Below are 71,644 nucleotides of genomic sequence, written 5' to 3'. Positions count from 1 at the left end.
TTACTGGTATAGATGTACCACAGTTTTAACTGCTCATCTGTTGAAGAACGTTTGGGTTATTTCCAGTTATTGGCTGTCATAAATGAAGCTCCTATGTACATTGTGTGCGGGTTTCTATTAAGTTTTAATGTCTCTGGGGTATATCCAACAAATTTTGATATACTGCATTTTCATTTTTATTCAGTTCAAAATATGTCCTACTTTTTCTTTTATGACATGACTTATTTAGAAGTACATTACTTCATTTCCAAATATCTGGAGATTTTTCCAGAGATATTTCTGTTATTGATTTCTTATTTAATTACATTGTTGTTAGAGAACATACAACACATCAGTTGAATCCTTTTGAATTTATTGAGCCTTGTTCTATGGCCTAGAAGATTGTCTGTTTGGAAAATGTTCCCTCTACTGTCATTCAGTGGATTTTTTCCTAAAATGTCAGTTAGATCAAATTTGTTGGTAATGTTGTACAAGTTTTCACATACTTTCTGATTTTTTTTTTTTTTTTAGATTTTATTTATTTATTCGACAGAGATAGAGACAGCCAGCGAGAGAGGGAACACAAGCAGGGGGAGTGGGAGAGGAAGAAGCAGGCTCACAGCGGAGGAGCCTGACGTGGGGCTCGATCCCATAACGCCGGGATCACGCCCTGAGCCGAAGGCAGACGCTTAACCGCTGTGCCACCCAGGCGCCCCTGATTTTGTTTTCTTGTTCTAACTTTCTTTTAATTAATGTTCACAAGGTATATCTTTTTTCCATCATTTGAATTTTAATCTATTTGTGTCTTTATATTTAAATTGCATTTTAGTAGACAGCATATAGTTGAGCCATTAAAAGAAATCCTATTAGACACTGAGATTTTTAATTAGGGTGTTGCAACTGTTTATATTCAATGTAATTGTGGATATGTTCATTTTGCTGTATGTTTTGTATTTGTCCCCATCTATTCTTTGTTTCCTTTTCCCACTTTATGTTCTTTTGGATTACTTGAGTATTTTTTATGATTTACTTTTATTTCCTTTGATCATTTGTAGCTACAACTTGTTATTTTGTTAGTTTTGTTTGCTTGAGGAATTAAGTAAGCATCTTTAACATATTGCAGACTACCTGCAAGTGATACTGTACCATTTCATGTATAAGAGCCTAACATGGTATCTTTTTATCTCTATTCTTCTAGCTCATTTTGATTATCTATACATTCTAAATCCACAATACATTATCATAACTTTTATTTAAGCAATTACCTTTAAAGATATTTAAGTAATAGAATAAACTCTTACATATTTATATATACAATTACCATTTCTTATGCTCTTTATTCCTCTGTGAGATACACATTTTATGTAGTTACACTTTGTTCTGTGTGAACTTTTTTTTTTTAACATTTTTTTGTGGTATGAGTCTTCTAATGAATTATTTCAATTTTACGATGTCTGAAAACATCTTTAGCTCACTTTTGCTTTTGAAAGAAATTTTTGCTGGGTATAGAATTCTAACTGGACAATATTTTTTCCTTCAGTTCTTTTTGTTTTAATAAAGAATTTCCTTTCCCTTCCTTCCTTCCTTCCTTCCTTCCTTCCTTCCTTCCTTCCTTCCTTCCTTTCTTTCTTTCTTTCTCTTTTTCTTTTTTAATCATGATAAGTATACTCTTTAATCCCCATCCCCAATTTCCCCCATGCCCTCACCCACCTCCTCTCTGGTAACCATCAGTTTGTTCTCTATACTTAAGAGTCTGTTTCTTGGTTTGTTTTCTCTCTTTCTTTTTTTTTGCTTGTTTGTTTTGTTTTTTAAATTCCACATATGAGTGAGATCATATGGTATTTGTCTTTCTTTGACTGACTTACTTGGCTTAGCATTATACATTCTATCCACATTGAGATACACACACACACATCACATCTTCTTTATCCATTCATCTAACAATGGACACTTGGGCTTCTTCCATAATTTGGCTATTTTAGATAATGGTGCAATAAACATAGGCATGCATGTATGCCTTTGAACTAGTGTTTTTTATTTTTTTTAATAGTGCAATTACTGGGTCATAGGGTAGTTCTATTTTTAACTTTTTGGGGAACCTCTACTGTTTTCCAGAGTTGCTGCAACAGTTAGCATTCCCACCAACGGTGCAAGAGGGTTCTTTTTCTCCACATCCTGCCAGCACTTGTTGTTCTTGTGTTTTTGATTTTAGTCATTCTGGCAGGTGTGAGGTGATATCTCATTATAGTTTGATTTGCATTTCCCTGATGGCAAATGATGATGACCATCTTTTCATGTGTATGTTGGCCATCTGCATATCTTCTTTGGAGACATGTCTGTTCATGTCTTCTGTGCATTTTAAATTGGATTATTTGGTTTTTGGGTGTTGAGTTTTATAAGTTCTTTATATATTTTAGATACTAACTCTTTCTTGGATATGTCATTTGCAAATATCTTCTCCCATTCCGTAGGTTGCCTTTTAGTTTTGTTGATAGTTTCCTTCATTGTGCAGAAGCTGTTTATTTTGCTGTAGTCCCAGTAGTTTATTTTTGCTTTTATTTCCCCTGCCTCATAAGAAATATCTAGAAAACTGTTGCTATGGTCAATGTCAGAGAAGTTACTGCCTGAGCTCTCTTCAAGGATTTTTATGGTTTCAGGTCTCTAATCCATTTTGAATTTATTTTTGTGTATGGTATAAGAAAGTGGTTCAGTTTCATTCTTCTGCATATGGATGTCCAGTTTTCCCAACACCATTTGTTGAAGGCACTGTCATTTCCCATTGTGTATTCATTCCTTCTTTGTCAAAGATTAATTGACCATATAATTGTGGGTTTATTTCTGGGTTTTCTATTCTGTTCTGTTGAACTATGTGTCTTTTTTTAATGCTAGTATCATAGACTTTCAATTAGTACAACTTTGTAATATAATTTGAAATCTGGAATTGCGATACCTCCAGTTTTGTTTTTCTTTTCATGATTACTTTGGATATTTGAGCTCTTCTGTTGTTCCATACAAGTTTTAGGAGTATTTGTTCTAGCTCTGTGAAAAATACTGTTGGTATTTTGATAGGGATTGCATTAAATGTGTAGATTGCTTTGAGTAGTATGGACATTTTAACAATATTTGCTCTTCCAACCCATGAGCATGACATGTCTTTCCAGTTCTTTGTGTCATCTTCAGCTTCTTTCATCAGTGTTTTATAGTTTACAGAGTATAGGTCTTTTGCTTCTTTGGTTAGGTTTATTCCTGGATATTTTATTGTTTTTGGTGCAACGGGATTGCACCAGATGGGACTGTTTTCTTAATTTCACTTTCTGCTGCTTCATTTTCAGTGTATAGGAATGCAACAGATTTCTGTACGTTGTTTTTGTATCTTGAGATTTTACTGAATTCATTGATCAGTTCTAGTAGTTTTTTTTTTTTTTTTTTTTTTTGTGGAGTCTTTCGGGTCTTCTATATACAGTATCAAGTCATGCGCAAATAGTGAGAGTTTGGCTTCTTCCTTACCAATTTGAAAGCCTTTTATTTCTTTATGTTGTCTAATTGCTGTGGCTAAGACTTCCAGTACTATGTTGAATAAAAGTGGTGAGAGTGGACATCCTTGTCTTAATCCTGACCTTAGGATAAAAGCTCTAAATGGTTTTTCACCATTAGTAGCATGTTGGCTGTGGGTGATTCATATAAGGCCTTTATTATGTTGAGGTATGTTTCCTCTAGACCTATTTTGCAGAGGGTTTTTATCATGAATGAATGTGTGCTTTGTCAGATGCTTTTTCTGCATCTATTGAGATGATCATATGGTTTTTATCCTTTCTCTTGTTGATGTGACATATCACGTTGATTGTTTTGTGGATATTGAAGCACTCTTACATCCCAAGAATAAATCTCATTCATTGTGGTGTATGATTTTTTATAATGTATTCTTGGATTCAGTTTGCTAATACTTTGTTGAGGATTTTTGAATCTATATTCATGAGAGATATTGGTCTGTAGTTCTCTCTTTTTTTTTTCGTGGTGTCTTTATCTGGTTTTGGTATCAGGATGATACTGGCCTCATAGAATGGATTTGAAAGTTTTCCTTCCTCTTGTTTTTTTTGGAATAGTTTAGGAAGAATAGGTATTAACTCTTCTTTAAATGTTTGATTGGTAGAATTCACCTGTGAAGACTTCTGGTCCTGGACTTTTGTTTTTTGGGAGTTTTTTGATTACTGATTCAATTTCATTGCTGGTAATTTATCTGTTCAAATGTTTTATTTCTTCCTGCTTTAGTTTAGGTCAATTATATGTTTCTAAGAATCCATCCATTTCTCCTAAGTTGTCCAATTTATTGGCATATAGGTTTTCATAATATTGTTACAATTGTTTGTATTTCTGCGGTGTTGGTTGTTATTTCACCCCTTTAATTAGTGATTTTTGTTTATTTGGGTCCTCTCTCTCTCTCTCTTTTCTTTTTGTTGAGTTTTGCTAGAGTTTTATAAATTTTGTTGGTTTTTTCAAAGAACTAGCTCCTGGTTTCATTGATCTGTTGTTTCTCCCCCTCCTCCTCCTCCTCCTCCCCCTCCTCCTCCTCCTCCTCCCCCTCCTCCTCCTTCTCCTCCTCCTCCTCCTTCTCCTCCTCCTCCTCCTTCTCCTCCTCCTCCTCCTTCTCCTTCTCCTCCTCCTCCTTCTCCTCCTCCTCCTCCTCCTCCTCCTCCACCTCCTCCTCCTCTTTCTTCTTCTCCTTCTTCTTCTTCTTCTTCTTCTTCTTCTTCTTCTTCTTCTTCTTCTTCTTCTTCTTCTTCATTTCTCTATTATTTATTTCTGCTCTAACCTTTATTATGTCCTTCCTTTTGCTTGGTTTGGATTTTACTCGTTCTTCTTTTTCTAGCTCCTTTACATGTAAGGTTAGGTTGTTTATTTGAGATTTTTCTTCCTTCTTGAGGTATAAACTTCCCTCTTAGAACCAATTTTGCTGCATCCCAAAGATTTTGGACTGTGTTTTCATTTTCATTTGTTTTTGATTTGTGGTTACCATTGGATTTGTATGTAACATCTTCTGCATAAAGCAGTCCTTGTTAAGTTGATGATCAGTAAGTTTAAACCCGTTCCGTACTCTTCTCCCCTCTACATTTTAAGTAATGGTGTCATCCTTTCTTTAATGAATCCCTTGACTGATTTACAGAAATATTTTTATTGCTTTTGTGTTTTTTACGTTTCATACTCTCACTTATATAGTCTTTCCTTCCCACTCAAAGAGTCCCTTTTACTATTTCTTGTAGGGCTGTTTTAATGGTCATGAATTCCTTTAGTTTTTGTTTGAGAAACTCTTTATCTTTCTCTCTATTCTGAATTACAGCTTTGCTGGATAAAGTAGTCTTGGCTGCAGACTTATCCTTTTCAGCACTTTGAATATACCATGTTACTCCCTGCAAAGTTTCTGCTGAAACATCTTCTGATAGTCTTATGGTGTTTCCTTTGTATGTAACTGACTTATTTCTCTTGCTGCTTTTTAAAATTTTTTCTTTATTACTACTTTTTGCCATGTTAATTACTGTGTCTTGGTGTGGACCTCCATGTAATGAATTTTTGGGTGGATTCTGTGCCTACTGGATCTGGATATCTGTTTCTTTTCCCAGATCAGGGTAAGTGTCAGCTATTATTTTTTCAAATAAATTTTCTGTCCCCTTTTCTGTCTCTTCTTCTGAGATTCCTATAATGCAAATGTTATTATGCTTGACAGAGTCACTAAGTTCCTTAAGACTATTCTCAATTTGCTTAATTTTCCTTTCTCTCCTTTGCTCAGCTTGGTTACTTTCCATTACTCTAACTTCCAGGTCATTAACTCATTCCTCTGACTCATCTGGCCTGCTATTTATTTCATCATGTGCATTTTTAATTTCATTTATTGTGTTCTTGGTCTCTGATTGGTTCTTTTTTGTCTCTGTGTTAAGGGTCTCACTGATGTCCTCCACTCTTTTCCCAAGCCCAGTGAATATCTTTATGATCATTATTTTAAATTTGGTACCAGGCATATTGCTTATATCCATTTCACTTTGATCTCTTGCTGTGGTTTGGTCCTCTTTCATTTAGGGGATATTTCTCTGTCTTGTCATTTTGTTTGACTTCCTATCTGTGTTTCTGTGTGTTAGAAATGTCAGTCTCTTCTCTTGCTCTGAATGATAATAGCCTTATAAAGAAGAGGTCCTGTAATGCCCTGAAGTGCAGTGTACCCTGTTCCTTAGGTCCTGGCACTTCAGCGAGTGTCTCCTATGTGTGTTGCGTGTGCTCTGCTGTTGAGTCTTGGCCTCTTTTTTCTTCAGTCCAGAGAGCAAAGGCTCTCTTTGCCTATTGTGGGCAGTGTTTGGTTCCCAGCAGGGGTGGGGTGCATTTTAACAAGATGTGCAGTGGTCTGCTTGCCATACAAGACCTGCCCTTTGCCCCCACTGCTGAAGGAACTGAGGTCCTGCAAAATGTGTGGGTCAGGAGATGTGTTGTTGGTAGAGTTTGTGTTGGTCTTCTGTGGGAAGGGTCAGCAGTGCAGGGACTCAGGTGAGTGTGGCTGGGAAGGGTGGTTCCACCGCAGTACAGGGTTTTGGGACTTGGTGTAAGCAAGTTAGGTGATGAGTGTTGGCGTTGTGCTGGTTCCCACAGGTGGCCATTGTTTATACTATTGGATGGGGGAAGGAAATGGTGCCTGCCAGCTCCTTTGTTCCTGGTGGCAGTCTCTCAGTGATCCCTGTCTCTCTGGGTTGTGCTCTGAGATGAGCAAACCACTCTCCCTCCTGTCTGCCCTGGTGTTTTTCAAATGGCTGGTTCTATGTTATATCTGCACGGGCTATTTGTCATGCTGTCTCTTTGAGGGCAGGGACTCAGCCTCCTAGTACCCTCTGGGCTCTCCCAGAGCTGAGCTGCCAATTTTTAAAATTCCAGGCTTTTAGGCCCACTGGCTGTAAGAACTCATAAATTCGGCCCCTTTCACTTTCTTTTTTTTTTTAATAATACTTTTTTATTATATTACGTTAGTCACCATACAGTACATCCCTGGTTTTTGATGTAAAGTTTGATGATTCATTAGTTGTGTATAACACCCAGTGCACCATGCAATACGTGCCCTCCTTACTACCCAACACCAGCCTATCCCATTCCCCCACCCCCTCCCCTCTGAAGCCCTCAGTTTGTTACTTAGAGTCCATAGTCTCTCATGCTTTATTCCCCCTTCTGATTACCCCCCTTTCTTTATCCCTTTCTTCTCCTACCGATCTTCCTAGTTCTTATGTTCCATAGATGAGAGAAACCATATGATAATTGTCTTTCTCTGCTTGACTTATTTCACTTAGCATTATCTCCTCCAGTGCCATCCATGTTGCAGCAAATGTTGAGAAATCGTTCTTTTTGATAGCTGAGTAATATTCCATTGTATATATGGACCACATCTTTTTTTTTAAAGATTTTATTTATTTATTTGACAGAGACAGCCAGCGAGAGAGGGAACACAAGCAGGGGGAGCGGGAGAAGAAGAAGCAGGGTCCCAGCGGAGGAGACTGATATGGGGCTTGATCCCAGAACGCTGGGATCACGCCCTGAGCCAAAGGCAGGCGCTTAACGACTGCGCCACCCAGGCGCCCCTGGACCACATCTTCTTAATCCAGTCATTTGTTGAAGGACATCTTGGCTCCTTCCACAATTTAGCTATTGTGGACAATGCTGCTATGAACATTGGGGTGCATATGGCCCTTCTCTTCACTACGTTTGTATCTTTGGGGTAAATACCTAGTAGTGCAATGGCTGGATCATAGGGTAGCTCAATTTTTAACTTTTTAAGGGACCTCCACACTGTTTTCCAGAGTGGCTGTACCAACTTGCATTCCCACCAACAATGTAGGAAGATCCCCTTTCTCCATATCCTCTCCAACAATTGTTGTTTCTTGCCTTGTCAATTTTTGCCATTCTAACTGGCGTAAGGTGGTATCTTAATGGTTTCGATTTGAATTTCCCTGATGGCTAATGATTTTGAACATTTTTTCATGTGTCTGCTAGCCATTTGTATGTCTTCATTGGAAAAGTGTCTGTTCATATCTTCTGCCCATTTTATGATTTGTTTATTTGTTTCTTGTGTATTGAGTTTGAGAAGTTCTTTGTAGATCTTGGATACCAGTCTTTTATCTGTAGTGTCATTTGCAAATATCTTCTCCCATTCCGTGGGCTGCCTCTTAGGTTTTTTGACCATTTCCTTGGCTGTGCAGAAGGTTTTTATCTTGATGAAGTCCCACAAGTTCATTTTATCTTTTGTTTCTCTTGCCTTTGGAGATGTGTCATGAAAAAGGTTGCTGTGGCCGATGTCCTAGAGGTTGCTGCCTATGTTCTCCTCTAGGATTTTGATGGATTCCTGTCACACATTGAGGTCTTTCATCCATTTGGAGTTTATCTTTGTGTATGGTGTGAGAGAGTGGTCAAGTTTCATTCTTTTGCATGTAGTTGTCCAATTTTCCCAGCACCATTTATTGAAGAGACTGCCTTTTTCCCACTGGATGGATGTTTTTTTCCTGCTTTCTCAAAGATTAGTTGCCCAAAGAGCCGAGGGTCCATTTCTGGGTTCTCTATTCTGTTCCATTGGTCTATGTGTCTGTTTTTGTGCCAGTACCATGCTGTCTTTGTGGTCACAGCTTTGTAGTACAACTTGAAATCCGGCATTGTGATGCCCCCAGCTTTGTTTTTCCTTTTCAACACTTCCTTTGCTATTCGTGGCCTTTTCTGGTTCCACACAAATTTAAGGGCTGTTTGTTCCAGTTCTTTGAAAAATGTCATTGGTATTTTGATCGGGATAGCATTGATAGTGTAGATTGCTCTAGGTAGCATGGATATTTTAACTATGTTAATTCTTCCAATCCATGAGCATGGAATATTTTTCCATCTTTTTGTGTCTTCTTCAACGTCTTTCAAGAGTGATTTGTAGTTTTTAGAATATAAATCCTTTATGTCTCTGGTTAAGTTAATTCCAAGATAACGTATGATTTTTGGTGCTATTGTAAATGGAATGGATTCCCTAATTTCTCTTTCTTCAGTCTCATTATTTGTGTATAGAAATGCAAATGATTTCTGAGCATTGATTTTGTATCCCGCCACATTACTGAATTGCTCTATAACTTCTAGTAGTTTGGGGGTGGATTCTTTTGGGTTTTCCGTGTACAGTAGCACATTGTCTGCAAAGAGAGACAGTTTGACTTCTTCTTTGCCGATTTGGATACCTTTTATCCCTTTTTGTTGTCTGATTACTGTTGCAAGGACTTCTAGTACTATGTTGAATAATAATGACGAGAGTGGGCAACCTTGTCGTGTTCCTGATCTTAAGGGAAAGGCTTCCAGCTTTTCCCCATTGAAAATGATATTTGCTGTAGGCTTTTCATAGATGGTTTTTATGAGATTGAGGAATGTACCCTCTATCCTTACACTCTGAAGGGTTTTAATCAGGAAAGGATGCTGTATTTTGTCAAATGCTTTTTCTGCATCTATTGAGAGGATAATATGATTTTTGCCTTTTTTCTTGTTGATATGATCTATCACACTGATCGATTTGTGAATGTTGAGCCACTCTTGCATCCCAGGGATGAATCCCACTTGGTTATGATGGATAATCCTTTTAATGTACTGTTGGATCCTATTAGCAAGGATCTTGTTGAGAATTTTGGCATCCATATTCATCAGGGAAATCTGTCTGTAATTCTCCTTTTTGATGGGGTCTTTGCCTGGTTTGGGGATCAAGGTAATATTGGCCTCATAGAATAGATAACCTAAGCAGAAAATCAACAAAGAAACAAGAGCTTTGAATGCCATACTAGAAGAGTTGGACCTCATAGATATATATAGAATACTACACCCCAGAACGAAAGAATACTCATTTTTTTCTAATGCCCATGGACCATTCTCAAGAATAGATCATGCTCTGGGTCACGAAACAGGTCTCAACTGATACCAAAAGACTGAAATTATTCCCTGCATATTCTCAGACCACAATGTGTTGAAATTGGAACTCAACCACAAGGAAAAATTTGGAAGAAACTCAAACACTTGGAGACTAAGAACCATCCTGCTCAAGAATGATTCCATAAACCAGGAAATCAAAAATCAATTTAAACTATTTATGGAGACCAATGAGAATGAAAACAGAATGGTCCAAAACCTATGGGACACTGCAAAGGCAGTCCTAAGGGGGACATACATAGCCATCCAAGCCTCACTCAAAAGAATAGAAAAATCTAAACTGCAGTTTTTATATTCTCACCTCAAGAAGCTGGAACAGCAATAGAACAGGCCTAATCCATGCACAAGGAAGCAGTTGATCAAGATTAGAGCAGAGATCAATGAGTTAGAAACCAGGGGCACAGTAGAGCAGATCAACAGAACTAGAAACTGATTCTTTGAAAGAATAAATAAAATAGACAAACCACTGGCAAGACTTATCCAAAAGAATAGAGAAAGGACCCAAATTAATAAAATTATGAATGAAAAGGGAGAGGTCACAACCAACACCAATGAAATAGGAAGGATCATTAGAAACTTTTATCAACAGCTTTATGCCAATAAATTAAGCAACCTGGAAGAGATGGAAGCCTTCCTGGAAACCTATAAACTACCCTCTCACTTTCAAAGGCAAACATTACAGGGATTTGTCCTCCCTGTTTGTGGGCTCCCTGGTGTGAAAGTCTGTTTTCCACCCACGAAGTGCCACCAGCTCCCTCCCCACTGCGAATGTCCCTGGACCATTTTGCTCCCAAACCATTTCTTCACCCTTATTACCTTCTTCTGTGTGGTTTCTTCTCTACCTTTAGTTGTGGAGTTTGTTCTGCCCAGTCTTTAGGTTGTTTTCTGGGTTATTTACACTGACGAGAGTGTTATCTAGTTGTATCCATGGGATAAGGCCAGTTTAGGGTCCTCCTGCTCTGCCATCTTCCAAGCCAACCTTTATGCCATTTCTTTTCCATTTATTTCTTCCTTCCTCCCTCCCTCCCTCCCTTCCTCCCTCCCTCCCTTCCTCCCTTCCTCCCTCCCTTCCTCCCTCCCTTCCTCCCTCCCTCCCTTCCTTCCTCCCTCCCTCCCTCCCTTCCTCCCTCCCTCCCTTCCTCCCTTCCTCCCTCCCTCCCTTCCTTCCTTCCTTCCTTCCTTCCTTCCTTCCTTCCTTCCTTCTTCTTTCTTTCTTTCTTTCTTTCTTTCTTTCTTTCTTTCTTTCTTTCTTTCTTTCTTTCTTTCTTTCTTTCTTTCTTTCTTTCTTTCCTTTCCTTTCCTTTCCTTCTTTCCTTCTTTCCTTTCTTCCAAGAAGACCTTTTTTTAGGGGGGGTGGGACAGAGGGAGAGGGAGAGAGAAAATCCCCAGCATGGGATTGACATGGGGCTCGATCTCAAGACCCTGAGATCATGACCTGAGCCAAAGTCAAAAGTAGGATGTGTAACCGACTAAGCCACACAGGTTCCCCAACAGGACTTTTAAAATTTTTTTAAAATTTATTTTAAGTAATTGCTACACCCAACACAGGGCCTGAACCTACAGTCTCAAAATCAAGAGTTGCATGTTCTTCTGATTGAGCCAGCCAGGTGCCCCTACTCCATTTCTTTAAAGAGGCTGCTCTGCTGTCTTCTTGTCTGTTTTTTTCCCCCAAGTGAAATCCGCTATCTTTTAATTTTAAAATAATTTTAGATATACAGAAAAATTACAGATATAAAACAGAGTTCCCATGTATGCCACACCCAGGTTTCCCTATTATTAACATCAATTATTAGTGTGGTACATTTACCATAATTAATGAACTAATATTGATATGTTATTAACTAAAATCCATATTTAATTCAAATTTTCTTAGTTTTTACCTAATGTTGTTTTTCTCTTCAAAATCTCATTTAGGATACCACATTATATTTAGTTGTCTTTCCTTAGTCTCCCCTTGAGTGTGACAATTTCTCAGGCATCCTTTGTTTTTGATGACCTGGTCAGTTTTGAGGAGTACTAGTCAGGTATTCCCTCAGTTGAGATTTCTATGCTGTTTTTCTTATGGTTAAACTGAGGTTATGTGTGCTTGGAAAGAATGCCACAGGAGTAATCATGTCAGTCACATCATGTCAAAGATATACTATCAACACAACTTCTCACTGGTCATGTTAACCTTGCTCACTGGGTTGAGGTAACATTTGTCAGATTTCTCCACTGTAAAATTAGGTGCCTCCTTACCCCTTCTGAGCAGAGTATTTCCATAAATTATTTGGAATTTTTTTGTGATTTATCTGTTATCTCCCATTTATCTATTCATTGAGTTATTTATTAATATCATTATGGACTTGTGCATATTTATTTTATATTTTGGGTTATAACCCAATGCTTCTTAATTTATTTTGTTGCTCAAAATAATGAAAAAAGAATTTTGTCAGCTATTATTTTTTGTAAATCTTTTTTCCTCCTCTCCTTCTTTGGAAATTCTCACAATATGTATATTAGTCCTATTAAATTGTCCAGCTGATGATCTTTTCCCTTTTCCCCTCTGTGTTTCTTTTTGTATAGTTCCTGTTGCTGTGTCTTTAAGTTCTCAATTCTTTTTAATGTCTGATCTGCCATTAATCTCATACATCATATTTTACCATCTCTGACATTGTAGTTTTAATCTCTAAACATTATATTCGTGTCATTTTTATGGCTTACATATCTTTACTTAACTTTTGAACATATGGAATACTGTTATATTTTATGTTTGTTTAATGGCCTTGTCTATTGATTGTGACATCTGCATTAGTTCTGGATTGGTTTTTATTGATTGTTTTTCTTCCTTATAAGCCATGATATTTTTGGTGTCTTTGCAGGCCTGGTAATTTTTTTTCATATTTCAGACATTGTGATTTTTACCATGTTGGATATCTTTGTATTCTTTTTTGTTTGTTCGTTTTTGCCTTTTTTTTTTTTTATAGGGGGGAGGAGTAGAGAGTGAGAGAGAGAATCTTAAGCAGGCTCCATGCCCAGCACAGAGCTTGATGCAGGGCTCAATCTCACAACCCTGAGATCATGACCTGAGCTTAATCAAGAGTTGGACGTTTAACCCACTAAGCCACCCAGGCACTCTGGATATCTTTGTATTCTTACAAATCTTTTTAACCTTTATTTCTGCACACAGTTGAGATGCTTGGAACAACTTTGATTCATTTGGGGCCTTGTTTTTAAGATTTGTTAAGTGGCACTAGAGCAATGTTTGGTCTAGGGCTTATTATTTCACACTACTGAGGTAAGATCCTTCTGAATACTTTACCCACTGCCCTGAGAATATGAGGTTTTTCAGTCTGGCTGTTGGAAATAGGCAACATTCCTGGTCTTATGTGAGTACTGGGAACTTTATCCCCTAATCTTTTTTGGATTGTTCTTGCCCTGGACTCAGGTAGTCTTTTTACAAGCATGTGTTGGTCAGTATTCTGCTGAATGCTCCAAGGGGACCGTCTACAGGTATCCAGGGTTCTTTGCCAGTACAGCTCTCTCTTTCCTGATATTCTGTTCCGTGAATTCTAAGTACCCTGGTCGGCTCAATTTCCTCAGTTCAAGGAGTTTTCTGGGCTCTGCACAGGTTCCCCTTCCCCTATGTCATGGCCTGGAAATTCTCTCAAGGCAGTATACTGAGGCAATGATAGGGCTTACCTCATTTGTTTCCCATCTTGTAGGGATCACTGACCTTCATTACCTGATGTCTAGTTTCTTGGAAACTTTTCCTCTTATCTTTTGCCTTTTTCTTATTTGTTTGTTTGTTTCGGTTTAGTTTGATTATTTCAAGCAAGAAGGTTAAATCTGGTCTTTGTTACTTTATCTTGGATTAAGTCGAACATCATTTGGCTCATTTGTTAAATATTGGCATATACTACAGAATTTAAAAAATATATAATGCAGGCAAACAGAAAGCATCTGGGGTTGCATTTAGCCTTTAGGTTTTCAGTTTGTGGTCTCTAAAGGAGAAGATCACATGGGATAGGCAAAAATGGCATTTTTTATACAATGTAGTAAGAATCATAATAGAAGTTGCTATGGGAACTAAAAAATGAGGCACTTCATCCATGCTGCGTATTGAATTAACCTTCTTGGAGGAAATGACACTTGAGTGAGCCTTGAGGATTGGGAAGATGTTATCCAATAAAGAAGGCATGGTAGGAGGGAGAGGGGAACTCAGGTTAGAGGTCCACCATGAGTAAAGTTATATTGGCGTGAAATCGCATGACCTAAGGTGGGAACTACAAGCAGTTTGATTTTACCAAAGCATAATAGACAAGGTAGGAAGTAGTAGAGTGAGCCTGGAGAAATAGGCAGGCAGCTCGTAAAAACTTCCTATGTCACGCAAGCATTTGTCAGCCATGAGAGAACCACTGAAGAGTTTTAAGCAGGGAAGGGATACGTCATGTTAGCACCTTAGAGCGATCACGGTGATGGCCACGTGGAGCATGAAGTTGAAGTGCGAAGACCGACTTCAGGGAGACCAGTTGGGAGATCATTACCTTAGCTCAGGGAACAGACAGTGGGGCCTGAGCTGTGATGTGTGGTCAGGGTTGGACATTCAGGGAGAATTATTTAGGATGTAAAATGTCAGGACATTTTGACTTGCTATGTGTGAGGGAGTGAGGGAACGGGTGTGGATATAAAATAAGTCCCAGGCCTTTGGCTAGGATTGCCACATGAACAATGCTGAGATGAGCTGTTAGGAGCTATTATGGGGGAGGAACAGTTCTCGGGTAGGGAGAATTTGGGAGATGCTGAGCATGAGGGGGCCATGAGAAGATGCTCTTTGTCTTTGACCCTTGCTCTCCCTCCCTCTCTTTGTCCCCCATTCATCCCTCCTCCCGCTTTGGGGGGGGGGCAAAAAACATATGGATTTGCTACCTGTTTCAAGGAGACTTTGTTCCCAAATCAGGTTCCTTTTTGTAGAATTCTGGTCATTGGTACTTTCATCAATAGTCTCTGGTCAGTCAGGGGAAGAAGCAGTTTATGGCTGACGAACTAGATTATGAAGATTGTCTTCAGTTCTACTTCAGAGCCACCATTGATGTCATAGTACAGTGAATGATGTTCCTTGGAATTGGACAGTGCACACCCTAAACGGCTGTATGTAGTGGTACATTGTTGTGTCATAGAAACAGCCTGACCTTCGCTCTAACTGGACCACTTACACAATGGGTGACCTTGGTCAAGTCAGTTAAACTTCATGACCCTTAGCATTTTTGTTTGTACTGTGGGTGTTATCTTATAGGGCTGATTGTGAGGATAAAACACATTATAAATTCTAAAAGTGTTAGTTATTACTCATATTCTTTTTTTTTTAAGATTTTATTTATTTATTTGCCAGAGAGACAGCCAGTGAGAGAGGGAACACAGCAGGGGAGTGGGAGAGGAAGAAGCAGACTCCTAGCGGAGGAGCCTGATGTGGGGCTCGATCCTGGAACGCCAGGATCACACCCTGAGCCGAAGACAGACGCTTAACGACTGTGCCACCCAGGCGCCACTATTACTCATATTCTTATCTCATCTTTCAAATCTATTTGATAATATTGGGGAGATTTGATAATAAACTTTGGGTGCTATATTTGCTCCATGGCAAAGATGCTGTAGCCCAAGTAAAATAGAAGCAAGACCAAGTCCAGATTCAGAATTTGAGGACCGACAGAGTATAACCAGATTTTATTTCTTTTTGCTGCCTTACTGTCTTTCCCCAGTCACCTGATACCTATATCTTCCTAAGTCTTCCTAAGGGGCATGGACTGGGTATAAAAATGAGGTGTAAAGGCTAAGGCAGTGGTTTTCAATGCTAGATGCCCATTAGAATCACATGGGGAGCTTTAAAAAATAACTGATGTCTGAGTACCACCCCCAAGGGATTCTGGTGTAATTGGTCTGGGTGTGACCTCAGCATTTGAATTTCTTAATGTTTCCATGATTCTAATGTGCATCTGAGGTTGAGAATCTGTACCTTGGCCTTTATACCTCTCTGATCTAATGGGAGGCCAGGACTGAAGTTGGTGCTGGTGACAGGGGAGGGTTTTCTTTGTTTTCCTTTTGTTTTGAGGTTAGTCTTTGTTATTTGGAGAGGCTGGGCTGGAACACAGGTATGAAGATGAGAAGGGGGCTGGGGACCTAGGCATTCTAATCTCTGAGCTTTTTCCATTTAGAGTCTTTTTATGAAAAAAAGGTTGAAACATATTTATAAGATAAATACTTAAATAAAAAAAAGTTCAATGTTTTCAAGAAGAATGGAATTGGCATTCACTTTCTGTTGTAAGGTTGGCCATCATTACTATGTTGAATACTGTTAGGTTCAGGAGGAGATAAGATGTCAATATGTGAATAAGGTAGGGTTGCCAGATCCAGCAAATAAAAATATAGAGTGCATTTAAATTTGAATTTAAGATAAACAAGGTAGTATAAGTATGTCCCATGCATAATTTAGGATATACTAAAAAATTATTTGGTATTTATCTTAAATTCAAATTTAACTGGATGTCTTGCTTTCTTTTCTGGCAACGCTAAGATAAAACTACTTAGTGAAGTTGGGAGAAGTACCTGAAGCAAGTCAGGGTGAGCTGATCTAGGAATCAAAAGTCACGTCTTGACTATAATCATAAATGAGTTGTCACTGGCTTAGGTCTTGGGATTAGTCTGGCTTTGAAAGAAAACTGAAAACTAAGCAGCCCACAAAGCTGTTTTAATAATATGCTCTCTTACATTGATATAACGCATATGCTTTTCCAAAGCACTTTCACAATGCATTCTCTCACTTTATCCTCCAAACCACCAGAAGGTTAGCTCACATTAGCTGGAGCTTGACAGTGGGAAATTACCAAGGGCTAGAGAGAAGAGACTATTCTAGAGTCCCCAAATGGGCTGGTATTAAATCAAGACCTAGGATCTATTTTTTCTTACTTATAGCCTAGTGTCATCTTTAGATGAGGAGTTGACAGTCTTAAAATAGAGGTGCCAAGGTTCAGACTGTGTGTGTGTGTGTGTGTGTGTGTGTGTGTGTGTACATGGACAAATAGTTGTGAGTGTGTTGACATTCCTAGCAAGGGAGGAAGAGGTTAATTTGCTTACTGTGTGCCTAAGCCTGTGAATTTAAACCAGGCCACTCATTGCTACCCCCCCCCCCCCTTCATAGCTGAAACTGGATCACAAACAGCCTGGGCACTCACAGCTCTAGTGGGGGCAGTTCCTTTGGTCATGCATATTTCACTTCTGTTTTTAGCTTCTCCCTCTGTTACTGCCTCTCTTCGCCTCTGAGCTCTTGGATTTATCACCTGTATGTGGATCCATGAAGACAGATTTCAGATTCTTGAGGATCATTATCCTGTATATGCAACTGGACTTGCTCTTACCTCCGGAACTTCCTGTTCCTGCCATCTTGATTCTAGCCTCTAGGACCCCAGCCCGCTGTTGACTTGGTGAGCTGATATTCTAGCCAAGGTAGGGCTTTTGAAAGAGCAGTTGCCTAGTAATCTTGAAGTGTGTGTGTGTGTGTGGGGGGGCTTTGGCAGCAGCTGATTAGCTAGAGATCCTCTGCATGGTGCTCTCTTGGCCATTTCTGGGAATCGTGGTTGCCACTTCCCCCGTGCCCCCCCGCACTCCACTGTGCTGCTAGTCCACTTGCCTCTTGGCCTGGAGTGCTACAACACAGTCTACACCCTTGCAGGCAGGAGCCTTCATGGGGACTAGCTCTAAGTGTTGACTTAACCCAGGTTCATGAACATAAGACCCCTAAAGTCTGTTCATGTCTTAAGCTGCCAGCAAATGTTTATTCAGCACTTGATTTTATTTTGCTTTTCTTCTCTTTCTCTCTTGTTCTCTTTTTTGCTCTCTTTCCCTAGCCACCTTCCTCCCCTATCTTTGCCATTCTTTCCAATCTTGAGCCGTTTGAATGGAAATAAGGAATATATGAAGGCACAGATCCATCCAGTAATATCTTTTACTCTTTTCTAGTTCATATTGATGTGCCAAAAACCCAGTACTAAGCCAAACCAGGGGGTGTCCCTAGTAGCAGGGCATTCTTGTCAACTGCTTTGAGTTAAGAATGGCATAAAGTGGCTGCTTAAATTGGAAATTTTTATTAACCTTAACACTAAGGGAAAAAAAAGGTAACAAGTAGGGTGATCATGGTTCATCATTTGTGTACTAGTCAAAGAACTCTGTGTGTTGACCTCCAAAACCAAAAATTTTAGGGGAAAAATGATATACAGGACCCCAAATTCTCTATCTTAGTATCAAATAATTTCGGAGTTGGCAAGGGCATCGGAAACTCTGAAATGTTGAATGAGGTAGAGTCAGAACAAAATTCACAGCCTCTGGGCTTTATGATAATCTGTTATCATCTATTTCCCTTTATTTTCTGAATTTTTCATTTCACTCTGTGAGCTTGAGAAGTTTCAGAATAACGTGGTGTGGTTACATTAGTGGGGATATCCTGGTTAAGACTCTAGCTCTTTATCCCATTTAGGATGGGTTGGTTGTACGTTGTAGAGCCAGCTCCTTAGCTTGGCCACTTAAGGTCTTCCACAGATTGGTCCTTACCTGCTTTTCCATTTTTGTTCCTGATGAATCATCATTTACTTACCCAAACTGGTTTCCTTGTTGCTTGCTGAACCCTCTTCATGTTTTGCCTCCTCTGAGCCTATCCCTGTTTCTGGAATGGGCTCTTCCCTCCGGGTTATCTATATCCTACACCACATCAAGGCTTAGTTCGGATATCACCTTCTCTATGAAACTTTTCTGACATTTTTTGATCTCCTAAACTATTTTTGGCTGCACGGTTCTTTGAAGATTTAGTTGATACTAGGAATGGTATTCAAGACTGTGGGCACTAATTTATCAAATGGTTGCTGGCGCGCTAGCACAGGGCCTCAGAGGCCTTCCTTTTGTCCCTTTAATTGCTAGATGATAAGGACACCTTTACGGTCTGGGGCAGGGTACAGAGATAGGAGGGTTTTAGGACAGATGCCATTTACTACCCAGAATAGAAGTCAAGATTTTAACGGTTGGCATAGACATAACAGTGTATATCAGATCAATGTCATTTCTCTATTAGTTTATTTTCTTAACCTGCTTTATATATAAGGGTCAGAAATCATCAAGTCCAGGGATTCTTAATCCAGGGCCTGTACTCTAGATTCAAAGCGAGTTGATAGATTTCACCGGATTTTTAAAGGTCACATAATGCAGAAAGGTTAGAGAAACCAGAAAGGTTTTCACCAATGCTCACGTTTATACATCAAGAAACTATAGCCAAATGAGGTTGAGCATAAATGCTGTGCATGCAAAAGTTTTCAGGGGAATGTGTGCTGCTTACTGTCCAATGTAAGTTCGCTTATTTTTTTATAAAATATTTCTCTTTATTTGAGAGAGAGAGAGAACAGGAGATGCTGCTGGGGGTGGGGAGGGAGAAGCAGACTCTCTGCTCAGCAGGGAGCCCGATGCAGGTCTCAATCCCCCAGGACTCCAGGATTGACAGAGCCACCCAAGTGCCCCTAAGTTCCCTTACTGAAGACACCATTATTATTAATCTTTCTGAAGGTGTTCAATGACATCACGTTGACTGAGTATATCTTTTCTTCTGCAGGGAGCCTGTGGAGCTTGCCTGCTGGGCCAGTGGTCTTGGTGGGGTGGGAGTGGGGAGCTGGTGGGAGCAGTAGTTCTTACAAAATAGCGACACTGATGCTTACACTGAAGTGACGTGTCGATTAAGCAATCTGCTGAAGAGATGGGTTGAGAAACTCAGAGCAAAGAATTTAAATGAGTTCTCAGACCATGGAGAGGGGTTGAAAGCAGACATTAATAGTTTATATATTTTCTATTATAGTAATAGAGCACTTTGTATGTGTTAAGCTACATAACCTTCATACGACCTTGTGAGGGAGAAATTGGAGTGTCCCATCTTGCAGGTGAAGAACTCAAGCCTCAGAGAGGACATGTAACTTGCCCAAATCCCAAACTAGAACTAGGATTTGAGCTGACATAGTCCAGTTCTGTTGTCTGCGTTTCCAACCACTATCTCGACCACTGTCTCAATGATTGCCTCTTAAGAGTTGAAGTGAGGAGCCCTGGTATGTAAAGCAAAAAAGGGTAGGTGTGAGTGGGGGAGACTGACAGATGCCGCCATCAAGAGCTGCTGCCCATGGTAAGCTTTCATGTGGCCCAGTCCTGGGATGCTGGGCATGTGGGAAGGGCAGCAGTGCGGTGGGCACGATCTTTTGAGAGGTTGAAAGCAACTCGTGTTATGATAAATATTATATTTCTTCATCCATGTAGGCCCTGCACTTGGTACTGGGGACCCAAGATGCATCTACTGCCTTGTGCTGAAGAAACTCGCAGTTCTTTCCAAAGGAAAAGAAAACTGAGAATTTAACAGTTTATCTTTGGGTTACATCCTCCCCTTTCTGAGCTGTCCTGCCCCTTGGTGCCTTTCTCCTGTGTCTCCATCAGGGTCTAGTGCCCTCGTCCTAGGGAAGGGAAACCCTTTCAGCCTGAGCTGTCCATTGCCCAGGCGGCATAAACTATTACCCTTCGTGGATGTTATTCTAAGCATGTTCTGTCTAGCTGCTCACTTCGAAGCCCCATGCCTCCCTGAAGAACTGTGTAGTCAGCACCACTACAACTATAAGCCCAAACACTCCTGCCTTAGTGTCAGCCCTAGCTGTGGACCCTCACCCAGCACTGGCCCCTGGCTTTTCCTCTTTTTGGTGCACCTGTACTCCCCTTGGATCTGATGACAGTATTTACCTGTCCCCATGACTGCCTGGCTGCTCTCTTGTGCTCCCAGCTCTCAGCTGGGTCTGGACGAGCCTGGCTGGGAAGGGGGCTGGGCTGGCTTGGCTTGTGCTTGGGCAGCTGGTCAGGACTGGGAACAGCCAGGGGATGAGTGTCACCATTCCTGACGTCCTACCAGCCTCTGGACTTCACATCCTTTATCTTATTTAATCTTCTCAATAACCCTACGTGGCTGGCATTAGTGACCTCATCTTGCAGATGAAGAAACCAAAGATTAGGGAGTTTAAAATAACTTGCTCAAGCGCATGCAGCTAGTCAATGGCAGAGCAGGCACTCGGCCCCTGACTGTCTGACTGCAAAGCCTCTTGGTGATATTTCCCTGCCCTAGTGCCATGGAAGCAAAATCCCACTGTCAATCCAAGGCAGCAAGGAAGGTACTAGAAATGAGAAGAAAAGTAAAAGGACATTGAGTAGGCATTGAAATAGAGCAGCCAGCAAAACCCCCAGCAAGGGTGAGGAAAGAACTAGAAAGTGAGACAATCACAGTGAGTGAGGCCAGAGTGCCTGGTGTTTTATATTTTGGCTCTGAGTCCTGTGGTTTATGGGAGGGGGCCAAGTGGGCAACCTCAGCCATGACCCTCACTCCCGGACCTCTTCTGCTCGTGGTGACCACGTCAGCTCCAGCCCCCAGGATAGCACGCCAGCCTCAGCCAGCAGCTCAGGGCTTATCTCAGCCTGTGCGTCGTGATCAGACAAAATGGGAACCAAGACTTGTAAGTCCATGAGCCGAGCTGGCAGCCTGGGATTTTAGGCACTCACACCTTTGTGGGGGAAGGCAATCTTTCTCATTCAGGGGGCGCTGTCTCAGTATCCCTAAAATCCTGCCTATTTTCCATCAGCTTGGGGCTGGCCACAGATACTTATGTAGGTGCTACTGGCTCCACGGATGCTCACATTTGGCTCTTTTCTTTTCTTCAGTTCTGTTCTAGGGAGAATGGTATGCCTCCCCTCCCCTCCCCATCATTACATGCTTCCTGGCTGAGATGGAAAATGGAGTCTGCAGGTGGTGTGGTGGAGCCCCAGTGGCTTCGGGCTTGGCCCTTGAGACTGGAAAGGGAAGATTCCAGTGCTGTCCTGGATGGCTGACTAAACCGAGCTCCACTTGTAGGGCTCAGGGTTGCGTTCCTCTCTGCTTCTGGGCTTTAGGCAGTGTCTTGAGAACTGCATGACGGAGAGAGAGGAAACAGGTGGACACCACGTGGGCTGGAGGAAGCCCAGGGTCACCAACTCCCCCTGGGGCCGGGAGGTGATTGCTCCCTTCACAGGATGGCGTGTTAATCATCAGATGGCCGGGACGTCAGGCTGCAGAGAGAGGGAAGTCAGAGTCGGGCTTGCTGGGTTTGCGGTGAGGAGTGAGTTGAGCATCGCCTAGAGTCACTTTCACTTCTTCATAGCCATAAGTGAGGCATGGGAGCGGATTGAACATTGTCCTTTCTGCAGGCAAATGTACTGTTAATGTACACTTCAGAGGGGCTTTCTTCAAGCCTGGATCTGCTAGCTGGAAGGGATGGTTGGGCCAGTGCCGGCTGCTTGACTGGCGCTCCGTCAGTACTGGATTTTCCCAAGAGGGGAACTGACCTGCCCCAGGCTGTACGGGATATGGGGCTGGAGGAAGCTGGATTCTCAGACAGGAGATGCCCTTCTCCACAGGGGAGAAGAGTATTCGGCACCCCTAGAAACTCCTGTCATAAATCTGATTACCAGAATGAACTGAGTAGAAGGGCAAATGCAAATAAGAATTTCCTACATTTTGTGTTATTTATTCTCCTCTGGACTTATTTAATTTTAGGGATAATTTATCATATGTATGGTCTTTAGCACTAATGAGTATTTAGATTTCTAAGCTTTGCCCCTTAGCTGCTCTGCCAGGTTTCGTTTTGTTTTCTGTTTTTGCCAGTTAATACTCCACAAACATTACATGTTCTAGCGGGTCTATAATACTTGTTGGGGATGCAGTTGGTTTCATGGAAAGACAAATAAGTAAGACACAGAGCAGTGCTGGTGTTCGAATCTTGTCTCCACCACTGATTAGATCTGTGATCTCTGGCTGGTTACTTAATCTGTAGGAATTTCTGTTTTCTTATCTGTGAAATGGGAGATACTAAGAACCTTTTCAATGGATTACTGTGAGGATCAAATAAGATAATAGACGCTTAGGCTGGCACCTAGCACATCATTAGCCTTCAGTGAAGGTTGTTGGTATTAAAAATGTTAAACTGAGTACCCAACATCAATTTTCTTCCACTTACAGGATATTCTGTTTTCTGTGGAAGAACCTCCTTGACCCTCCCCCTTTTCTGGAATCACTGAATTGCTCTGTAAAGTTGAATGTTCTTATATTGGCTCACATAAGTGGAAATACACATCTGTATTTTAAATTAGATCACCTGGTGTTTATAGCATCTCTAGGGTATACAAAGGACTTTTACATCAGTTTTGTTTAGTTTTTTATAAGCTCATTAATTTTCACAGCATTCTTATGAGACAGGGATTAGACATATTGTTCACGAATTAATGAAAGGACAGAAAAGTTTTGGCACTTGTCCAACATCACAGAGAAAAATCAGTGATAGCAGGAATACATGGACATCTCCAGGCTGCAGACTCAGGGCCAGCTCACTGTCAGTTACGTGTGTCTTCCGTCCTCTGTAGCGGCACACAGGGGGTACAGGTGGACGGGGAGCCTCTATGAGGTATTGGCCCTGGTCATCCCTGCCACCCTCGTCCCTGGACCAGTTTCAGTCGGATGAGAAGGAATGGGCATCTGGAGCTATGCTGATGAAGGTCTAATGGAGACTATGAAATGCCCGACTTCCTTTTTTTCTCTTTGCCTTCCACAATGTCCATGTTTTCTGCCTTTCTGGAGCCAAGTTCTTTCTTTCACACTCTGATCCTGGGGAAGGAGTTCTTGATTCAGCCTTCCAGCTGATGGCTCATCCTTAATAAAAGCCATTAAGTTGTGTTTCACAACCAAAGACATTTTAGGCATTGGGGTGGTGGTGGTGGTGGTGGTAAATATGGAGACCAGCAGTGCCATTTCCTAAAATCATGTTGTAAGGCAGGGAAAATTTCTACCTCTGGGTGAAGGGTGCTGAGGTCGAAATCATGATGTCAGATCCTGGGCTTCCATTGCCTTGCTCTGAAGGTGGACACCTTTGTGGCAAAAGAGGTCTGGCTCTCAAGGCAGCTTTGGGATTGACTCTGGAGTGTCCAGGTCACCACCGCTCCCATACTTGGTCTCCCTGCTAGCACGGACCATCTCAGACCCCGGGGTTGACTCATGGACTTTTCCTCCTCAATGTTTTCTGCAAAGCTTTATGACTTTCGTTGCCTTGCCTGCTAGTTAGACTGGGGACCAGCCGTAGCTCTACTTTGGCCGCTTTCACTCTGTTTTGATTCCCTTTTTCTAGTTTCCTGGCAGCCTAGCCTTGCACCATCTCTGATTTTGCCCTCAAACACCTGTCTTGGTGCTGACTGCTTAGTCTGTCCTTTCTTGCCATAAAGTGAGAAGAAAGGGGGTAGCGCAGGCTGATGGCTCACCTAAGGTCTTCTGTAGAAAGTAGGAACTTGAACTAGGTCTTGAAGTTTGAGTGACATCCTAATAAGTGGAGAGAGTTGGGGAGGGGGCGGAAGGAACAGGGAGTGCAGCGGTGCAGCATGGTGTCATAGGACATAGCATTGTTGGGTGTTGGACAGAACTGGGTTCCAAGTGTGAGTGGGCTCTGGTACTTGCAGAACACTAATGCAGGCCTTGTGCGTGTTGTAATCACAGTGGCTTTCTTGCAGAGTTTGGGTCAAACAAGAGAGGGCACTTAAGAAAATCCACAGGAGGGGCGCCTGGGTGGCACAGCGGTTAAGCGTCTGCCTTCGGCTCAGGGCGTGATCCCGGCGTTATGGGATCGAGCCCCACATCAGGCTCCTCTGCTATGAGCCTGCTTCTTCCTCTCCCACTCCCCCTGCTTGTGTTCCCTCTCTCGCTGGCTGTCTCTATCTCTGTCAAATAAATAAATAAATAAATAAAATCTTTAAAAAAAAAAAAAAAAGAAAATCCACAGGAAATTCTTTTCTCTTTCTCCAAACTCAATACAAGATGGAGGCTGTGGTGGTACATGTTTATATATGCATATGTGCATCCAACTTCTAAAGTCCTTTTTCACGATAAAAGTAATGAAATCGCCATATGATTTGTTTTTTACTACAAAAGAAGCAGCTTCTGAAAAATGTATGAAATGTATGTATCAAAACAAAAATGTTTTGAGCATGAAAAATTGCCAGAGTGCTCGCTTTGGCAGCACGTATACTAAAATTGGAATGATAGAGAGATAAGCATGGGCCCTGCGCAAGGATGACATGAAAACTTGTGAAGCGTTCTGTCATTTTTTTCAAGAGCCAAAAAAAAAAAAAAAAAGAAAAATTGTCAGAAAGATTCTTGAGCAGATCCCTTATCTTCTCTGTACCTTGGCTTTCTTATCTGTAAAATGGGGATAGCACAGCTTATTTCTCAGTGTAATTGGGTCTATTAAATGGTGTAGTAGTGTAGTGCCCCCTCTCGGTTCTCAAAGAATGTAGATTTTATGTCATTTCATGCTGCCTGCAATGCTGGTTTACTTAATAGGCTGGAGAAAGCCAGAGAGAGAGAAAAGCTCCGACTTCTGCTCTCACTTCTTGCCTGGCCAATTGCTCAACACTGAGCAATGAGAGTACTTCCTCTACAGATGTGCCTGTTCCCCTGGGCCTGGGCTTGAGTGTTTTGATTGCTGGAACTTGCACACTGGGCTAATGATGAGTTACCTCTCCTTGTTAAAACTCGGCCTGGGGATATAACGTGATGTCAGCTCCTTCTCCTCCCAAGCGCCTGTGTCCCTGTCCTCTTTCTTTCCCTGTGACGATGAATTGTAGCCATTGGTGGCATTGTATATTTAATACAAAGCATTGTTATAGAAACTCCTGTATGACACTGAGCTCAGGAAGACTTGATGTTGGGAGTAGCTTGGGCTCTTAATTAGTATTCATCTGTTCTTGTTAATCAGATGTGCTTGAGTGCTTATGTGAACACGTCTTGTCCCAGCTCATGGACCAAGCTGCCTTGGACAAGCCCCTTCCTCAGAAGACCTCAGCATACCACCATGTCCATCTTGCTGCTAACTATAGCTCTTTCTATAGTTATTGATCAACTGCTTTGCCACTGGAGTTTGATCTTCGTTTCAGGATTTCTGTCTTTGGACTTGAACCTCTGCCTGGTCATTGTCATTGTCTCTGGTCTTTAATTCCTAACTTCTTCCCTTACACTGATCTAGGAGCCTCATTGGGCTCCATAGTTTCTCTTTAGTATAAGTGAAAGTGCTGTTGGTCATTATCTAGGTATCAATAGATGGGTCTGGATGTCCCAGGATACTTCTGGATGCCCAGGATTCTTCAATTCTGTCTTTAGCTTGGATAGAAGCCTTTTATAGGCCAAATTCTGCCTGATGACATATATCCATCCATGCTGCCAGAAATGCCTTCCTAGACTCCAGGCTAAATCTCAGAGGAGATTCTGATTTGGAAGGTCAGGAAAGCGGTTGGGGTGATGGAGACTAAGGGGGAATGGGGCCTAGACCAGCCTAGGACTCTGGGTGCTTCCCATACAGGTGGTTCATGGAACACTCACTCTGAGCAACACTCACCAATGCTGAAGTTTCTGGAAGTCTGGCTTTCATATAAAGGGAGGTGTTGTCACGTTGGCCAACAGAGGCTTAAAGCCACAGTTTAAATACTAGGTAAGAATGATTGTTTTAAATCAGAACTTTTTGAGGACTGAAAACAATTCAAATTTCTAAATAAGGTAACCATTCTCTCCCTAAGTTTGTCTGTCCTAAGCATTTTGCTTGATTAGCTTTCTTGAAAGGAAATTCAGAGGTGAATTTCAGGCCACACTTTGTTCAAATAACTTTAATATTCGAGTGTGTTCAAATCTGTGTTTATAAATGATGCCCGGCCTTACAAAGTAGAAAGTGTATTCTCATCAGGTACCATTGTCACTTTTTCCCATCCAGTCCTTGCCCTCAATCTGCCCCATACTTTAGCTGGCTCCCACAAATGTTAGTTAATGTCTTTCCGATAAGTGCTTCATGGGTGATCTTGCTCTCAGCCATATTTTTGGAGGAAGAGATGAAAGGAGACTGAAAAATTAAAATCGAGATAAGCGGTCTCTCCTTTGGAATGTTATTAAGAGGATGTGGTCATTTAAAAGTACTTTTCCCTCTTCTCCTCAATGTTTGACATCTGAAATCATGGAAGATGCTATCACACCTTGCTTTATTAACATAGCTAGAGTCACCTGTTTTGAAAAACCCAGCCACATTAACCTTAAATGAAAAGAAAGTGGAACAAAAGGAAAGATAAAGGGAAACTAGATTTTGGCAGCAGGAGATGCCAGCTCTCAGCCGGGCCCCTGCAGCTACTCTGTTAGATGGCCCCATGAATTTATTTTACGGTGCGATCATTTCTACTATCTGAGTATACTGAGTCTGCCATGGTCCAGACAAGATTCAGAACCCAGTTAAGTTACATAATGTGTTGATCTGCAGGAGAACAAAGAAGGGGGTGGAAAGTTAAGGAAGGGACTAGATGGTGGAGATGGTGAGGATTGGCTTCCTTTGGAGCCCAGAAGGATTTGCTGAGAAGGGTCAGAGGGTTCAAGAGAAGTTGTACTGAGGATTGTACACTAATGCTACATCCATTGAGCCCAGGGCCAAGGGCGTGTGTTAGCAATGCTGGGCTCTTGCAGGAGAGGTGAGGTGAGGCAGAGCTGGGAATGTGGGCTTCATGGCAGCTGGCAGAAGCTTTAGAGCGAGGCACTGTCACTAATTCCATTTCTTTGCACTGAGCCCCAGGCTTCTTATTTCTTGTTGTTAGAGATGAAATGCTCCTAAAAGGTGGATGGGGTGGGGATGGTTAGAGTAGGAGTGGTCTTTTTGGGTGTGGTGACCTTCTAGCCCAGATTTTATGAGATAGGCAGACTCCCAACATCCTCCTTCATGGACCTCTTAAGTCGCTTGTCAAAGCATATGTTCTGATTTGGGGGTTGGAGACTTCCATATTTGTTTCTCTGACAGTTTGTCACTGAGCCACTGTGGGTCCTATAAAACTTTACTTCCAGGTCTGCTACTTCCCTTCTAGAGTCTAAAGGGCCAAGTGATTTTTAGTTCATTAGAATATTAGGATAGGTTGTTACCCATAGAATAATGAGGACTGAAGAATGGGTTTGATCAAAAGTGAGGCAATTGGTTTTGCTCTGGTTCCTGAGTACAGGTAGAACCTCTCCCCTACAGCAAGCTACATTGCAAATGGTTGCCTTTGTTCACACAGCCAAGAGAGTGAGGAGGGGGCAAAGATCAGGTGTGACTTTATTTTTCCATTTGGAAAAACAACTCAAAGTATTTGTCATGCCAATGGCTTCATCATTGTATGGAAAGGAACAACATATTTGTAACCTGGTAGGAAGTGTTTTTTACTCATTAAAAACACTGGAAAAGGGGCACCCGGGTCGCTCAGTTGGTTAAGCATCTGCCTTTGGCTCAGGTCATGATCCCAGGGTCCTGCGATCAAGCCCCGCATTGGGCTCTCTGTTTAGTGGGGAGCCTGTTTGCCCTCTGCCTCTGCCCCTCTCACCTGCTTGTGCTTTCTCTCTCTCTCAAATAAATAAAGTCTTTAATAAAATTAAAAAAAACACTGGAAAAAATTTTGAGCTGTTATTATTTTGTAGGAGTGAAGGGGATTATTAGTCCTGGACCATGATGAATACAGAGCCTGGCACTTAGTAGGAGATGGGTAATGATGTTGCATGATATATGAATTGTCTTCACCTTGAGTTGTGTGATTCAGCAGTTTTCTTGGAATAGACACGTATCTCTTTTTTTTTTTATTTATAATGATTTTTTATTATATTATGTTAGTCACCATACAGTACATCCCCGGTTTCCGATGTAAGGCTCGATGATTCATTAGTTGCAGACACGTATCTCTTAAATATCAAAATCGTTGGATGCATATACGAACAGCTGTCAGTTAAATATGACAAGGGCGCTTGCTACTTTGAAGAGGATGTTTATATAAATATATATGGTGAGACCATGGTATTAATACTTTGGATGCTTTAAGGTCAAAGTAAATTATTTTTACGGCAGTAAGTGACTGATTTGTTTAAGGCCTGCTTTTCGATTTTGATTCTTTAAAATTTTATTTTTGTCTTATTATAAAAATAGCACACTGTAGAAATAATAAAAAAAAACCACACTCCAAAAGACAAAACCAAAATGGCAAGCAACTCTTTAAGACAAAAACAATTACTAGCAACATTTTATTATGTAACCTTCTACATATATATAAATATGTACATATACACATACAAAAATGAGATTACATCATACATAGATTTTGCTAAGTTTTTTTTATCGTTTATGTATTTTGAACTTTTCCTATGTCTGTAAATATGCTTTTTATCCTTTTTAATGACTAAATATTATTTCATTACAATTCCCTTCATCTATTATTGCATATAGAGACTATTTTTATTTGGTAACAGAAAAGTTTTTGTAGTTAATATCTCCATAGTGAAGTGTTACAGGTGTATATTTTCTTATACTACATTTTCTTTTACTACATTTCTATCTATAGAATTTCTAGTTTAAAGGCATAAACTTTAAGACACTGTACAGGTATTGAAAAAAATATACCCAAAAAGGTACTGTATTTTTCATTCCTGTCAGTAGTGTTCGAAAGTTTTGTTTTCTTCAAATACTAATCAGCATTGGAACTTATTATTAACAAAATCTTTTCCAGGTATATAGGTGCAAAGGTATAGATCTTGAACTTTTTCATCTTTAAAGCCTAATTGTATTTGTTCTTTTGGAATTTGCTTTCATTTCTTTTGCCACTTTTCCTATCAGAGTGTTTATGATTATAGATGCTAAGAGCAATTTGTGTGTCTCACATGTGTCTTGCTGTTATCCAAGAACAAAATCTTCTGGAAAGAGAATGACCACTTTTCTATTAATTTAACTATGCCACATTCTCATTCAATTAAATTCAACAAGAGTACCTGTTATATGCCAGATACTGTGCTAGACAGTAGGCATACAATTTTGGAAAAAAGATACGGACCTAGTTCTCAAATAGCATATAGCTAATGAGAGAAGAAATACAAGTCCATTGGCAGTTTAAATTCTCCAATAAGGAAGTAAGCATAAGCAGCTTTGGAAGCAACAGAAAGAGTAGCTGACTCCGTCTTAGGTAATCGTACATAAGGCTTCTTGGAGTAAAGGATGATTTCACCAAGTTCCAGAGGATGAAGAGCAGTTAGCTTGATATGGAAATGTGTGTGTGTGTGTGTGTGTGTGTGTGTGTGTGTGTGTGTGTGTGTAAGATGGAATAATACTTACAAAGTGAAATTGTATTGTTAATACAATGGTATTAACAAAGGTCAAGGAGAGCATGGTAGACGCATGAAATTGCACATACTACATACATGGCTGGAGCTCACAGTGAGAGAAGTGGGATGGGCTTGAATTGATTGGCAAGAGATAATCTGAAAAGCAAGAACTGGCCAGATTATGTAGCATTTTATGTTATATTCAGTGTGTGCTGTGTGCATCTTTTTCTGATGTTTTAGAGTAGCCATTGATGGTTTCTAAGCAGTGGAGTGACAGAATCAGATTTACTCTCCGCAAAGAGTCTACTGCCCCCAAAGAACGGAATGTATCTGGGGGCAAAGGCAGGGCATTCCGGGAAGCTGAGAGAGAGTTTAGGAGGCTTTTGAGAATGAGGCCTAAGTCAAGATAGTAGCAATGTGAATGTGGATAAGTGGACAGATTAGAAAGACAATAAGAAGGAAATCTCTTTGCAGAGGGAAAGGGGCGAGAGTAGAAGACAGTATTCGGGTGGCCGGAGATGCCATTCAGTGAGTTAGGGAAAACAGATAAGAAGCAACTCTCTCACAATGAAGGAGGTTTGGAGAATTCACTTTTGGATGTGTTATGTTTTGAGTGGCTATTGTACATTAGAGAGGAAGTATCCAGTTGGATATGTGGATTATTTTCCAGGGAAATACTGTTTTGGAGTTATTAACATATAAACAGGAATTGAAATATGTGAGTAGATATAGTACCAAAAGAGTGTATGCAGGATGAAAAGAAAAGAAGGGCCAGCACAGAAATCTGAACAACTCCTTCATCTCAGGAATGGGAAGAAGAAGTAGAGACTGAGAAGCGTTGTCATGGAGGGCCTTTTACGGAGGACAGAATGTTTATCAAAGCCAAGTGGAGCAGATGAATCACATGAGATAAGGATTTTGGATTTAGCAACAGGAGATATTTTGACCTAGTTTAGAGTCATTTCAGAGGAGGTGGACACCAGATTCTAAAGAATTAAAGACTGAATAAGAGGTGAGGAAATGGAAATGAATGCAGACATCTCTTTAAAGATGATGTGGTTATGAGAGACAGAGAGAGAGAGAGAGACAGCTGAAAGAAGAGACAGCACTGAGAGGAGGGAGGCATAAAGGGAGAGGGGCACCTGAAGGCCAGGGGTCTTGCATGAGGGGGAAATACAGTTGGGATCCAGACCTGAGGTGGATTCATTATTCTGAGACAGGAAGAGAGATTCTGCACCTTTTGTGGCGGGAAATATATAAGAAGATAGATGTGGATGGCTATGGTGGCAGGGAATTAAGGGACTTCTCACATGGTGGTTTCTATTTTGTCTGTGCAGTGGGAGGCAAGATTTCCTGTTGGGCATTAGTAGAGAGGTGGTTGGGTGGGACTGGAGAAGGTTTAATCTTTGGTATGGAGAGTGGAATAGGGAGCTGAATGGGGATGGATAAGAAGATTCTGAGGCAGCGCTGAGGGTCCTGATCAGCTGGAAGCTGATCAATTTTAAGTGACACCAAATCTGTGCATGGCTTTATGATCTTCTTCTCTAGCTGCATGTTGGGATTTTTCCAGTTGAGTGTGACAGAGATTGATGGGGCAAGCTATTTGAGGGCAATGCAATTGCGTGGTTGAAGTGATTAACCATGTGTAGAAGGCTGAGCAGGGAGAGGCTGGGGATAGGACAGGGGTTGGGAGATCAGGAGAATGTAGAAATGTCAAGGGCCTGAGGTCAGAGGAAGGTTAAAGGACTGATAATATTGCAAATAAAGGAATAGGAGAGCCATAAAGGAGGGATGTTGCAGTCAGAAGGGGGAGATTCTAGATTTAAGATTTCTGAATTGTACCATTGTCAGAAAACGGTAATATTCAATACATTTTGGTATGAGAATGACCAATCAGAGTAAACCACAGCCATACTGGGGTGTACCTCCTGATTGCAGTTTGGATATGAGTTGGAGCTGAGGAAGGACTAAGAGTTTGAGCACAGGATGAAGCATTCTCATGAATATTGAATTTGTCCAGACTGATGATGTGACTTGAAAGTGAAAAGGACAATCATGAGCCTGATACCCAATATCATCCATAAATGAGAGGCAGTTCTCTGTATCATTCCAGAGTATACTTGGCCTGGGTAAGAGTGACAAAGAGAGGAGGAAAGGGGGTTAGCCAGATGGCCTATCTCAGTTCTTTGGGACTCCTGTAACAGAGTACCATGGACTGGGTAACTTATAAGCATCAGAAATTTATTTCTCATAGTTCTGGAGGCAGGAAGTCCAAGATTAAGATGGTGGCAGATATGATGTCTGGTGAGGGGTCACTTCCTGTTTGTGGATGACTGTCTTCTCACTGTGTGCTCCCACGGTAGAAGGGGTGAGCAAACTCTTCCAGGTTTCAATAAAAGGACACTAATTCCATTCATGATGGCTCTACCCTAGTTATCTGTCAAAGGCTCCACCTCCTAGTACCATCACCTTAGGAGTTAGGATTTCAATGTATGAATTTTCGGGGAGACACAAACATTCAGCACATAGCAGGCTAAACCTTAGTTGGTCATCAGTTTTATAGAACAGTGGCAAAATCAGTCTGGGAACAGCATTGGGACAAAGTGACCTTTGGGCTCCACTCATCAGTCTTGAGAATTGGAAGACTAACTATTTGGGAAGATGGCGGGGGGCAATGGTTTTTGAGGAACCAGGTTTCAGATGAGAAACTGAAGGTGATATTAAAAGAGAAGGTGAAGACTATAGACTCTGGGAAACAAACTGAGGGTTTCAGAGGGGGTGGGGGTGGGGGGATGGGCTAGCCTGGTGAAGGGTATTAAGGAGGGCATGTATTGCATGGAGCACTGGGTGTTATATGCAAACAAGGAATCAAGGAACACTACATCAAAAACTAATGATGTACTGTATGGTGACTAACATATCATAATAAAAAATAAAAAAGAAGGTGAAGATAGTTACACTGGAACGGGCAGATTTTGGAAGGAGGATATTAGTAGGAGGTTGATTCAGGGAGAAGGTGCATAAAGCATTAAAAAACATGCAGACATTCAATGAGAAAGTTTTATGTATTTTTTAAAGTTGATTTGCTTATTTTTTAAAACAAATTCACCTGTATTGTATACTATTAAGCAGTTTGGAAAAAAAGAAAACATGGACAGGAGGGGCTAGACATTGGGGAGGTTAGATCTTGAGTGGTGACTTTGGATGACCAGGTATGAGGCATGAAGGGCTTAGCAAGCTGCAGGCTTTCCAAATAGTCCTAGAAGTCTCGTGATGGATAGGGGATGGGGAGCAGACAAGCTCAGGCCTGTGTGGAGCGAGCGAGCCATGGCCTGGAGTGAGTGTGTTTCTAGGAAATCCCAAGACAGATGAGCAGGCTGTCATTGGAATTGGTTCCAGGACTTTGACCAAATGTTGGAAACCCGGACGGTCTCTGTGGGACATATACTATATCTGGTTTTACTGAAGCAGAGTCTACTTGCAGTGTGACTTACTTGTGCTAGAGTTGAGACTAGCATTCTGTCCTCAACTGGAAGCCACAAACCCCTTATTACAGAGTGGGGAGCAGAGATGCCTTTCATTGGCAAGCAGGGGTCTGAATGAGTGAGTTCTCAGACGAGCCTGCTGCACACTGCCTCCAGGGACAACGTCAAGTAGCACATAGCTGCTCAGCTGATTACTTATTCAATAATTGGGCATAAGTTAGTTATTTGAAAAGTGGAATGATTTGCATTGCTCTTCAGACTTTATAGTAGAGTGGGGGTGGGCTTAGCCAATGTCTCACTCTGGCACTCAAGTTCTTCTTGGGGTAAGATATCAAAGGGCCATGGGAAATTCAGTTCATGGCTGAGCTTGAGTATATATAGGGGAGAAGAATTAGTGAACTGAGGGGTATTATGAGAATAATTGTATGACAAAATAACTAAAGATATAAGAAAACATGATGTAGTTTGCCTTGCAGGTGGTCATATTCCTTCTGCAGTTAGCTCTTTAGTATGATGCCTTGCACAAAGTTAGCAAAATGCTTGTTGATGAGTCTTTTGTTGCTCAGGTTACTAAGAGAAAGTAACAGAAAATGTAAACTTTTATCAGGGCTAGTGCTGGAAAGAAATAGAGTTATGTGGTGTTGTTATAAGCTGGCAGACTTAAAGGTACCCAAATGGCACTTGGAATTAATTTCTCTACTCACCATGGCAACGTGCCCTGCATGCCTCAGCGTACCTTGCTATTGCTGCTAAGGCTCAGCATTCTACTGGAGGAAAAGTCATAGATTAGTTGATGGGTAATGGAATCCCTTCCCTCCTCCCTCCCTTCCTCCCTTCCTCCCTTCCTTCCTTCCTTCCTTCCTTCCTTCCTTCCTTCCTTCCTTCCTTCCTTCCTTCCTTCCTTCCCTCCCTCCCCTCCCTCCCTCCCTCCCTCCCTCCCTCCCTCCCTCCCTCCCTCCCTCCCTTCCTTCCTTCCTTCCTTCCTTCCTTCCTTCCTTCCATCCTTCCTTCCCTCACAGATGCTTAGCGCATGCCCACCTTGTGTTAAGCACTGGAACACAAGGATGACTAAGTCCTCCCTCTTTGCAAGCATTCTGCAGTGCAATTGGCTACAAGCTTGGCCATGCTGGGGAAGGCTTCCCAAGTGACATGGGCTTTGGCTAATGAAAAGGAGTTTGGGGAGAATATTCATCAGAAGGAATGATACATGTGAATTAATATGTGAAGGCAAAAAAGGTAATGGTGTCTCTGGGGGAAGAATGAGAAGTTAGCACTAGGAGAATCTAGGGTGCATGTTGAAAAGAAGGGCCCAGATTTTGAGGGGCTTCAATCTGAAGTCAAGATGGTTGGTTGTCCTCTAGGCAATGGGGAGCTACCAAAGCAAGGACGTGAGATGACCATGCTTGGACTTCAGCAACATCCTTGTAGTGGCTGTGTGGAGGTTTCTCAGGCTGAGGAGCTGACTCCGTTATATCGAAACAGCTGGGGCCTCGCCCTAGCCGCTCAAAGCATCCTTCGTGGACCATCAGCATCACCTGGCAGCACGTTAGAAATGCAGGCTCTGGGGCATCACGCAAAGGACTGAATCATTTTAATGAGAGTCCCAGGTGACTTGTAGGCACAGAAAATCTGAGAAGCGCTGATTCCTGGGCTCTGCTGATAGCTCTTGTGGCGCTCATGTAGGTCCCCTGGGAGGGACAACCTGCTCTGTTCTTTCTCTTACTTGCAGACAGTTCTATGATCTTTTCAACTCCACTTTTGAAAGGCTGATAGAAATTCAAGAAAATTTTAAGTATATTTCAATGATTTGAGAAATTCTATCACTTTAAGCCATGGCTTTTCAAAGCATTTTAGTCATGGACTCTTTTTTTTTTTTTTTAATTCTTTTTAAAGATTTTATTTTTTAAAGTAATCTCCACACCCACTGTGGGCCTCGAACTCACAATCCCGAGAACAAGAGTTGTATGTACTGTCGACCGAGCCAGCCAGGCGCCCCATGGGCTCTTACTGTGTGAATGGGCTCGGGGCGGGGGGGCACATAAGAGAATATCTTATCTATGCTATTTTATTTCTTAAGCTTGGTGATGGGATACAGATGTTCATGTATTATAACCTGCCATTTTGGGTAAGTCGTAATATTTTATCATTCAAATTCATAAGATCTTGATTGAATAGTAATGTTTAGTGACCTACAAAAGAAAAAGAATAAGAAACCCAAGTGGTACCTCAAGACTTACGTGAGGGGTGGGAGTAGAATCTAAACGATGGTGAGAGTAAGCACGTAAATACTGACAGTTCCATATGTTGAGTGAGCAATAAATACTGTTTGTAGTGGAGCTTGCTATGTGTTAGACACTTTAAGTACTTTATATATAACTCATTTAATGCTCATGACTCTAAGAGATAGGGTCTATTACTTATGTCGGTTTCATGGGGACGTTTTCATAGCTGAAGAAACCCAGGCGTGAAAGTGTCAGACACTTGGCGCAAGGACACAGAGATAGTCGGGGAACTAGGGTTTGCACTCGGATTAAGAAAATCTCAGGTCTTAGTTCTTAAAACACTGAAGTGTAGTAAGCAGCCTCTCTGCATACACGGACGTTGACAGAAGGCTGAGGATGAAGGCTCAGAATGAAATCAATGCATTTTTTATCCTGGGCCTGGTCAGAGACAAGCAAATGCAATACAGTTTTGGCCTCAGAGCAACAACTTTTAAGTATTCGTTAGCTGTCCGGGCCCCTCTGAACTTGCGAAAATGCAGTCTGGAGGCAGAAATGGATGATAGTGAGAAAAATGTCCCCATTTGAATTTGCAATGTAGAGAAAATCCACTAATTAAAAAAGAACCCCAAACTACATAAGAATTCTCCTTGAAAAGACGACACCCCATTAGCCATTCCCTTTTCTGTGGCTGAACCTGTAACCATCCTTTGAGACTCAGATAAATGTCATTCTGCTGGGAATCCTCTCCCCGTTTTTTCCAGATGGGCAGTTCCCTCCTTTTGCTCTCATCCCCTCTCTTGGGTGATAATAGCTGCCACTTAGTGAGCAGTCCAGTGGATTGGACATGTAAGCACTTCGCTTATTTTGTCTTCTTTTAATAAATAGCCCTATGGGTAGTTATCACTACCCTCGTGGTGCAGAGGAAGAAACTGTTGCATGGCGAGATTAAGTCGTCCGGCATCATGCAGTTAGTAAGCGGCAGAGCCAGATCTCAACTCCCACAAGTCCGACCCCGGGGCCGGAGCCTCATCACCACAGAGCCATCTGCCTCCCTTGTCACACTGATTTAATGGTCCTTTCCCCCCTCTCCTGAACTCCTTCTAATCATTCATATAAAGTATTGGGGATATCCTGCGTCTGGGTGCTCTTGCAATGCTAGGGCCACACCGGTGACTGAACATAGGAGCTTCCGGTCGGCGCACAGGGTGGAGGGCAAGGTCTGCTAGAAAGTGAGAACAGCGTTAAGGAAAGGCCTGGAAGGGAGGGAAAGCACAGGCCTTAGCAGAACTCCTGGGCGGCTGGAGCGTGGAGCTCACTGCTTGCAAGGGAAGGTGAGTCCTGAGGCTGGAGAGCTAAGTGGTGTCCCGACCATACAGCTTCTTCTAAGTTTGTGAGGAGTTTGGGTTGCGATTTTACTATGAGGGTAATGGCAGCGCCGAATGGTCTTGAAAGGAAATTTGGAAAGTGTTGGTTTAAACTACATTCGTTTGCATATTGGCACTTAATCTGTGACTGTAAAGAAACTAATCAGCTGTTCAGTTCATGTTCAGAAAGTCTCATTCAAGAAGTTTTCAAAGAATAACAATGAAAGACATTGGGGAGAAAAAAAACCAATAAAATGTAACACTTTATTTTTATTATTATTATTATTTTTTATCTTAGAAGGAATTCACCAAAGGCTTCATATTATGCTATGGCATCTTTAATTATAAAAATAAGCAAATAAAATAACTTGCATCTGTCATTACCATGATATGTTTCATAACCTTTATATGCACATGGAGCTTAAAAATGTAATTTAACAATAAATAATGACATATACCAGATATGCTCACTGTTTATTCCAGTACTCAGCCAAAAACCTAAATATCATTTAAATTATAAATACATAATGCAAATATAATGGCACAAAAATGTCTAAAGTGCAACCAAATCACAATAGAAGAATCATGCAAACTGGTCTAGATCAGCCCCCGAATCACTCTGTGCAGCAAACACGAGACGAAGCTTTGGAAGTTTAAAGGGGAGTTGGAGGGAGTGGGATGGGATGGGGCAAAGAGAAGCAAAAAACTAGCAACATCGTGAGAACTGCTTCTTTCCGTATGTGTAGATATATGTATTATAGATACATATCGAAGTATCATTGTGGGGAGAAAAGGGGGGTACCACGGTTTGAAAAGGTCACAGCAAAAAAAGAGAATCTACTGGACTGAAGAAAGAGAGAATTTTGCTAGGAATACTCGTGAACTACTTGTCGCATTGGGGTCCTGGCTTCGTGGGTTTGCGAAATGGACACGACGCACAAACTTGAATAGCTTTTCTGGTTCAGAGAAGTCAGCCTTGCCTGGGGGTGGGGGGCCGGGGAGGGAAGTGGGGGTGGAGAGTCAACTTAGCGTATAGTCTACCTGATTTCCAAGAGGCTAAGGCAGTGTCCATATGTTTGGGGACCTGGGGATGGGACAGTTCTGAGTATAAAAATGCTCTTAACAATCTGATGTCAGCACGCTTAGAGGCTGTGTGGGAACAAAGGCAGCAGCGCGTGTGCTGCTGCTCCTGGGTCTGCTGCGATTGCTCTTGGTCCTTGAGCAGCACGTTACTGCTTTTAAAGGCTTTATGGTAAAGTTGTATTGCTTTTCATTTTTTCTGGAGATGTGCCCTCCCTCCTCCCACCAGGATCCCTATCACTCGGTTTGGTCAAATCTTGAGTTTAACCTAGTGAGAGTCAAGCACCAATAGTTTCTACCTAAGCGAGTTTGGAGTGGCCCCTACAGTCCTACCCCTCCTCTCTCCTCCTCCCCTCGACATGACCTTTGGTGGGCAGTGACGCTCTTAAGGGACTGTTGGGTTCAAGGACAGTGACCCTGAGAAACTACTGTTGTTCATAGATAGGTTAATCATTTGGCTTTGGTGGTTGCCATCTTGTAAACATCACGGCAGAAATAATCAAACCACCAGCTCTGTTTCCCTCTTTCTTTCTTTTTTTTTCTTTTTTTTTTGTTTTTTGTTTTTTTTTTCTTTTTTTTGTTTTTTTTTTTTGTTTTTTTTTTTTGTTTTTTTTTGGTTTTTTTTTGCGATCCTACAGAGATGGCCCAGCTGCCAGGACTACTTTGGCAGGCAGCGTGCTACAGGACAAAAATGTAAGAGGAGTCTATTAAGGCTGGACAGCCCAGGGTTCTTTATACCCCCTCAGCCCCAAGTCCCCGGAACTGAAGACCCAAAGGCTGACTGACTTGTTCCTGACTGATTGAAGGGAAAGTCTCCCACGCCATCATCGGTTCACCGATGAAAGGTGGCGAGTCAGGAACTGCCACTTCCCAAGATGAGAGTAGGCCTTATCACACTGTGAGTGGTCCAAGCCCAAAGGGATGCTCTTTTGGGTTCCTGTAATTCCCAGTTGGATGTGACAGAGCCGTTTCAGGAGAGATCGAAGTCAAGAGTAGCCTCTGGGTTGAGGTGGGCTGGGAGATTAACATTTTACCTGGGGTCCTTCAGACAAACCTGTTGGTTTTTCCTATCTCGTACAGGCCCATCTTAAGTTTTGATGTTGAATAAAACTACTTCTACCCCCTTAGTTATAAAAAAGGCCACAAGGAGCATTTATGTGGATATCTGGAAGTGAGATAGTTATTCCATTCCCAGGAAAAGAAAAATAAAGCTAAGTTACAAAACTAAATCTATATGCAATAAAGTTCTTATATACTGCTTCGTTTAAGCAGAGTCCTCTGGAATTTATGTACAGTACATTAGTTTTCAGCTATTTATATTCCACAGTTAGACCTTAAGATTCTCTGGTTTTAAGACAATTGTTAAAGATACTTTTAAAGCTCTGAGCAGTTACAGTACATAAAGATGTTAGCTTTTTGTTTTTCATTAGATGCAAGAAGATGCAGGCTCAAACTCCGGTTGAAGAGCCAGGCTTGAGCAATTTGGTAAATGTGTTGGAAAGGAAATTACACACTGGAGGGTCAAGACCGTAAGACACTAGCTCATGAGAGATCAAGAATTCAAACATGACATTCATATTCGTCCATGGCCAGCACAGATTCATCACACGAATTCCATTTAACACCTTTATGGGCATTTAAGACATGCATTTAAATTAAGTCGCTTCTCATCAGCTAACTCTACTGGGGCAACCATCCTAAAAGGGCTCCACAGCTTCCAATGACAATGATTGGGCCTGACGCGAATGCTTTGTGTTTGAGAGGAGTTCGAGGGGACCTGGGGAAGGAACGTGATAAAAGAGGGTACTTTCTCCTGCCAAGAGGCAGAAAGATCACACATATTCTGTCTGTGGGAATGCTGCCATCGCAGAATGTTGGGATATTGATTACAGAAGCCTCGTTTCATGCAATTTTCTGGAAGGGGAATAGAAAATAGGAACTACTTAAAAAAAAAAAAAAATCAAACCAGGCACAGTACACTCAAAGTCGGTGTATGAACACCTTTAGAATGATGCTCGTCTGGCGAGGCTGTGAATACCTCTCCCTGCTTATGCGCTCTCATGGGAGGTGCGTTTGATGTGAGAGGGAGAGGCCACCTCACCTCGGAGGTTCCGGAGGAGGACTTTCAGCTTCTGTGGCTCGCTGGTGCGCCTCCGGTTGAAGTCAGCTCGCTGGTGTGTTTGGGCACAGTGATCCGTCTGCAGGATGTGAAAGAGGCTGGCCATGTTGGGCCCAATTTTCTCCATCAGGCTGTCTCTGATGGTGCTGACTGTGTCTTCGTCACATTCCAGGAGGCTTCGAACAAGCCTGTTATAGTATCTGCATTGGGGAAAGAGAGCACATGCATCGGTCAGTCAGAGGGCAAGGTAAGACCTGGTCTTTCATCCGGGCTGCAGCCAACATCCTTCCCAAATGGCCCAACCATGCAAATCCAGAAAGTTCATCAGCTGAAGATGGCCTTCGCCTCTAACTTCTATGCAGTATCTTCTTAGTTTGAGTGCGTGTGCTTCCTAGTTTGCCACCCGACGTAAGACAGCTCTTGTCTTCGCGTTTAATGCTCAGGAGGCTTAGGTCACACTCTGTGAAGCATCGGTGGCCATCAATGTTTGACGGTTTTAGAAACACACAATGGTATAGCTGGAGGGGATCACAGAGATCATTCAGTGGCTATATCTCTCATCTCATTTTATAGAGAAGAAACGAAGGTGGGAGAGCTGCAGTGACTTGTCTAAGGTCATATGAAGCGTTAGTGGTAGAAACGGGACTTAGTCATCTATATAAAGACGTGAGCCCAGCCCTGGTGAGACTGTTAGATGAACCGTCACTCACATGCATTTGTAGGTATTTTGATGCGTCTGTGTGCTGCGTTTTGCTCGGTGGTGTGTGCGCAGGGGTATGGGCACATGAGGGTTTTGGACTGAACTGCTATTTTTTTTATTTTTATTTTTTTAAGATTTTATTTATTTATTTGACAGAGAGAAAGAGAGCCAGTGAGAGAGGGAACACAAGCAGGGGGAGTGGGAGAGGAAGAAGCAGGCTCCCAGCAGAGCAGGGAGCCTGATGTGGGGCTCGATCCCAGGATCCTGGGATCACGCCCTGAGCCGAAGGCAGACGCTTAACAACTGAGCCACCCAGGTGCCCCTGAACTGCTATTTTTAAAGGAGGCCGCTGCCTTCAGTGTCTTGTGCATTTTTCTACTCGATTTAACTTCCCTACTGTACACTCAGCTAGCTTTGCTAACAGCCACTGACTGATCCCATTCTCGAGTCTTCCTTCCAAGGGACACTGTAGTCAGAAGGCCAGATGGCAGGCAATGAGGACTCTGAAATGGAAGGACTAGGGGTCCCTGATGGCTTCTGCTTCAGCAATTCGAAAGTCTTCCCCCACTGCTCTAGCTTTTGCTGGCCTCTCCCTTTTTTGAGCATTTTACGGACACTTGGTTCATGCGCCAGCTTCCTAGGGCTCTGTTGCCTGCTCACTGTCCATTTGGTGATTTATTTTGTGGCCACGGAGGAAATGGGGAGTTTGAGAAATAATAATTCTCTCCAGTCAGGATTCCGGGAAGAGAAATTAGAGGTAGGTGTGGTTAAGTCTTACCAAAAAACCTTGCGTTTGGCATAAACCACCTTCATCTGGGGTGCAAGTTCTTTAGGCATACTGCACGCTGCAGCTAGGTGTTATGGCTCAGACACAGACTGTCTGGTACTGACAGCATATGAATTACTGGTCCCGTTCATCTGGGACGCAGTTCACGTAATTTTCCAATTGGAGTTGGGATGTGTCTGCTCCGTTTTGAGGTGGCACTTGTCAAAACCCATTAGCTCTGTGTTCACTAATAAGAGACTCTCCCGATGACAGTGACCTACAGTATTTATGTGGAGAGACTCTTTCCCCAGAGAAGCCTGTGGGTCGCTGGGGCCACAAGATCTGCCATGAAAAGAAACCTGTTTATTTTTAACTCACCTCACAGAGCACAGGATCAAACATCCTTCCAGAATAACTTAACCCCCCAGAGAGGTCCTTTCAAGGATGTACGGTAAACAGAGTGGAACACGGGTAATGAACCAGAGCGGTCACCCTCCTGTGAGTGAGCAGAATGGAGCTGGGGGCCGCAAGCGAAGTGCCGTTGTCTGGGTCTCGGACACAGTCCTGGCTCTACCCCTCCCATGAGGGAGCATTATAGCCAGCTGTTGTTAAAATTGGGATTCTCTGGCACAGAAACACATTTTCCAACCCTTTGGAATTATAAAGCACATGAGTCAAAGCAGATCTCGGATGGGGAAAGGGGAGAAAAATGGTTTTGGAAAAACTGAGAATAAACTACTTTGTACCAACAGCTTCAGATATCTACACACCCACATAGCTCCCCAGGCACCTCTTTACTCTTGGGCTCGGCGAGGACATGGGTCCCCTTGATCTCTGCGTCTGTTTTACAGGGTGATTAGATCTTACAGAATAAGGTTTCTGATCTCTCACCCTCATGACCCCCAACCAGGACTTTATAACTTAGAAGTTAACCCTTCCACTTCTAGAAAGAACTGTCCACAACATATTGCCTCTCCCCTCCCCCCAGATGAACTGCAGAAGATGGTCTTTCCTTAGCCCAACATTGAAAGCTCTTGCCTGGATGATGAAGTCTAACACCAGTTAGGAAACTAAGCCTTGCCTCTTTAAGGCCACATGTGTCCCTTGGGCCCCGCTTTGTCAAAGCGCCTACTCTCCCTCTCCGAGGACTTCTATCTTTCCTGTTGCTTTCTCTGCTTGCCCAGATAGGACACCTGTTCTTGGTTTTTTTCCAATGACGGCCTTGCCAACCTGACCACCCTTAGTGATTCTCCCGACATCTACCCTTAGCTTCTCTCATGGAGCTTTGTGAACCCAACAAGGGCAGGCTAAGAGTGCATGTTGGAATAGAAGATGTCCATGGTTCCATTAGCAGCTCCTCCAAGTCTGGGAAACCTGTCAGCCTATCCGGCTGCCTTGATGTCAGCATCATTTGCCAGAGTGAACGACAGTTTAATCCTGTGCCTCTCCATTAAGGGCTGGAATACACAGGAAGGGCGCTGACCTCCAGGATTGTATGGATTAATGAGAGAGAACTTTCCTATCTAGAAGTCCCCAAGTGAGATTATTTAAGAGATTGCATCTCCAGCAAAAGTTGAGTTGGCCATTGTCACATATTTATCGAGCACCACCTTGTACCAACTGTTTATGTTATTATAGCTGTTGGTAAGATTGCCTTCTCTTTGAAAAGAGAATGTGCACTAATGTAGTCGTTGATTACCACGGGCACATTTATTCAGTTCTCCTTGGTACTCTCTGTTTTCTGTACTTTTATTCTGCTTGGATTGTGGATATTTCCTACAGGTTCTACTGGTTGCCATTTTTGCATGCCTTGGCTCAAGGCCACATGTGTTCTAGGCCCAGCTCTGTCATTCACTAGCTGGGTGACCTTTAGCGGGTCCCTTTCTGTTCTCTAAATCAGCAAAATGAGGCATTTAGTCTAGATAACCTCTGTGATCATCTCCAGCCAAGACATTCTGTGTTTCTAGGGATTTGATGTATATATTCCGTCTTAATTTAACAAAGACGGTGCAGGTCGGCTTCAGGACCATCTTCCGCAGGAAGACTTAGAACTAGTTAAGGAGATTCCTTTCTTCACCTTTATAGGGGATGGCGGGATATGCTGTAGGGACTTGGTGGGCTAAGTGTTCTGATCGCCCAGCTTGGAAGGACCTTTTAAAGCATGTTTCTTTTTCCCACTTTGAAAATCCCATCACAGATGTTTTTTTTCTTGGTAAAGAATAAGATCAGATATTCTCCATAGCTACTGTTTCGGCCATGCTTACCCAAATACACGCATACTGCCTAGGAACGTTCTGTGTGAGGGTTTATAAATAGTCCTTTGTTTCCCTTGATCAATATTATTCTTCTGTTTCCTGTTCCCTATCCATGCCCTAGAGAGCTGGAAGCTTCGTCAGTTTTCCCACTCTGGATCTGGATTGGTCTGATTTCTGCCCCAGCCTCACACTGCTCAGCTTGCCTGATCAGTTTTGCCTGCTCTCCCTCATGGTGGAGAAAGCAGTTAGTAAATTCAGCCAAGTGGGGGACATCCAGCTCTCCTTTCTCTTCTGAGAGCATTTCTCTCATGGAAAACATCCCTGTTCTGGCTCCTGGTCCAGTCACAGGCTTTTGGATTCTCCCAGGCCCGAATCTCATGCTAGATAAGTCACAGGAAGGTGGAATGAACCTGTAACTACTTCCCTTCACAATTCTGTGCCAACTGGCACAACTTAGTGTGTATCTGTGTTGGGGCAGAGGCTGGGAAAGCAGGATGTTTCAGGAGAGTGGAGGAGCCTAAATAGAGCAAATCAAGCTCAGCAGGGAACCGGAAATCTCTACAGTTCTGAGCAGGAATAATATTAGCCAGCTGAAGTGAAATAATTGAAGAGAGAGCTGTATGGAAGATTCTGGTCTTCAAGGCATGGCCACTTTTCCCCACTTTCCTAATAAGTGTGATTTCCCTGTGATGGAAAAGGTAGATAACAAGACTGCTTGTGACCATTTGCTAAAGGTGGTAAAAAGGAGACCCCTTGAAAGGAATAGTGGCCTGGATAAAAAAACTCCTATTACTAGTCTCTTCTTAGATGTTTAGGATCACCAGTCTAGAATCAATATCATCCTTTCTATAAGATTTTCCTTCCATAATGTAAGATATGACCTCAGTTGAAATAGAGAGGTTCATACTGCCTCCAAGTTGGTTATATGCTGTGGTATAAGTCACGAATTGTCACAGGATCTTTGAAGATCTAGACTTATAACAATGGTGTTACCAGCATACCCCTGCCCCCCAGTTGCCACACAAATATACACTTTGTCCCTAGCCCCTGTCTAGTAAGAATTCTTTTTTTTTTTTTCTTTTCCTGATGGTGAAGGGAGTCTCCAACAATTAGCCAGGGTTGGGTTTTTTTTGTTTTTTGTTTCCTCTTCAGATGTAACCAGATTCTTCTTAAAAGAATTTTAAGACCAAGGTCAATATAAAGAGATAGGCCATTTGAGATAAATGCTAGATTTGATTTTCTTGTTCTGAGAAAATCAGTTAGGACCCATTCGTCATTTCCAAGTACTGAACCAACAAATTTATAAATTGACGTGAGGTTCTGAAGAGCACTTAATGTGTAGGTAAGTGTGAAACCGAAATTTTACGAAGTTGTAATGTCAGGGGCCTTAGCATTTCCCTAAGGAAGAACTGCTTTTCCTGTCTTCCAGTTGCACATATGTGCCTGACTCAATCACTGGTCAGCCCCAGGAGGAGAGGCTGTTGCCACTGTTGGAAGAAGGGTGGCAGCACCTGGCTAGGACATTAATCCGGAAAGTCTGTGTCAGCTCTCCGGTGGTCCTGGTAACATGCAACAGGACTGATCTTTGTCAGTCTGTGCAGATTTGCCTGGAGAGTCAAGTCTAGCGCTTCGGGACTGGGAGTCAAGTTTTCTCTTACGGGGCATCACAATAGGCTGAACTTGTCCGGCCCTCACTGTCCCTGTCATACCTCCACGCCAGCCCCATGAACACCTCTCTTAACTTCATTACAGCTGGGGAAGCCCAGGTCTTGCTGGGAAACCTTGGAGGCCGTGGAATGAGGATGGCAGCCCTCTCCTGGCTGGGGAAGGCAGTGAGCCAGCGGCACAGAAAGGCCAGTGCTCAGATGTGACTAGTTCAGTGGCTTCGGATCATGTGAGAATACTGAGATGAGAATGTGACTGAGCAGTCACCAGAACACCATTCCAGGAAATCTTGGACTAGAGAAAGAAATAACATAGGCCTGGGAGGGAACATGGGAATCATCTAGCCCAGCGGCTTCGCTTTTCATGAAGGAAATCCGAGTCCCAGTGAAGTGACAGGGCTTACTCTGGGCCATCTACTGAAATACCTGCTTGGGCTTGGGACCGGCTCAGAACACATGCAGATTTAAAAGTCTGCATTATGACATTTGACCAGGCTTTTAATAATGGCTAGTTGTACCGTGCATAGCCATAATTTCAGCCAAATTTGAGGTCTCACAAGCTTGTTTCCATAAACTTCCCAGATCCCTTCATGCTTATGGTGAGAAACTGACAATGAAAATGCAGCCAGGGATGCTGCAGATGAAGCTTTCTATTAGCTGCATGGAAAGACTTTTCCTATAACAGTGAGAAAAAAAAAAATCCAGGCTGCTTAAGCTGTCACAACCAATCACAAACATATTTTTTCCTGCAAAAGCTGGGAAGGCTGCAAGCTAAAATAAGATCATGACTGTGGCAATTAACCCCCTTCTGTGTCTGGCTCTGCCAACGCCCTGCCTCCCCCCTCCCCCTGCCCCATTGCAAAAAAGCGGACTCATTCTGTACCTGTTGGAGAAGTGATTGGGGAGCTGGACGACCTCAGTGATGGCTTCGGGGTTCCGCTTGGCCACGCTGCACACGTTCAGTTTGCTGTAGCACTCCTCTTGCACCTCAGCAATCATTCTCTGGAAAGTGGAGCACCTCCGAATGGCAAGGAAGACCTTGGAGGTGACCCCATTGGCGATGCACTTTAAGCTCTCTTTGACAAATGCTTTTCCCTGCCAGGCAAGGGGTAGGAGGAGAAGCTTTAGCTCGAGCTGAGCAGAGGGCACAGGGCATACAACATGTGGAACTTAAGGGGGCTTGCCTTGGCGCTCTCTCATGGCCATCTGCATGTCCTCACAGTGAGAAAATTGTACGCCGCCACACCAGGATAAACAAATGTCCCCCCTCTCTTTGCCTACCTTCAGAATGGAGCTCCACAGAAATAATGAGACAGGGGGAAAAAGAGCTGATCCATAATCCACCACCCTGCAGCTTAAAAATAGCCGTGAAAAGGCTTTGTCTTCTTGGGATTGGGACTTTGGTAACTCACAAGCTCGTATGCTAAGTCATACAGTGAGGAGAACTTCTTTGTTAGAAGAACATTTTTATTTCCTCTCGAAGAGGCAAAGATTTTCTGCTCGTCACCCCTCCCTTACAAGACAGCCTCTGTCATCGTGGTACATTTGTGCATGAGAGTGGGTGGGGAGTGTCTTGTACAGAACCGACTTTCTGGCCAAAATTGCGTGTGCGCGCGCATGCGTGTGCGTGCACACGCCGGAGCTGAGAATTTAGGCTGAGGAGGCCGAGAAGCAGAGCAGCTTCCCTACAAGACTGGCTCCTAAGAACAATAGTCTAACACGGTGTTAAAGACGAGCAGCCCGTGGGAGGCATGGGTCAAGGTCTGATTACCTGAGTGTCAAATTTAGCAGCGCTGTACAAGAAGGATTTACAGATGTCGTACATCCCATCTGTGTCACAGGTGGAGTTTTCCAGGCATGCAAAAGCCCCACAGCCAACCTGCAGAGCACTGTTGAGGCAGCGAACCACTTCAGCTGAAAGAGACAAATCCACCCAATCGGGGTCAAACGGTGACAGGGATTCAGAGGGGTCAAGGTGGCAGGATTCAAGGACAAGGGCTCAGAAGAACTTATCTTAGGCGTCTGCAGTGGGGCTGGTAGGAGTGGAAAGGTGGGGCAGGCAGATCCGTTGGCTTATACGAGCAAGAGCACATGGAAGGAGAGGGAGGGCATGAGTTTCCCTCTTGGTCTCACCATTACGTACAATTTGGGGGGCTGGAGAAGTAAAGCCAGAGCCTGAGGAATGCACAGTCCTTGAAGCAGCTCTGCAGCCTCAAAGGGCATCACTTGGAGCCCGAAAGCACAGGAGGGCAGGAGGCAATGGCTGGTGGTCAGGTTTAGGAAGTGGAAGGGCCAGGGAGTCCATTTGGCTTCTGAAAATGCACTCCAGAGTAATAAGAATGGAATTTTGGTCTAAATGGCAGAGAAGAATTTGCCAGGAGTTCATCTGGAGACCCTTCCGATTTAGGGCTTTTAACTTACCTTCCTATTGGCAGAAAGGGATCTGGTCCATTCATGTTTCATCCCAACCCCCACCATAGGACAGTGCTTAGAGGTATGCATAATCTCTCTCATATTAAAAGCCATTTCTTTTTTAAAAGAGAAACACAGGTGTGGAATAACAAGGCCAAGGCACCCCTTGTGCAAGACTGGAAGAAAAACCGCAAAGAACTTGCATGAGGCTTTCTACATTCTGGATAAGATCTCCCATAAAAGTAATTTCTCTCCTACAGCAGGGGGGTGTTCTGGCAAGCAGCTCGGCAAGAAATGATCTGCAGCCTTCATACCATAGGATTCTCCTCTGAGATCAAAAGCATGGTTCGGTTAGTCTTCCCCTCCCCCTCCCACCACCCGCAGCCTCTGGGATGTTACAAGTCATTTCCCTAATTATATATTTCCACGGGTTCAAATTATAACTTTGCTTTAAGCAGTTTTAATATGCATTAGGGTTGCTATTGTTTTAGGCAAGCTCGAATTGTGAATCACTGCATTTCTATAGCAACTAAGTACAAAAGGAAGTGAAGCAAAGCCCTCCTCTAGGCAGGGACCTGTGCTCCTCAGAAGGGAGGGCTGTCTGCAGCATTTGGACACCTGCGATCCCATCTTTGCTGACAGTTGGGGGAGTAGGGGCAGCAATGTTAGAGGAGCAAGCTGGACAAGCGAAGTCAAAAGCCAGAGGTGTTAGGACCGGCTTCCTAAGGACTCGTGTCCTCTAGGGGCCAAGATAATACACAGTTAACTGCTCCGGGAGTCAGAACCAGAGTGAGACCTTCCCCTTGAAGGAACTGCTGCTACGTTTCACAAATACTCTTTTTTGAGGGACCCTCTGGCCCCGGGCTGCACGGGCAGCTGAAGGAAGCGCCAGGAAGCCGGGAGGAAGAGAAGGAGCAGTGTCAGGGGTGGGATGTGTAGGGTTTTCTCTGCATCTGCCTGGGATTTGTCAGACTTGAGGGCTAAGGTTCCGTAAATCTGTCTGCAGAGGGAGCTTTCTGTGTGCTCGCTGAAGGGGCAGGGAGGTCCAGTTATGGGGTCTTAAGGGTGAAGGAAGGGGGGCAACATCGGACACACCGTGTCTCACCTTAAGATCGGCTTCAGCTTCTGGAAAGTATAGAGAGTGCTTTGAAGCATGCCAACATTCAAGCCTCTCCCCCGCCCCCTTTCCCCCCCTCCCCCCAGAGGGGACGTGCCAGACTTCAGGCAATCAGGCTAGGCTTATGCAATGAAATACCCTCAGCAGAGCGCCCAGCTTCTTCCTTAGTTGCATGCAATTTATTAAACAAAGGAGCTCCACTTCCTAAGGCTATTGGATTACGCTGGCAGTTTATTGCCATCAGGCATGAAGCACATTTATTATCAAGATCAGCCGTCACAGACACAGTTGCAAAAGCGAGAGGCAAATGAGGACAGCTCTTGGGGGAGAAACCGGTCCTGGGTTTGCCGCTTACCTGAGTTCTGAGCTGCCACCCGGGATTTCCTGGGGCTCACAGAATCATTCTGCTCCGCCTCATGGGTTGCAGAAGCACTGATCACCAGCACCAGAAGCACTGCTGAGTTTTGGAGCATTCTCTGAGAAGTTTCCGCTAAGTTGTTGGGTTTTTTTTTTTCCTCCCCCCCTTTCCTCTTTCCCTCTCCCGGCTTGAGTGAAGATGTGGATCTGGATACACTGAAAGCCTAGGTGAGGATTTGATGAGGATTTTCTGTTGCTGCTGATGCTGCTCCTGCTGAGCTTGTGCTGCTGCTGTTGCTGCTGCGGCTGCAGTGGCTGCTTCTTGCACCTCTGCTTTTGCAAACTGGGGGCCCAAGAGCTGCACCCAGGGATTTTATAGCCGTTCTTATCGGTCCTTAGGATCAGGGACCAATCAGGTCCCTCAACTGGCCTGGCTAGCCAATCGGAGGGCACGCTCATTGGGCTGGAGCTGTTTGACTTCTTAGAAATATTTTCCAGCAAATTAAAAGTACCTGCTGCCAGTGTTTTACGTGTGTGTGACAGTGTGTGCATAGATGTGTGAAAAGCTATTTTCACGGAATTAAGGGATGACTGTGTATTGATTGAACTAAGGGAAAATCATATGGAAATCTCAAGATGCTTTTGGAAATCCATCCTTTTTTTTTTTTTTTTAATGAGCTACTGGCAGGGGAGAGGGGCAGCTTCAGCAGGGTGGGGAATGTGGTCTCTTTGGATTCTAATTTAACCTCTTTATAGCAGTTTTGGTCCAATTTTACCAGCACACTGTCTATGTTGTAAGCTACGTGCACGGCGCTGTCCCCATCTCGTTGGTACATACATATGGGTCTGTGACACACTCTGCTTGCATCCGAAGTTCTCATTCACATATACAAGCCCCTGAGGAGGGACATATGTGAGTGGAAGGGCCCTGATGGACTGGGGTAGGACAGCTCTGAGCTGTGGCCCCAATTCCTGTATTGACTCCCTGTATGACTGTGGTCAAGTCCTTTGACCTTGTTCTGTCTCTGTTTTCAAATCTGTGAAATACCCACATTGGAGGCTACCATTAATTACATCTCTAAAACTGTGATTCTCCAGTAACACAAATTAACCTCGAGTCCATCTTTTTAGTCACCGGCAAGATTGCAAACTCCAGGAGTGTTAGTTATCCTAGGTACACACATGCACACCTCCATACCCAACAGGGAGACATCGGGAATACCTGGAAATTAACAAACTGTGTTTTCAAGCCCGGGGACTTCATAATCACGTTGAAACAATAAGCTGGCCAAAGCAAGACTAAACCTGCTAGGTAAACCAGTTCATTTCTTGGGGGCGGGGAGGGGACATGGGGGCAGGCAGGACAGGGAAGAAGGAGTAGGAAAAGACCAGAATGTGAAGGAGAGAAGACTGATAAGCTCTAGACTTAATGGGGGAAATTACAGTGGCATCAGAAATCATGCCTAGTGTGGAAGCTCATATTTCCTTCTAAGTTGGCAACACTGAAGCAAGTCCCCAGCTTGTGAAGGAGGTTGATGATCCAGGAGAGGACTTACTGGGGTAAAAAAAAAAAAAAAAAAAGTGGGCATTGCATTAAAGGCTGGGGTGAAGTGAAGGGATTAAGCAAGAAAACCTTTACAAAATTTTAGGACATAAATGACAAAGGGCCATTGGAGAGTCATAGAGACAGGAGCAAGATGATCTTGCAAAGAAACAGAGCCAGTGGTTTCAGTTTATATCCTAAAATCTTCAAAGGTTGAAGAAATAATGCCAACTCTACTAACCACAAACGAAGACTCAGCTCTGTATGTGTGAGGGGAGTGGGCGTGCTGAGTGATTCTAGCCCCGCCCCGCTTACACAGAAGGATTGTTTGGGAAGCATGAGGTTTGCTAGAAAAAGGGTGGAGGAAATAAAGGATAAAGGGACTATCTAAAGGCAAGGAAGGGAATTTTCATATTTTCATTAAATAATAAGTACATTTCAATTTAGATTAACTGACGGTATTGGCATTTCTCAAGTACCTTCTAGGCTGGGTGCTGGGGGCTGAGCGGGGAAGGGTAACAGAGAAGGAAAAGTAAGGATTCTTGTTGTTGAGCTTGTAGTCAAGTTGGAAATGTGGTCAGCGTCAGTCATGTTTCGTGAAGGGTTGGGATGTCAGGACCTTGCATGGTAAGAGAAAAGCCTGGTCGACACTGGGTAGAGATGTGGGGAAGGCTTCATGGAAGGGGCTTCAAGGAAGGGTCAGTGTGGGAAAGATGTGAACTGCTGTAATTGCTTGGTAAGAATTTAGGAAAAAGCTATGACTATTTCATTTTTTGAGAAGTTCGTATCTGGGAAGCTCAGAGAGTGTCTTTTTTGGTTTAAGCAGGAGAGGTAGACGGATGGCAATGCAATATAATAGTTCAGTGTTCTCTTCTAGAATGAGAACAAGAGAACAGATGCATGCATTCCCTTCCTGAGGATCTTGCTTTCTGTTCCTCAGCATTCTCTACCTCCTTAGCCATTACTCACTGTTAAAGGCAGTGCTGTTTGTTTCCCTGGCTGGCCTTCCCCCATGTTGGCCTACTGGTTTTGTAGGGTGTAGAGTGATGATTTCTCCCATCCACATTCTTTCCGCCATTATCTGGTGCTCCCACCAGAACACAATGTGTCCTACAAGTGTCAGGATGTGTTTTGTGTTTTCTCTGATGTTGATTTATTATGGTTCCTTCTTATTTCATTCATTGACTATCATGTGCCAGGAGGTTCATTGCCGGGTGTGCGAAGTGTTTCACAAGGACAGATAAGCTGTTGTCTGAAGAAGTCCAACAGCGGCCAGCCACTTTAGTGTGAATGTAACCAACATGAACATCAGTGCACGTGGGAACATCAAAGAAGGGAACTGAGGTCTGAGGAGAAATGCCCAATGTAACTTTTCTTCCCAAAGAAGAAAAGTTGTAAGGTTTATGCTGGGCACTTGTGCCTAGACTGCAGCTCGAGGCTCCCTGAATGTCCACGATCATTGTGCTCTTAGCTTGGCCTTTGATATAGCAATGGTGGAAGAGTCGTGGGAACTCTGGAGGTGATGTCCAGCAGGACACCATTTTGTAACTCTCCTGGGCAGTCTGAGAGAATACGGAGTCTGAGTAGCAGATTTCTGAGTTTGAATTTTATCCTGCAAGCAACAGGGAGTCATTAAGCATTCTTGAATAAGAATTATTAAAGGATGTGTTGAAGCTAGTGTTTGGGGAAGATCTTTTGATCAGACTTATAATGGTTTGGAGGCAGAAAAGAATGGAGATTAAAAAAAGAGAGAGAGAAAAGAATGGAGGTTATAAGACTAGTTCGTAATATCCGTTTGTGACAATAAGATCCTGGACAACGATGGTAGCAGTAGGAAAGGAAGAGAAGAAAAATATGAGAGCTATTTTAAATACAATGGAAATTATCAAGTATTCTAAGAACCTTCTTGGGGGAAAAAAAAACACCTTTCTCCTAGTTTAATGATAATGGAGACAATATACATCAGAGCTTTTCCCGCTCCATTTATTGGTTATGACTTTTATGGTTGACAAGATTATCTAGCACGTCTGTTGGGCAGGCACTTTTTGGCGTCTGTTAAAGTAGTAGACTTATGTAGCCAGAGGACTTGACTGTACTTCCGGTAGATGAGGAAACTTCCCCAGCCTGGCCGTGTGAGTCGGAGGTGCCCCAGGTGCAGTGGGGGGGGAGGGGAGCGGAGGCTTTACCACTGCCCCTGAACAGGGAAAGTGCAAAGAAGTGGGTGGGAGAATCTGCCAACACCTAAGGCTGGGTGATGATGCCCTGGCTGTGCCCGTGCAAGGCTGGCATGAGTTCAGTGAGAAGATTAAGCCAAAAATCTCTGGAGCTTTGTTGGATTTGGCTAGCTTAAAGCTAAGCGGTGAATGGCTCTTTGCCTTTTTGGTGAGAGGAGCCCGGGAGCATGGTTTCTTGATAAATGTTTCTTTTGTTAACAAAGTGCAAGACCCCTCAAGACTGGTCTGCCATAGCGACCAAGGTTGGAGTGTCGCTGTTATTCTTCTTTGGGAATTCTGGGCCTGAACGTGTGGTTGGACTGTCGAGTCATGCCTTCTGAACCTCAAGAAAAAGAAGGAGAAGGAAAAGGAGGAAGAAGTGTGTGTGTGTGTGTGGGGGGGGCGGTTATTTTCATCATATATAAAGATACCAGGTTTTCTGTTTGGACAGTCTCAAATTCTTGAGTGAATCTTTGCTTCTTTATTTGTCTTTCATTGCTTTAAACTCTGCCAAAGAAAGAAAGAAAGAAAATATATGAAGGGGTCAAACTCCTTCCAGCCCCACTGGTTTATGGAGGGTTACTGAGTGCCTGGCACTAGGTCAGGTGTTGTGGGAAATGCAGAGAAATGTTTGACCTTTTTCTGTTCTTCATGAATTCCCAAGCTAGTTCTTAACGCATGAATGTTGTATTTGAGGAAGAATATCTGTTTTCTGGAAATGTAATACGTCAAGTGGGTTGGAATAGAGTTTATAGGTTTGCATTCAATTAACATTTACTGGGCGCCTATCTACTCTCTGCCAGGCATTTCTGCAGATGCCTCTTATCTGTGAGAAAAGACCTGCTCTCCTCTCTTCCCAGAGGAAGAACCCAGGACCCAGAGAGAAGAATGGCTTGCCCATGGTCATAGAGAGGACGGTGGAGCTAGGTCTCCTGAGATTTGCTCATTGTAGAGGTAGCTCTAGGTTCTTCAGTTGTATGAGCACCACCTTGGAGGAGGGGGCATGCAGTCTTAGCGCGCCCCTCAGGCTGGGTGGGGGGAGGAATTCAAAATAGGCAGGACGACCTAACATGTTTAAACCAGAGCAGGCAAGTTGAAATTAGCCTCCACTTCCGCGAACATTGGCTTCCCATTCTTTCAGGTATAAGCTAGGATGTCACTTTTCATCTGGGAGAAGAAATTCATAGTCCTAGGGGCAACCTGCAAATCTGCAGTTTCACAAAAGGTACCTGAAACAAGGTGAAACAAGGACGGAGAGGGTACGTGTGTCGTTGAATCTGTCATTGCCTGTAGCCCTTTGGAAGACCTAAAGTGACATTTCTCAGTTGAGACACATGAGGGCGCTCGAACCAACCAACAGTGAGATGCCTCTTTAAAAAAAAAAAGGTTGTGAATCCTGGTTCTGTTAAATTGGCCATTGTTTCAGGCCATCGGGATGGGATGCTTTTTAAGAGGGGATAACTTTATTTTTGTGGTCAGTAAAAAAAAGCTCACTCTCTTATAATTCAGCCTATGAGCTTGCAGACTAGCATGGTTGTACATATTTGGAAGTTTTGCAATTTATACCGTCTGGATACCATCCTCTTATTGCCTAGTAGGGAAATAGGTTGCAGGAAAGTTTTTTAAAAACTGTTCTGCCCCAGTGCTAAGGGGAGGATAATGCCCGTACCTAACTGTTCAGGGCAGGTGATAACACACACGTGTTACTTTGAGTTCTTTGTTTTAAGAAAGGAATTCTATTTCCAGGTGGTAGGGAGCATTGCTCCTCATCACTGAAGAAAACGAAACTTCTTTGTCCCATTTTGCTACTCAGCGTTCTTTCTTCCGGTGGTCTTTAGACAAAGGCCAAGGCTGAATAATTTCTCACTCCGTTTCTGACATATTTTTGATGCCTTTCCTATATTGGAAATCTTCTGGGGGGAGTGTGGGAGGTCGACGTGGGGGCCCGAGTGCTCTCCTGCTTCTTGGTCCTGTCCCCAAACACCTTGGTGAAGAAGACATTTGCAGTCTGTTATGTGCAGGGATTGGGGCAGACTTGTCCCACAGCACGTGTCTGAGAAAGCCTTCCGCCCAGAGCTTAACGCAGACCCCTCCAGTTAGAGATCAGGGCTTACCACTTCCCGCCAACCAATCTGTCCCTCAGTGCATGTTTGTTAAGCTCTGTGTCTGGAATGGTGTTAGCACTGTGAAAGAACAGACAGTGCTGTGCGGGGCAAGGTGTGGAGGCGCGTGGACCTGGCCGTGAGGCAGTGAATACACAGTGTTAAACCGTGAGCTCCAGAGTGAGAGTGATAGAGGACGCCAATGAGTTCGTGAAGTAGAAATTTAAAAAAATCCGCTTCCACAACCTGTGCTGAAGCATCATTCTGACATATTTAGCCTAAAGCCAGCTTGCCGTTCGCAAAATGCCATCCTAGTATAAAGAAGTGTCTTGCAGCCATTCCTGAGTGCTAGACAAATCTATTATTACTAGTTTATTGGCTGAGAAAAGGGGATGTGGAGAGGGAGCAGCCTTTATACAAAGTTACCTGGCAAGTCAGCAAAGGGGCCAGACTAGGAGATTATAGATTTCTTTACTTGATGTTTGGAAATCTTGCCAAGAAATTTATTGTGGCAATTCAAATGCATTTTATAATCAAGTTGCATTTAATATGCTTTAGGCTGAAGCACAATTAAGATAAACCAGTTCTTGGCTCTGGGTGGGTATCATGGGAGTATCAACATATTCCGATTACTATATCAGGGTAATAAAGTGCAGAATGCAGAGTCAGAATTTATACTGTAATAAGGGTTTTATAATGGTAGCAAAAATGGTCACTAAGTGCCATTTCGTTGGCTTTCATGGAACATGGTTTTTGTCAGCTGTTTGGGAAATGAACTCTCTCAGCCCATTTAAAAATTAATTGTAAGGAAATTTAGTGGAATAAATGGAAATCCAAGTGCAAAGGAAACACACTCTGGCCTCAAGGCAAGCATTTTCTTGAACTTGTCATTCCCCACTCTCTAGTGACAATAATAGGAAGGGGGAGGAAGAGAGAGAGAAAAAAAGTTACAGCTTTGGAGGAAGTGGTGAAATCCTTAAGGGCAAAAAATGTCATCAGGGGAGTTGCTGTACTAAGACAGGGAAATTTAGCTCAAAATCGTGTGGAGCAGTGGAATATTATTCTTTTCATACAGCAAATTTTAATTATATTCTCAGTGCTTCTTCTCATATTTGTGTTTATTGTAATTTCTTCACACAGTTGTGACTGATTTTCTTTACCGGTCTCTTGTACATTAACAAAGGAAGGGCAGTTTCCTCTGCGTGTGTGTGTGTGTGTGTGTGTGTGTGTGTGTGTCTGGGTGGGGGGGCACTTTATCCTTCATTTGGTGTTTAAATCACTCACAGAAGACTTTAAAATACAGAAAATAACGAGAATGATCCACACTGTTAAAATCAAACTTTGGAAATGAGAAAATATCCTAACGTGATATTAAACAGACCTTGAAAAACAGATTGATCTGATGGAAAAGTACGTTTTGGGATTTTTAAGTCCTAACTTTTCTCTTTCTTGCCAAAAAAGTAGAGGAATTGACAGGTAGTTTAGACTTATCCTGTGAGTCCGGATATCTTTCCAGATCATGGTTAAAGGTGCATGTGTGTGGAGTGACTTCTCTTAGGAGCCCACTGGTTGCCCGCAGGCAGGAGCGCCTCATCTCAACCCAGGCCGACTTAGCAGGGTGGGAGGAGATGCCGTCCCTCCCAGTAACAAGACTGTGAGAATTTGTGCCTCTCCTTGTGTGTCTTCTTTCAAACAAATGCAGTCTCTTTAGCCAACCTTTAGAAACCGAGTTTGTCTTCCAGCCTGTCTCCAACCTCTTCCCTGGCTCCTTGAAATGTTGTCTTTTGCCATGAATTGGAAGGAGCCACTGGAACACACCATGCTCCTTTAGAAGGGGTGGATGCAAAGCCATGGGCTGTAAAATAGGGGCCCTGAATGGCTTTTCATGGGGAAATTGTGCTTTCCTGAGAAAGAGCTGTGCCTTGCTGCAGCATTCTGTGCCTCGTGCCAAAAAGGATTTGCTACCTGGTTAAGAATCCAAACCCCACTGAGTGCTTGGGCACTGCGGGCTGGCGGAAGGTGCAGAGGGGGAGCCTCCAACCTACCTCACTGCGAGGTGACCAGATCCAACTGCTGTTGTCATGCCGGGGGCTTGGTTTATAATTTGGTTCTTAATTGGTTGGAACTTCTCCAACTCCAGTGTGTGTGTGTACGTTAGACACCGTAATACATGATTTAAAGGTGTGGCCCTTGTTAAGGTAGCTAACTGCCTTTTAAACTCTAGGAGCCCCTGAATCACAACATGGTGTGCATGCAGTGATGCACCCCTACCCCATCGGAAGTCTATTCATACTATGTGTGATGTGTTAACCAGCAATTGACTAGTTGGTATGATGTTGCATTTTATAGATGTTTACTTAATTATCTGCTTCAAATTTTTGCAGTTTTCTTTTTTTAAGATTTTATTTAAAAAAAATCTTTCCTTAAAGATTTTATTAATTCATTCAACACAGAGTGTGAGCACAAGCAGGGGGAGCGGCAGGCAGAGGGAGAAGCAGGCTCCACACTGAGTGGGGAGCCCGACGTGGGGCTTGATCCCACGTGACTTGAGCTGAAGGCAGATGCCTAACCGACTGAGCCATCCCCTGCAGTTTTCTTATTGTATTTTTTTCCTTTGGAACCAGCAGATTTTCTCCCCAGTTCTTAGTGATCTGTAAGCCTTGAAGAGCTCATAGACACCAGGTACCATCCTCTAGTGCCTAATGAAGAAGTTGAGCCTTTGGTTTAAGAAGGAGTTATCAGACAGGACCCAAATACCCATTGGTGTAAATCAACATTTCCTAGAGTGTGTTGCCAGAGGTAACGGTCTTATGAAATGCACCAGGGGGTTGCCATGAGCATCAGCATGTTGAAGGCACCCAGAAATCCTGTAATAAGAAAGCTTTTACACTCTTTAGTCCTATGTACCCCAAAGGTATTATTCAGAAAGCTTTTTTTTTTTTTTTTAATTAGTAATACTTACTAATATCCTGCAGGACTGGTGTTCCTTGGAACCAATTTTGGGGACTGTTGGTTGTAAGCCAGTTAACTCCCACTCACCTCCTCGGAGTTTACCTTGGTCCTGCTCTGGACCAGCTTTTATCCCTGCAGCTTCAAACTCCTCCTTTACAGCCATACTCTTACTTAGACCTACCTCTCCTTTAGGGTCCACAACTGCAATATCTCATTTAATCTTCAACACAATGGCAGAACACAGGTGTTGTTATGCGTTACCTACAAGGAAAGTGAAGTTCAAAGAAACACAGTTATTAGGAAGTAGTGTTTTGATTCAACATTGGGACTGTCTGACTCTAGGGTACATGATTCTAACCAATGGTATTCTATAGGAGAAAACAAAAACACTCAATTCAGCTAGACGTATATTTAGGAAGACAGTGGAATGTGTTTCTCTTTAGGTCCTGAAAACTGTATGTTCAGCTGAACAAAACTGTTCCAAACTGCCTGTTGGAGCAGAACAGGGAAGGAAGGAGCACAAGCATTCCAGAATGGTATTTCTCTTTCAGCCTAGAAAATCCTCTGCTGCTACCAATGAGTCCGGGTTGTCAGGTCAGGCTGCACCCAGACCTGCTGCACCCAGGAGTGCTGCTCCCTTTGGAATTTCTCTGCTGGAGTCAGCTCCTCATTGGCTATCTCCCTACACTGCTTCTTCCAGTGATCACTGCTGAGTGTGCTGCTGGCTATCCAAAATACTGCAGCAAAACAAAACTATCTGGGTTTCCCTTGTCTGTGTTTCTTTCACTGTCCCACTGCAATTGCTCTTGCCTCTTGCTGGGGAATGCTCAATCTGATTGAGGGTTATTTTCTTGTCTTGAGAAAAGGGGAGGAAGAACGCAATGGCTGCTTTGATGAGTCTGGGAGAGTGCAGTGGTTTCTTGGCTTGCTCTCTACTTAAAGAAAAGACCTTTAGAGTTACAGCCATTACTGCTTGGGGGGTTCCAAGCTCTCACTCCTCAAAACTGCTGGGGAAACTCTAAGCTTACACCTTTCCCCATTCATATGTAGTATAATGGACGTACACCTGGTAAAGTTTCCAAAGTCTAATTCTTTAAAGCACCTCTTTGGTAGAAGGGCATCTGTGTGCCATCCAAATCGTTTTGATTCTCCATTGGCGAGGTCTTTTGTCCATGCCTCTTTTGGAGGAATGAGCATAGAGAGGACAGAACTTTGTACACATCTATTCTCTAGGCTTCATAACTATGAAATGACAAATTTAAAAGGCAAGTTATTGGCATAGAAAGGATTATCCGTGTTATTTTACTTTTTCTTTCACACTATTTCTAAGCCAAGAACATCAGCAGGGATAGGAAGAAAATGTGTTGTTAAATATTACTTAGGCATTTGACATGTTATGAGGGGGAAAAATCCAACCACGTTCTTATGTATAACATTATGTTCAGTCCTTTATTAATATCACTAGTTTGGCTAAGTGGCAGCTACAGGCTAACATAAACAAATAGTCATGAATGTGCTGAACGTTACAGTTCAAACATTTGAGGCAGTAATCAGACTGAACCTGGGTGGGTGGTCAGAGGAGTTTCCTCGAAGAGGAGGTGTTTGAGCTGAAATCTAGACAATAACCAGATGCAGTTAGGCAATAGCGGGGACTGGGCTATTGGGTTGCTCAATCCTAGGGAACACCAACCATAGCCTACCTACTCTGTGAATATGATGCCCTCTAGTTATTCAACCCTGATGTGGAACTGTGTGACATGGGAGAGGGGGAGAGGTTTCTTGTGAGGAGGAACAGGATGCCTGGCCATCCTGAGATACAGTATGGTGTTTCCAAGGACCTGAAAGATGGAAGGAGAGGAAGAGCAATATTAGATGAGACCAAAGAGGTTGGATGGGGCTAGATCAGGAACAATTTTGTAGCCCATGTCAAGATTTTTCAACTCTTTCTTACAGGCAGTGAACGACCATTAAAGGGATTTAAGCAAGCATCATTGGTAAGTTTTGCATTTTAAGTGTGTATTTCATACTACAGGATGAAGAGTGGATTGGTTGAGCACTCAGGTAGGGAGATGAATGAAGATGAATGGTGTTTGGACTGCAGGGATCGTGGGGTTGGAGAAAAATGAGAGGATCCAAAAGACACATGGGATATTGGGTGATTGACGTATGGGGTGGGGAACAGTGAGGAGAAAGAGAGAGGGTAGATTCAAAGATGGTTTCTGGGTTTCTCTCTTGAACTGGATGAGCGGGCTGACATTTACTGAGATATAGAACACCATGAAGAGAGAGTTTCTCATGTGTTTAAATGCAAAATAATGACCTGAATTTTGGACTGAGTGAAGATGCTAAGATGCCTAATAGGACATTTTGAGTAGGTGGCTAGGTACATGGATCTGCTGGTCAAGAGGGGAATTTGAGCTGGAGTTACAAATTGGGTAGTGGCTGTCAGGGTTTAGAAAACATGGAAGTAGTTGAGAATATTTAAGGAGAAAGTATTGGGTTAGAATTGAGGAAGCCCCCAAAAGGAAGAAGTTTGTGGAAACCAAACATTACATGGTTGGGTAGAGGAAGAGGAGGTTGCAAGGAGACCTGAAAGGCAGGTCCAATGAGATAAGAGGGTGCAATCCCCCAATTAGGGGAAGATGATGTTTCACAAAGAAGGAAATAGTTAAGTGTTAACTGCTGTAGAGACATCAAGGGTATAAAGTAGGATATCTCCAGGGGCAAATAGCATAATCTGATTCAAACTCACTTAAACAACCAGGGTATGTATTGACTTTTAACTGGAATGTAAGAAATGTGCAAGGCTTAAGGTTCACCTTGTTCTAATGGCTCTGCCTTCATCACTCTGGATCCCCTTAGGTGTGTACCTTCCTCTGTGGTTTTTCTCTTTAGACTATTTCCATCATGCAGACAAAATGGTTGCATTTGCTTCTGGCTTCACATCAGTACTTCCTGGTGTTCTGAAGTGATAGTTTGGCTCTTCCTCTTGCTCACTGTTGAGAGTGAGTCAACTTATTTTACAGAAGCCCTCACCATGCTCCTTCTGGCTTGTTGTTGCACTGAACTGAGTCACAGGCTTATTCCTGAACTTAAGCCCTGACCTGAAAACCACCTTGCATTTAATGACTTAAATGTGATTTGCTGACACCATTACTGCGAAGAGGATGGGGATAAATAGACCATTAAAGCTTGTTGCAGGAAATAGGGATGGAGTTATCTTCTCTGGCAGCACAAAACTGCAGTTCTTTTGGGAATGATCAAGAAGGGAATGATAAAGAAGAGGTTGGGCAACCAGAAAAGTCCAGTACATTAGCATAAGCAAGAGCTGGGACCTATTCTTAACAGTTAGGTGAATGTTCTGCTAGATACGACGTCCTATACAATGTTCTTATTCTTTTAAAATGTAAATGGGATTATGTCATACACATTGCTCCATAATTTGCTTTTTTTCCTTTAAAAATATTTTTAAATGAAGTGTTCAGCGAAGTATAACAAAAACAGACATTATTTTAAAGCTGTCACATAGAATTAATGTGCAAAATATACAGCCAATCCCAGAATGGGAGACATTTAGCTTGTTCCAATATTTTCAATATTACAAAGATTCTACAACATTTGTAAATGCCTTTTGGGGCACATGTAAGCCTTTCTGTAGAATACATTCCTTGCAGTGAAATTTCTGGGCCAAAGACTAAGCACATAACATTTCAGAGAGCTGAAAAAGCATCTTCCTTTCTACTACTTGTTTGAGCAGTCTACAAGAATGAATATTTCATCCATATACTCACCAATGCTGAATACCAGTAATTGGAAAATACTTGGTAAAATCAAATTGTCATTTTAATTTATTTCCTAGATTCATATGTCTTTCAAAGTGAATCCTCTTCTCTAGTTTTCATTTATTTTCGTTTTATTGCTCTATTTGGATTGTGTACTCTTTTTTGAGTATATACGGCAATTTATGTTTTTCCAAGAAAAAAATTAGTCATCGATGTTTTCATTACTTCGATATAAATTTCTCCATGGTATTCCCTTTGAATTGGTAAAATTTCCTCTGTACCTGTGATTGAGACCATTTGTTGGCTTTGAATATTATTTATATCTTTTCACTTTTTTGTTAATCAGACTTGGTAAAGACTTATTATATTGTTTAAAAAGCACTGTTTTTTGGTTTTATTAGGTTTCTAGTATTTTGTTCTAGATAATTAATTTCTATTTTTACTTTTATTAATTTAGTCTTTCTACTTTTATTTTGTTGTTGGTTTTATTTTCTTTTGGATTGGAAGTTTAGCTAATCTATTTAAGAAATTTCTTTTTATATAATGCATTAAGCCTACATATTTTTCCTGAAAGTTATTTTGACCCTATTGTAAAAGTTTTGTCATCTAGTACACTCACTTACTGTTTTTTTCTCAATAATTTGTAATTTCGTTTTAGATTCCCTTTAAAAATTAATAATTATTTAGATCAATTCTAGTTCCCAAATGGTAACACTAATATTTTCAAGCATATTAGGACTCATGTTTTTTCTAGTGATGTTTGTGTTTCTCTTCTTCCTCATGAATATTAGCATGCCACGTTTGCTTTTTGCGCTTTTACCGTGTTTTAAGTTGTTATCACCTGGAATTTTAGATCCAGATTCATATTACTGTTTTAAGTTTCCAGGTCCCTACTCATTCAGCTTTAAGGATAGGTTTTTATTGGGTTTTCTAGTGACTACTATTTACATATTCCATATTTTCCAACTTTAAGACACATTTATTTTGCTTGTTTGTTTTGATGGCATAACTCCTTAAGTCAAACCCTCGGAGAGTTTCTCTGGTAAATTTCCCGAGTTCTTACATGTTGAGAACATCTGTTTTGTCTTCCTCATTGAATTATGGTTTAGTCAGATACAGAATTCTATACTTGAAGTAATTTTTTTCTTAGATCATGGAGCTACTTCTCTACTCCTTTTTAGTATCTTATGTTGCAGGTGAGAATTTTGATGCCTATTTGATTTTCAGTCCATTGATGGCAAGCTACTTTTTTTTCCACTTTCTGCAAGATTTCAACTTTTTCATTTCTTTTTAGAGATCTGAAATTTTGTTAAATTTGTCCAGTTGTTGGTTTTTTGCTTTGATTTATTTTGACTTTAATTTTTTTGTAAAGATAAAACATTAACATGATTAAAAATTTTAAAGACTTTGAAGGCTATTTGGTGAAAAGTGTCCCTTCCATTCCATTTCTATCTTCCCCTTTCCTTTCTGGGAACAACTGATGTAATCAATATCTTGTGTGTCCTTCCAGGGCTTTCCCCGCCATCCTTCTCCCACCTGGTAGCATATTATACATTTTGTTCTATGGTTTTTTCCTTTTTTCATTTAACACCCCAGAGAACAACATACCAGAATATATGTAGCAGTCACTCTTAACCATGTTCCTCTGCATATAATTGGTCCTTTTTCTCTGGATGATTTTAAGGCACTCTCTTTGGTACAATTTTATAATGATCTTCCTAAGATTGGTTCTTTTCTATTATCCTGTTTAGAGTTTACTGAGCTTTTTGGATCTGCAAGTCAGCGTTCTTCATCAAATTTAGGAAAATTTCAGCCATTATTTCTTCAAATATTTTTTTCTGCCCTCTCTGATTCTATTTTCCTCCTGAAATTCTTATTACACACATGTTAGACCATTTTAGGTTTTCCCACAGGTCCCTAAGGATGTGTTCATTTTTCTTCAATCTTTTTCTTCTTTCTGTCCCATAGACTGACTAATTTCTAGTACTCGGTCTTCAGACAGACTGGGCTAACCATCATCCAGTATGACACATTCGTATGACTAATAGTTGATGCTGGCTGTCAGCTGGAAACTCACTTGGAGTTGTCAAACACAACACCTACATGCGGCCTCTCCACGTAGCTTGAACTCATACCATAGCAGCTGCATGAGTGTTCCCACAGACACAGAAGGAATCTGTAGGGCTTCTTATAACTTTGCCCAAGAAGTCCCTTAATGTTACTTCTACTGCATTCTGTTGGGCACAGAGTTTCAAAGTCAGACCATGGGAAAGGGGGACAGTGACTCTGAGGAAGAGCACATAGGATAGGAGACACTATTGTAGCCATTTTTAGAAAATACAACCTGTTACAACTTCTTTAGAGTCTTTATCTGCTAAATATACCCTATGGGCCATCTTGGGTTTGGTTTCTATTGATTACCTTTTTCCTTGGTGCTAGGTCACGTTTTCTTGCTTCTTGTGTCTTTAGTCATTTTTAACTGAATATTAGACATTTGGCATAATACACTTTAGAGACTCTGTATTCTGTTATCCTTCTTTGAAAATTATTAAGGCATGATTTAGTAGGCAGTAAAATTATTGGATGATCATTTTGAATTTGTGTTAGCTTGATTTTATGCTTAACTGAGTGTATATTTCCAAAGTGTCAAGAAGTCTTGGCAGTCCCCTATAACAGGAAGGATCTCTACTTCCAAACTCTCTTCCATAAAGACCTTGTGAGGGTGTGGTTTTAGGCATTGTTGGTTCTAGGAAGGTCTGGAATCAGTCTTACACTAGGGTGTCGTCCTAACTTCTAAAGCAAGCTTTTGTGGTAATTCAGCCTGATGGGTATTAATGAGGACTCTCCACCCCAGCAGGGTCAGAACTTTCTGGTACTGCTCCTAACTGAGCACAGCCCAAACTCTAGAATCTTGGTTCCATTCGCAACGTTGTAGTACTTGCTATCTGGTGGGTCTTGAATGGAATTGGGCTGTGCAAGTAAGCCTAGGCTCATCATGGAGATACCCAACACAGATTTTTGGAGTTCCTCACTCTGCATCTCTCCCCCTCTCTCCTCTGCTTTTCCTTGAAGAATCCGTCATTTCAGCTGCTCTGAACTCTGGTATCTGCCTCTCCCACTCAGCAGGACTGCTGAATTCTGCTCACCTCCTGAGTTTCCCTTGTCTTAGAATGGCAGTCTTGTCCTGCCTGTTATCTGAAGCCTTTATAAAAGACTGGCTTCATCTCTGTTGTCCAGGCTTGTCGTTGTTCATGGTGAAGAGGCTAATATAGTTCCGGTTACTCCATCACGGCCAGAAGCAGAGGCTCTATCCGTCTTCTTATTTATGACTTCTCAGTTTTATATTTAGAAAAACTGTCTTTCTTTTGAAATTGCAATAAAAAATCCTGTCAAATGTTTTCCTAGTAATATTTATGGTTTTAATTTTTAAAGACTTTAATCTCTAAGATTGATTTTGATGACATACACTGTGAAATATGAAGCCAATTTCATTTTTATTTGCAAGATGGTAGTCTCAAAACCATTATTTAAAAAATCCTTAATTTTTAACCACTTACTTGAAATGCTTCTTATATACTTTGCTGTTTTTTACATTCTTCTTTCAGTATGTTTCTTGATTTTCTGGTCTTGTTATATTGGACTCTCTGTTCACAGACTGGTATATTACTGTTTAATTGTAACTTTATGATTCATTCTAATATACGATAAAGCTATTTCTTCCTCATGAATCTTCTTTTGCACAATTGTGAAAACTCTTCTTGATTATTTTTTCATATAACTTTAGGATCAGCTTGTTTGTTGAAAAATCTCATCGGTGTTGGTTCAGTTTGTAAATTAATTTAGGGACAGTTGTTATTTTGTAATCATTTTATTCTAGACTGCATATTACCATTTTTTTTAAATTAAGTTTTCCTTTGCCTCCTGTAGTAAGACATTTCTTGTTAAATTCACATCTAGGTACATCTTTGTTGTTATGTTTTTGTTTGTTTGTTTTTAAAGATTTTATTTCTTTATTTGACAGAGAAAGAAGGAGAGAGCACAGGCAGGGGGAGCACAGAAGGAGAGGGAGAAGCAGACTCCCTGCTGAGCAGGGACCCCTGATGTGAGGCTCCATGCCAGGACCCTGGGATCATGACCTGAGCCAAAGGCAGACGCTTAACCGACTGAGCCACCCAGGTGCCCCTGTTATGTTTTTCATATAAGTCATTATTCCACGGTACCTTCTAATCAGTTGTTGTTTGTGTATATGAAAGCCTTTGGCTAAATAATATTCCATTATATGTATCTACTACCTTCTTTATCCATTCATCTATTGAAGAATATTTAGATTATTTCTACATCGCGGCTCTTGTGAATAGTGCTACAATGAACATGGGAGTGCTAATATCTCTTTGAGGTCCTGATTTCAGTTCTCTTGGATAAATACCCAGAAGTGGGATTTCTGGATCACATGGTAGTTTTATTTTTAATTTTTTGAGGAACCTCCATACTGTTTTTTATGGCGGCTGTACCATTTTGCGTTTCCCTCAGCAGTGCGCAAAGGTTACAATTTCTCCATATCCTTGCCAGTACTTGTACAAAGTTTCAGTTAAGCAAGATGAATAAGTTCTAGAGACGTGCTGTGCAATATTGTACCCCTAGCCACCAATATTACATTATACAATTAAAATTTTGTTAGGAGGGTAAATCTCATGTTAAATGTTCTCACAACAGTAAAATACAGTTAAAAAAATGAGAGGAAGCTCATTTAAAGTATGGGTATCAGTTTCTCATTTTTTTTTTTAAGATTTTATTTATTTATTTGACAGAGATAGAGACAGCCAGCGAGAGAGGGAACACAAGCAGGGGGAGTGGGAGAGGAAGAAGCAGGCTCATAGCAGAGGAGCCTGATGTGGGGTTCGATCCCAGAATGCCGGGATCACGCCCTGAGCCGAAGGCAGACGCTTAACCGCTGTGCCACCCAGGCGCCACTAGTTTCTCATTTTTAACCAGCTTTTAACAGCTCCCTGTGATGTTACCGATGTTACCCTTTTAATCTAGCAATGTCACATTTGAAAAAATCACGAGAAATCCCCAAACAATAACACATGATATTAATCATAACATAATCCCTCCACCTACAAGTCCCTTCTTAGCCCTTGACACAGAATTTGTGGATGGTTTTTACTCCAAGCTTCTCAGTTGATGAGATTGCAGTTAGTTGGTCTTTCACCTTTTCTTTCTGGACAGTTTTCTTTTAATGGGATTCAAGCCAAGAACCTGTTATTTGGTGCTCTGGTCCCGTGAATAGGTCATCAAGCATCCCAAGATGACGGTGGTCAGCCCAGACATCCAGAATGGCGGGTGCATTTCTTGTATCACATAACTACATCTGGATCTCTGTGAAACAGCACATTTGCCTTCATCCTGTCTTTCCTACTCTTTCACTGGAATTTGGACCTGTTGGCCCTTTGGGTGGCTTGTGTTTACCTCAGTAGCGGACATGACAGCTGAGCTCCCCACGCTGCCATCTCTGAGGTCTGGTTTCCTGGGGCTTCCCCTACTTTCATTTCTATCCAGGGAAGATAAGAACCTGGTTGCCAGCATTTCTGAAAATATTGAGGAAAAAGGGCTAGAGTCTCAGCTTCCTTTCTTTTGTGGGAAGTTCTCTGGAGCCCTGTGTCCCCATACAGTCCACGGTGCAGAAAAAAGAGATGATGGTAGGCTTTCATGCAAGCGCTGAGGGTGGTTGGCTGTGGCAGTGTTGTTCCAGAGGACAAGTTCCTTGTCCCCTACCCTCTCTGAGGCTAATGATAGCAGTGATAGAACTGTCTCTAACTACTGCTGCTGTTACTGTCACCCTTTTGTCTTCTGACGTGAGAGTGTAGTGGGCACTAGGCAGAAGGTTTGGGACCTGTAATTCATGTCCCTGAAGGGAGGAAGTCATCCTGATGCAGGTCTGGATGCATCGTTTTTCTCTATGTGCCTGTGGGCCATGCCTCTCTGCGGCCACTGCCAAGTAGTCCATCCTACCCCATGGTCTTCCATTGTGCCACCCATGGTCTTCTACCACTTGGAATGGTGTGAAATGATGCTCTCTTTCCCTGGTGCTTTTGAAAGGATTTGTGTATAATTCAAGTTTGAGAAATGGTAGAATAAAAACATTGTCTCTGGACAGTCCTAGTGAAAATGCTAGTATGTTCCTTGGAAGGATCAAAGGTTAATATTATTCCCTCCAACATTCACTAAGGAATCTGTAGATTCTATCAGATTAGCTAGTTATTCTGTATCATGGTATAAGAGTAGACTAGCATGGGGCCACCTGCATAGTGATCGAGAAGAAGGTTTAGGATTTATTTAGAATTTATTAATTCTAATGATGAGGTGCTTGTCTTAGTCCATTTGGGTTACTATAACACAACAAGAGAGACTTATTTCTCACAAGTTTGGAGACTGGATGTCCAAGACCAAGGGTGCCAGCATGGCTTTGTTTTGTGAGGGTCCTCTTTTTGGTTTATAGCTGGCTCCTTCTGACTGTGTTCTTACATGGTGGAAGGAGCTAGGCATCTATCTGGAGCCTCTTCTATGAGGCACTAATCCCATTTTGAGGATTCCACACTCATGACTTAAGTGCCTCCCAAAGGCCCCACCTACTAATACCATCACTTTGCGTATTAGGAATTCAACATTTGAATATTGGGGAGGTCATAAAAACATTGAGACCATGGCAGTGCTTAAAAGGAGAACTAAGAGAATAGTGGAAGGCAGGGAATAGTCATCTCTTAATTGACATTTTGCCTTGGGATGGGCCTAATTTGACAAAGATTTCACAAATATAAGAATTTACCATGAGTACAGATAGCCCTTTGCTGGTGAGGCTGATTTTTATCTCCTCCTACCCACTCCCTTCCCCACCTGGTTCTCAGGTGAACACAGTGAGCCTTAAAGTCCCTTTCTCCTTTTCATTCTTCACAGTATCATGTGGGGAACACTGACTGGGTTCAATCCTGTCATTCCATAGTTGATGAAACTGAGTTCTATTTATCTCACAGTGACCTTACCAAGATCTCTTCTCTTGCAGTGTATGATAGCTAGGGCTTCCCTCAGAAGCGTGAAACTCCAGCCCCCCAAACCCATGCATGACAATGGAGGACAAAGCCCCCATGTGGGGCCTCTTCCTTCTGAGACCAGCCTCTGGGAATCTAAGCACAATTTTACAAATGGTGCTGGTGAGCTTCTTTACATGCAGTTTGTTTCTCTTAAACTTGTGGAATTAACTTTAAATAGAACTACAGTAACAGTGACAACTTTTGGCAGTGACAACCTTGGGTTTAAGTGGACTCAAATTAAGTAAAAAGAGAGCTGTTAATGGAAAATGTGAGAAACTGGTCGATAGTGCACATGAATTGATGTCAGGCATCAAAGGTTATTTGTTTACCTAATATCTCAGAGTGAATCTTGTCTTGAGAAGACTGGGGAGAGGGGAAGCATACTGTGGAAGGAAAAAATAGATCTCTGGAGACCGCAGCTAAAGAAAGAACTGGAGGTTGGACTCATGACTTGTTTGCTTCCCTATGACTATTTCTTCTTTCTTCTTTGAATACTAGAAGTTGGTTTAATTTTACTGTGTATCAGCTTCTCCTCTCTCTCACATTCTCTCTCTTGTTAACAGAGATCGTTTCCAAGGAATTTATGTATGTAGCTACCTACCTATCCCTCTATCCATCATCTAGTATCACACTTCAGGTTGCCATGGAATTTTTTGTGGGTTTATTTATTTCTTACATTGTATTGTAATTGTCTCATTATATGTTTGTTTTTTTTTAAACACTAGACTGAATTCCTTGAGGAGAGGGTCCGTGTCTTATTTGAAATCTGTATCTCCGCAGTCTAGCGTCCCATGGGATGAATGAATGAGCTCATAATATGGAGAATAGAGACTAGACATACTGCCTTTATTTTAAATTAGTGTATGTGTGTGTGTAAGTGACTAACAAGTGGCACCAACATAAACTAATAGAAGAATTGAGAAAAGTAAGTGCAAGAAAGCATTGTAGGGATTAGGCACTCAGCTGGTCCTCGGAGGATATGGAGGAACTGGATCAACAAATACGATGCCACAAATAAGGAGTAGCATGGAGGACATTAGGGGAAGAAAGGGATAAAGAAAGGGGGCGGTAAACAGAAGGGGGAATGAAACATGAGAGACTATGGACTCTGGGAAACAAACTGAGGGTTTCAGAGGGGAGGGGTGTGGGGGGATGGGCTAGGCTGGTGATGGGTATTAAGGAGGGCACGTATTGCATGGAGCACTGGGTGTTATACGCAAACAATGAATCATGGAACATGACATCAAAAACTAATGATGTACTGTATGGTGACTAACATAATAAAATAAAATAAAAAAACCCACAACATACGATGCCAGAGGAAGTTTAGGAAGGAAAAATGAGCTAAGGAGAGGAATCGGAAAAGTGTAAGGTGTGTTTGAGGAACAGTTTCAATCAGCGTGTTTCAGGTTGGTGATTTGTGGTGGGGAATGATGGCAGAGAAGGTCCAATATTGGGTCTGGTTTGCGAGCATCTTGAATATCTGTAAGAAATTTGTATTTTAACCTTTATGCACAGTTGAGAATATTGGGGTATGAAGTAGAATGGAAGTGTCCAGCAGTTTTGATGAGAGAACTGTCACAGTGAAAGCAGAGGGGTAAGAAAGAGTTTGAAAGCACTTGATTCATTTAATCTATTCCTATATGCCAGGCACAATGCTAGCTGCTGGGGAAACAATATTGAATGAGAGTCTGTAAGTATACACCGTCAAGAGCTAAAGAAGAGGCAAACAGACATTTATAATACCCATGAGAAGTGTCAAGGGATCCATATGAGATAATTAGAAGGGCCATCTGACACCTCCTTGGAGGATGGGCTGGGAAGGTTTCTCAGAAATGACATCTCAATAGTTGTAAAGGGTAGTACCAAGTGGCCAAGCAAAGGAGGGTTTTTGAAAGGGAAGACCAGAGTGCCCTAGAAAGAGCATGGCACTTTCAGGGCCTGCCAAAGAGTTTGGACTGGTGTCAGCATGGAGGAAATGAGGATGCAGGGGGAGGTGTGGTGACCAGGAGGTGGTGACTGAGGAAATTGGAAAGGTGAGCCTGAAGGGCCTGGTTTGCAACCCTAACCTAGTTAGGGATTGCATTATTTATATCTAAAGTATTCTTCTTCCTTCTATCCCTCTGAGATGTTTATCAGGTCACTCTCATTTTCATACCATCTCATCTAAATTCATTGCCCTGAGAGTGAGGGCTTTATTCAGAAGTACCCAAGTCAAAATCAGTGGACTTCTGTCCACAAT

The 71,644-nt window shown here is 42.4% G+C and overlaps 1 protein-coding gene and 1 non-coding gene across 2 annotated transcripts; one reads left to right on the top strand and one right to left on the bottom strand.

Moving 5' to 3' along the window:
• Nucleotides 1-25,045: 25,045 nt before the first annotated feature.
• On the top strand, nt 25,046-25,149 carry LOC123777467 (U6 spliceosomal RNA). The gene has a single exon (XR_006775652.1). It is a non-coding gene; the product is annotated as a U6 spliceosomal RNA (small nuclear RNA).
• A 12,333-nt stretch (nt 25,150-37,482) lies between these two features.
• STC1 (stanniocalcin 1) lies at nt 37,483-50,053 on the bottom strand. The gene is made up of 4 exons (XM_045774084.2): nt 49,721-50,053; nt 47,608-47,750; nt 46,720-46,931; nt 37,483-40,651 (listed from the first exon to the last, which is right to left on the bottom strand). The coding sequence occupies exons 1-4, from the start codon at nt 49,836-49,838 to the stop codon at nt 40,381-40,383; spliced, it is 744 nt and encodes a 247-aa protein (XP_045630040.1). The 5' UTR covers nt 49,839-50,053; the 3' UTR covers nt 37,483-40,380.
• Nucleotides 50,054-71,644: the final 21,591 nt, after the last annotated feature.

The sequence above is a fragment of the Ursus americanus genome, chromosome 13, assembly GCF_024610735.1.
Source record: "Ursus americanus isolate L20-20 chromosome 13, mUrsAme1.1.p, whole genome shotgun sequence".
Taxonomy (NCBI): domain Eukaryota; kingdom Metazoa; phylum Chordata; class Mammalia; order Carnivora; family Ursidae; genus Ursus; species Ursus americanus.
This window is presented reverse-complemented; position numbering and strand designations above follow the sequence as displayed.

Excerpts from the sequence above, each read along its gene's own strand:
- STC1 (XM_045774084.2), bottom strand. The coding sequence starts at position 49,838 with ATGCTCCAAAACTCAGCAGTGCTTCTGGTGCTGGTGATCAGTGCTTCT. Across the intron at positions 47,751-49,720 it reads GGTGGCAGCTCAGAACTCAG|CTGAAGTGGTTCGCTGCCTC; the intron begins GTAAGCGGCAAA and ends TGTCTCTTTCAG. Across the intron at positions 46,932-47,607 it reads CTGCTAAATTTGACACTCAG|GGAAAAGCATTTGTCAAAGA; the intron begins GTAATCAGACCT and ends CTTGCCTGGCAG.